Source organism: Cynocephalus volans, chromosome 8 (genome assembly GCF_027409185.1).
Source record: "Cynocephalus volans isolate mCynVol1 chromosome 8, mCynVol1.pri, whole genome shotgun sequence".
Lineage (NCBI taxonomy): Eukaryota > Metazoa > Chordata > Mammalia > Dermoptera > Cynocephalidae > Cynocephalus > Cynocephalus volans.
The window spans coordinates 114,788,934-114,861,022 of record NC_084467.1 but is presented as its reverse complement, the minus strand read 5'-3'; the positions used below and the strand labels follow the sequence as shown (position 1 = coordinate 114,861,022).

At 40.2% G+C, this 72,089-nt stretch overlaps 1 protein-coding gene across 1 annotated transcript; it reads left to right on the top strand.

Moving 5' to 3' along the window:
- Positions 1-35,063: 35,063 nt before the first annotated feature.
- CD5L (CD5 molecule like) lies at positions 35,064-58,079 on the top strand. Its single transcript, XM_063105856.1, has 6 exons — positions 35,064-35,078; positions 52,860-52,886; positions 54,143-54,491; positions 55,693-56,010; positions 56,554-56,874; positions 58,075-58,079. Exons 1-6 carry the CDS (start codon positions 35,064-35,066, stop codon positions 58,077-58,079), a joined length of 1,035 nt encoding a protein of 344 aa, XP_062961926.1.
- Positions 58,080-72,089: the final 14,010 nt, after the last annotated feature.

Below are 72,089 nucleotides of genomic sequence, written 5' to 3'. Positions count from 1 at the left end.
ATCAGGCTGGAAATAGAATCCACTGCAGTGATTAAAAGAAGGGACTTTAATGAAAAGACCACCTAAACAGTTGTGGGCAGGACTAAAGAAACAGAATAAAGAGAATGAGCCATCCAGAGACCAGCCTCATGGGAAGCTGTCACAACCCCCAGTGCTGAAGAAGCAAGGGGAGGAAAGACTATGCTGTGGATTGATTGAATTGTGTCCTCCAAAGTGCATATATTATAAGATTAAATCTCCATTTTAACTGTTGAGGGTGGGAAATCCTATTATGGTATTTGAAAAGTGGGGCCTTGAGTTGGTGATTAGATTGTAAGACCATGCCATAGTGAATGGATTAATAATGGTGGTCAGGGACGTGGTTCTGAGGGCTCTAAAAAAAAGAGCACATGATAAGTTAGTCTCTTTCTGCTCTGCCATTTTGCAATGTGTTACCCTGCATCACTGAAATCACCACCAAGGAAAGCTCTCACCAAATGTACTCCCTGGACTTTGGACTTCCCAACCTCCAAAACTGTAAGCAATAAATTTCCTTTTCTTATAAATCACCCAGTTCCAGATAGTTTGCTATGAGCAACAGAAACAGACCAAAACAGAAAATTGATACCAGAGAAGTGGGATACTGCATACAACACATACTTGAAAATGTGGAAGCAGCTTTGGAACTGGTAATGGGCAAAGGCTGGAAGAATTTGAAGGAACAGACTAAAAAAAGTATAGATGCTGGTGAAAGTTTAGAAGACAAAAAAAACAACAAAAAAACAGGGAAAGTTTGGAACTTCTTAAAGACTGGTTAAATGGTGGTGACCGGAATGCTTATGGAAATATGGACTGTAAAAACCATTCTCAGAAAGTCTCAGATGTAAATGAGAAGAGACTTATTGGAAACTAGGGCAAAGATCACCTTTACTATGAACTGGCAATGAAATTGCTGTATTCTGTTCATGTCCAAAACTATTATGGAATGTGGAACTTCAAAGTGCTGACCCAGGGTATTTGGCAGAAGAAATTTCTAAGCAGCAAAGCATTCAGGAAGCTGCATGGCTATACTTGCAACAGCCTATGCTGAGTTATGGCAGCAAAAGTATAGTATAAAGCTAGAATTTAAAAGGTAAGCAGAGCATAAAGATTTGGAAAATTTACAGCTTGGCCAAATGGTAGAGAAGCAGAGAGAATTTTCAGGAGAAAAATGCAATGGTGATAAAAAAAGATTAGTACAAGAAAGGGATTACCAGAAGGGGGGAAAGACCCTGAAGGCATTGTAGAAGACTCTAGGTCCAATCATTCCATTATAGACCCAAAAGCCTAGGGAGACAGAATGGTCTTGGGGAACAGGCCTGAGGTGCTCTCTACAATCTCACTGCCCAGGGTCACCTTGGGAAGCTACTTCCAGCACCAGTATCCCAACTGCTTTGACTGCTTCAACCACAGCTAAATTGGCTTGTAGCCCGAAGTATGGCTAGACCCACAGCTTTGCAATACAAACCTGAAGCCTTGGCAGTATCCATGTGGTCTCAGGTCTGCAAGCTCACAGAATGCCAGAGATGTGGAGGCTTGGGAGCCTCCACCTCAATTTCAAAGGATGTATGGAAAAGCCTGGGGGCCCAGAGAGATCTGTCACAGGGGCAGAGTCACCTTTGCCAGAGCAATGTTGAGAAGAAATGTGGGGTTAGAGTTGCAGCAGAAAAACCCCACTGAGGCCATGCCTAGTGGAGCTGTAAGAGCAGGACCACCATGGAGACCCCAGACACGTAGAGCTATCAGTGTGCAAAGCTAGTCTGTGAGAGCTAAAGCATTACCTCAAACCAAGAAAGTCGTAGGAGCAGAGCTGCCCAAGGACTTGAGGACCCAACCCCCATACTATCATGCAGAGAATATAGATCATGGAGTCCACATACATGATTTGCTAGCTTTAACATTTAGTGACTGTACTGCTGGGTTTCAGACTTGTTTGGGACCTGTTATTCCTTTCCTTTGGCCTATTTCTCCATTTTTGAACAGAAATATTTACCCTATGTTTGTCTTACCATTGTATCTTGGCAGTACATAACTTGTTTTAATTTCATAGATGGGACTTTGTATCTTTTAAGTAAGTTAAGACTTGGGGTATGGATGAGTGTATTTACCTATGAGAAAGACATGACTTTGAGGGCTGGGGTATAATGCTGTGGATTGATTGAAATTGTGTCCTCCAAAGTTCACATATCAGAAGCTTAAATCCTCACTGAAACAGTTGAGGGTGGGAAATCTTATTATGGTAATTGAAAGATGGGGTCTTGAAGAGGTGATTAGATTGTAGGACCATGCCACAGTGAATAGATTAATAATGGTGGTCACGGGTGTGGTTTAAGGCTTTAAATGAAGAGCACATGAGAGGTTAGTCTCTCTCTCTGCTCCATCATTTTGCAATGTGATTCCCTGCATCACTGAAATCACCACCAAAGGAAGCTCTCAGGAAACATGTTCCCTGGACTTTGGACTTCCCAGCCTCTGAAACTGTAAGCAATAAATTTCATTTTCTTATAAATCACCCAGCTCCAGATATTTTGTTATAAGCAACAGAAATGGACTAATAAAGACTATGACAAAAGCCTCATGAGAATTGGAACCACAGAGAGAAGCTGTAGGTGGAGTTGTGATTATGAGAGACACAGCTACTGCCAGAGATGAGGCGCCAAAGCTGAGGGAGGCGGAAGAAATACCCTGACTTCTCTCTCTTTCTGCTCTCTGGTCCCCCATCGGCACCTCCCTTACAGAGCCCACTGTAAGTAGGAGAGGCTGGCTCATACAGTCTGCAGGGGTCAGCCTCCCAGCACACAGAGAAGCAGAGAAGGTCAGGGAATGGATCTGGGGCAGAGTGGGGTGGCTCAAATGGAGAATAACTAGTATAGTCCTTAATGGAGAAAGAACAGTTACACCAGTGCTAGAAGCTCCTTCCTAGCAAAGCCCTGTTCTCTCCAGGTTGGAACCTGCCCATCCCCATCCAAGGCTGTCAGTGTGTGGGGTGCTGAGGTGAAATTAAGAGGGTGTTTAAGTTAGGCAAAATTGAATACCTTGATCATCCTCAGTCAGCTCCACTAGAGAGCAATACTAATAAAAGAGCAAACAAGGTAAATTAGCACTTCTTTGCTAGTGATTTCAGTCCCAAATTCTAAAAGGTAGCTCTTTTTCACTTAGGCTGTAGACCATTTTATTTTAAATGTGACTAGTAAGGGGATCTTAACCCTTGACTTGGTGTTGTCAGCACCATGCTCTCCCAAGTGAGCAAACCGGCCATCCCTATATAGGGATCCCAACCCATGGCTTTGGTGTTATCAGCACTGCACTCTCCCAAGTGAGCCACAGGCCGGCCCTGGCTGTAGACCGTTATGACTTAATAACCCCTTCTTCCTGAGTCATTCTATCCCTGGAATAAAGATATGAGCTTAAAAGTTGAAGCAAACCAGAATTTGTCTAGGCTCCCAGGTGTAGGCCTTTCTCTGATGGTATGTTTATGTTTGGGGTCTGAGGGAAGGGGAGGCAGAAGGGACCACATCTGAGGGTACAGACTCCGGACCTGCCTTGCTGCATGTGTGGGAGAAGAGAAGATATAAAGAAATCACATCCATATGCGTTCTGTCTTGTAATCCCTTTGATATTTCACCCTCTAGAACAGTGGACATGTAAGTAAATGTTATGAGCAAGCTTTCAATCAGAAGTAGAGAGATGAAAGTGGTTAAAGTGTGGTGTTTGAGCAAACAAGAACAAGATTATATTACCAATAATGGAATGACAAAGAAACAGTAAATTTTTGTGATGATGAATTTGCTAACTACCCTGATTTGATCACTACACATTGTTTACATGTATTGAAATATAACTCTGTGCTCCATAAATACATACAATTAATATGTTTCAATTAAATTTAAAAAATAAATTTTCTTTAAAAAAAAGAAAAGAAATGGCAGGACAAGAAGCAGAGAAGAAATGATGCTACTGGAACATTCCAAACAAGAACCAAGGATTTATTTAATTTACTTTTATTTATTTATTTACATTTATTTTATCAATATACAATGTAGTTGATTTTCATGTCTCTTTACCGAATCCTCCCTCGCCCCTCCCGCCCATCAACATCATATCCGTTCACTTGTCTTAACAAGTTCAAGGAATTGATTGTTGTGACTTCTTCCCTGCTCCCCCCATTTGTCTGTGTATTTTTTTTATTTTTTTATTTTTTTAATTTTAATTTTTTTATTTTGTCAATATACAATGTGGTTGATTACTGTGGTGCATCACCAAAACCTCCCTCCCTCTTCCCTCTCCTCCCTCCCTCCCAACAATGTCCTTTCTGTTTGCTTGTGGTATCAAGTTCAAGGAATTGTAATTGTTGTGTCTTCTTCCCTCCCCCCACCCCCGGGTTTTTGTGTATTTATTTATTTATTTTTAGCTCCCACAAATAAGTGAGAACATGTGATATTTCTCTTTCTGTGCCTGACTTGTTTCACTTAATATAATTCTCTCTAGGTCCATCCATGTCGCTGCAAATGGCAGTATTTCATTCTTTTTTACAGCAGAGTAGTATTCCATTGTGTAGATGTACCACATTTTCTGTATCCACTCATCTAATGATGGACGTTTGGGCTGGCTCATATTACCCAAAAATGCTCAGCATCATTCAGCATGGTTCCAACTCTTGCCTATTGTAAATAGTGCTGCGATAAACATTGGAAACAGGTATCTCTTTGACATGATGATTTCCATCCCTCTGAGTATATTCCTAGCTGTGGGATAGCTGGGTCATATGGTAGATCTATCTGCAATTGTTTGAGGAAACTCCAAACCATTTTCCATAAAGGCTGCACCATTTTGCAGTCCCACCAACAGTGTATGAGAGTTCCTTTTTCTCTACAACCTTGCCAGCATTTATCATTCTCAGTCTTTCGGATATTAGCCATCCTAACTGGAGTGAGATGGTATCTCAGTGTGGTTTTGATTTGTATTTCCTGAATGCTGACTGATGTTGAGCATTTTTTCATGTGTCTGTTGGCCATTCGTATATCTTCCTTTGAGAAATGCCTATTCAGCTTGTTTGCCCATTTTTTAATTGGGTAACTTGTGTTTTTGCTGTAAATATAAAGTTCCTTACATGTTCTGGATATTAATCCTTTGTCAGATGTATATTTTGCAAATATTTTCTCGCACTCTGTTGGTTGTCTTTTCACTTTGTTAATTGTTTCTTTTGCTGTGCAGAAGCTTTTTAGTTTGATATAATCCCATTTGTTTATTTTCTTCCTTTGGTTGCCCGTGCTTTTGGGGTCATATTCATGATGTTTGTGTCCAATCTTACTTCCTGGAGTGTTTCTCCTATGTTTTCTTTAAGGAGTTTTGTTGTTTCAGGGTGTATATTTAATTCTTTAATCCATTTTGAGTTGATTTTTATACGTGGTGAGAGGTATGGGTCTACTTTCATTCTCCTGCATATGGATATCCAGTTTTCCCAGCACCATTTACTAAAGAGGCAGTCTCTTCCCCGGTGTGTAGACTTAGTGCCTTTTCTTTCTTTTCTTGGTGACTTTCTTTTGCCTATGGTTGTGCGATTGCTTGAACACCGTTCATTTAATATACTATTCCTCTCTGTTAAATTGTTTTTGTTCCTTTATCAAATGTTAATTGGAGTATTGGTGTTGGTCTATTTTGGGGTTCTCTATTCTGTTCCAGTGGTCTATGTGTCTTTTGCCTTGCAATACTCCATTGTTTGATGATTCCTTTCACTTTATTGTTTTTCAAAACTGTTTTTGGCTATTCTAGTGCCTTTCTGTTTCCACATAAATTTTAGAATAAGCTTGTATATATCTACACAAAATCTCACCAAGATTTTAATAGGAATTTTTAAAAAACCTACAGAAGAATTGAAATTTTGCTGCATGAATCTTCCAGTACATAAAATGGTAGGTCTGTTCAAGCATTTAGGTCTTCTCTGATTTATTTCATCAGCATTATGTAATTTTTAGAATATAGATCATGTACATATTTTGTTAGATTAGTACCTAAGTATTTTATTTTCTTTGAAGCAATTACAGAGTGTTTTTATTTTGATTTTCACTTTATTGTCAGTACAGCCATGCTTTGCATAAGGACGTTTCAGTCAATGACGGACTACATAGGGTTATAATGCAGATGGTCTCATGTTATCATGGAGATGAAAAATTCCTATTACCTAGTGCAATTAAAATTTTTATCATTTACAGGAGCACAATTACTTTATTTTAAAAATAAATTTAGTGTAGCCTGAGTGTACAGTGTTTATAAAGTCTACAGAAGTGTATAGTAGTGTTCTAGGCCTTCACATTCACTCACCATTCACTCACTGATTTACCCAGAGCAACTTCCAGTCCTGCAAGCTCTACTCATGGTAAGTGTTCTATACAGGTGTACCTTTTTAAAATCTTTTGTACCATATTTTTACTGTTTCTTTTCTATGTTTAGATATGTTTAGATACACATTTACCAGTGTGCTACAACTGCACCATTGTTAAGTGAAGCATGACTCTATATAGACATGCAAATGATTTCTGTGTGTTAATCTTATATCTCTTGACCTTACTGAATTCACTTATTAGTTCCAAGAGGGTTTTTTTTGGTAGATTTTTGGGGCGTTCTTTGTAGACAATGTTATCATCTGCAAATGAGGCAGTTTTATTTCCTCCCTTCATATCTTTAAGCCTTTTTTGTTCTTGCCTTATTGCAGTGGTTAGAACTTCCACTATTATTGAACAAAAGTAGAAAGGGAAGACATCTTTGTTTTGTTCCCAGCTTTGGGGGTGGAAGTACTCAGTTTTTCACTGTTAAGTGTGATGTTAGTTGAAGGCTTTTTGTAGATGTTCTTTATGAGGTTGAAGCTAGCATGTTAATTTCTGCTTGTTTGAAGATACTACTCTTTTTTTCTGCTATTATTTCTAATTTTGTTTTATTAAGGTCAGAGAACATAATCTGTAGGATTTCAATTGTTTTTAATTTGTTGAGGTTTGTTTTATAACCCAGGAAATATTCTACCTTGGTGAATGTTTAATGGGTGCTTGGAAAGAATGTGTACTCTGCTGTCATTGGGTGGTGTGCTCTAAAAACATCAATTAGATCTTGTTGATTTGCAGTGTTTATCAGTTCTTCTATAGCTTTGCTTTTGCTTTTATTCTGCCTAGTAGTTCTATCAGTTGCTGAGAGAAGGGTGTTGACATTTCCAAGTATAATTTTGGATTAATTCCCATGGTTTTAAATATACTTTCACATATCATAGGGCTTATACTCTTTAGTGCTCTTTCAGATTTTTTCTGACCATCCTTAAAGGTTTATTTCCTCATAGGAACTTTAGAAGAAGCTTGTCTACTACAAAATACCAAAATTATGTTTTCAATTTTTGGGGAATTACAATAAAGTTATGGACATAAATAATATATAATAAATAACAAGTTACTATATAAATAATATGCATGAAGGTGAATGTATAAGTAATTAATATATTTACAAATTAGAGACTCTGAGAATAGAGTTTGCATTGTTATTTAAATTGTTATTTAAATCTTAGGTTATCTTACTCAAGAGAATTTGGAAATTCCTTTATATTTGTTCTGTAATTTTTTGCTAGGTTTATTCCTAGATACATTTTCAGTAATTTTTTAAATTTGTAAACAGAATTTTTTATTCTGTTGTATTTTCTTATTAGTAATTGCCCTTGACTGTTATAAGCCTCTTGATCCATTTTGTCAAATTGCTTAATAGAATAGTTGTATAATTACGCATTTATTATCCTACTCTAAGACTACACTCAGGTAGTTGAACATGCATTGTGAAAGATTATGTTAGTCTTCTCTTCCAAACTCCACCCCAGTGATTTTTCATCTCATCTTAGAGTACAAGTCCAAATGTTTTCGCAGTGGTCTATGAGGTCCTATTTACAACATTTGGCTCACTAGATAAATTTTTCTGACCTCATTTCCTATTGTTTTCCCCCATGCTCTCAGTTTCAGCCAAGGTAGCCTTCCCAGTATTCCTTGAAAATGCTCAGGACAGTGTTGCATCAGGGCCTTTGCACTGGCTATTCCCTCTGTCTAGAATAATTTTTCCTCAGATAATCATATGGTTCATCCCTTTATTTCTTCTCGTCTGCTCAAATGTCACCTTATCAGTGAGGCCTTACATGATGAAGTCATATAGAATAGCAACTGATAAAATAGCAGTTATCAATATATGAAATACTATATATTTTATTTATATATCTTTTCTCTCCCATCTAGAATATAAGCTATATGAGGGCAAAGACTTTCTCCTTTGTTATATCATCCATGCCCCACAGTTCCTGGCACATGTAAATGTTCAGTAAGTATCGGTGGAAAGAATGAATTATATCAGTGTATCAGAACACCATCTTACTGCACCCTCACTTCACTGCCTTGCAAAGGGATCACGCGTCAGCTTGTGTCAGGCTCCATATGATACTTCATATTCACCTGGGAAGGGCTCTGTGCCTAAAAAGGAGAAGACAATACAAACGCTTTATTGGCAGAAAATAGTGTAGCATGTGCAGAGGAGACTAGGCTAGATTCTTACATGTCAGGGGCATTTACTGAAATCATTTCCTTTTCTTTGCCCTCAGGAAGCAAATGTCTCAGTACAGAACCAACACACAACTTCTGAGTTTCTGAATAAAGCTGCTGTGTTTTCCCAGAAAGAAGAAGGATGTTTCTGAGTTGTGAGAGGCCTCTTGCGGAGGGGAAAGTCCAGGGGCCCTGCAGTCCCTTCCTCACAGGGACAGAAAGTAGTTATGATGATCTTAAAACCAGGTTGTCATTGAGTCAGGATTGATAAATTTCCTTTTAGACTGCCATCCAGGGGCAGAAACCATGGGTTAGGAGAGGCAGTAGTAACTAGGTAGATGAGCTTTCCAGGGATGTTATAGCATTTCCTAGAGAGATACTTCTTGTAGTGAATTGAATTATGTCCCTCCAAAACTTCCTGAAGCTTGAATTGTGTCCCCCAAGTTTTATGTATTAGAAACTTGGCCCCCACTGTGACTGTTAAGAGAGTGGGAAATCCTACTATGGCAATTGAAAGGTGGAGCTTTAGAGAGGTGATTGGATTGTGGGACCATGCAGTAGTGAATGGATTAAAAATGGTGATCAGGGGCATGGTTCTGAGGGCTTTAAAAGAAGAGAGTCTGCCTTTTGCTCTCTCTGCTTCCACCATCTTGCAATGTGAGGCGCCTGGGTCGTTGTCACTACTGCCAGATGGACTTTGGACCTCCCAGCCTCAGAAACTGTAAGCAATAAATGTCATTTTCTTTAAATGTCACCCAGTTCCAAGTATTTTGTTATAAGCAACACAAAACGGACTAATAAACTTCTCAACAGGAATTTTCACTGCTTTCCCTTCTTGAAAAAAATGCTGATTAAATGCTTGATGCTATATACAGTGTCTCTATGTTTATAAATTTCTAAATTAAAAGTCTAAAATATTTGTATGTTCTACATTCAAGTCCAAATCAAAGTGTCCAAAATTTTTCACGTGAATGTGGTTGCAAAAGAATGTTCATTGTTGGGGTATTAATTATATTGAAAACAATAAAACTGTCATTGTTAGGGAACTGGTTAGACTAATTGTTGTACATTCATAAATTGGAACAGTTGCAATTATATATGAAGTAAATAAATATTTTTGATGTACAGAAATATACTGGATATATAGCTAAGTAAACAAAATGAGGTTATAAAGTAGCATTATAGTATGATCCTATTTTACGTCTATGAAGAAATTACTATTTAAAAACCAATGTCAACTTGCACTAATTAATGTAGAGACCAGAAGTAAAATTTATTGTAGGAAGAGAACTGTTCTTTTATTAGAGAAAAATACTCTAGTCTGCTCATTGGTATGTTAAGAAATGCATTGCCTTCCCCACCACCACGTCTAGGTCATAGAGAGTAAGATGAAGAATGGCTATACTGCTTCTGAATAATGAAATAAAAGAGTCATAAACAATATGGAAAAATAATTTTTGAAAATATTACAGTCACTTTTGTCATTACTGGGTCAGAAAGTTAGAGTTTATTCTTTCAGCTGGAACTTCTTTATGTGGTGACGTCGCCTTGAAGTCATTCTCAAGACACCACAACACTTCACAAGTACAAAGAGCATTCACATCATTTGAAGTGTTGGGAGTGCAGAGGGAAACACTCATTATTAGCATTTGTCAAATGAAAAGATCAGATGAGAGAGTTTCAATGGCAAACCCCAAATCTCAGAGCTAGTAACTGCTAAAGACTATTTGTCTATGTTTTAGATTTAATAACTCAATTGCATTAGTATCAAGGCTGAATGCACACTGCTGAATTAATTCTCATTAGCCAGACTCATGGAAGACTCATTTACAAACCCAAAGATCAATTTTTAAGTTTTATCTATTGGACATATCCTTCAGGGTTCAGAACACTTGGTTGAACTATATACAATACTCCCTGCACAGTACCAAAGTAATTGAAAAATAAAACTAGTTAGTTCATTCAGTCATTCAAAAATTTTAGTATGTATTGATTGCTGTGGTAGGTGCTGACTCTTGAGTGACATACAAAAAATATACAATTCTTATTCCCATGGAGCTTATGGTAGAATGTAGAAAGACAGGTATTAAAAATTGTGATGTGTCTCAGAGAAAAATTATAGGGTGCTATGAGCACATACAGTAGGGTAAACATTTACACTGGGCTTGTTGTAGTTAGGATTCTTGATTGCAAGTGACAGAAACCCAACTCAGATTAGCTTAGGTAAAATAAAGAAAAGAGAGAAAACATGACAGAGAATGTAATGGCTGTTTTAGTCTGTTTTTTTAAAAATCAGAGCCTAATGCAGGGATTAAATTGTTGACACTTTATGTGGGAAGTGGAAATTCAAGTCGACAAGGGTGAGGAAGAAGGGAAATGAGACAAGCAGAGATGAGAGGGACTGTGAAGTGATATTTGTCATGCTGTTCTTGATTATATCAAACCATGAAGAAATTCTGTAAGGTCATACAACAGGTGCATTCACTTGGCTGGCAAGATTTCTCTGGAGAGGCTGCAGTGACACATCATGCCTCAGAAAATTCCATGAGAGCAAGAAGAAACAGAGAATCTATCTGCTCTTCCCACATTCTGTGTTGTGGTGTTTAATCCGAACCCTAGAATGTTTAGTGAACATAGAAAAAGAGTAAAGGACTTATGGCAAGTCACCTGGTCTGTGGTAGACCTCAACACCCTATCCCCTAAAAAGACATTCCCATCATGGCACCCTGATCCAGGTGAGAGGTTGATCCCCTAGGCCCTTAGTTCATTGGGGTGGTGCCCAAGGCTGCTGAAACCCCTGAACCATTCATTTCCTACTGAAGCAGCCTCACCTGGGCCTTCATATCCCCTCCAGTTTATACCAGATTCCCCCCAAAATATTATTATCATAATATAAAAAATTGGGGGAAGCCCTGACTGGAAGTACACCTTGTAACTTTGTCTTATGTCAGCTGAGGGGTGTTTCTCCTCTACAGATTGCTCTGGAGACACATACACACATGCTTCATTTTTGATTCTAGTGTAGGGCAGAGGTCCTCCAGGGCTGAAGCAGGGTATTGGGGAAGTGGTGTGAAGGTGTGTGTCAATAACTGGTTTTCAGAATCTGGGGAGGAAGTGGGTTTTTCAGACTGCAGGTCTTCTTGGAAGCTCAGGGAGACTAATTTGCTGTCTTCTTTTTTTCACCTTCCACCTACTTCCTACCTTTGCCCATCTCTGCCACATCCAACTAATTGAGAAAAACTTCTCCAGTTCTAGTGCTCTTCTGTGCCTGATTGAAACATACTATATCCATCAAAAGTCTTAGGGAGGAAAATGGTTGAGAACCATTGATAGTCAATCTCAGTTTTTAAATTTATAATTTTGTATTATTGTTTCTGAGACTATAGCTCACTCGTTGACACCTTGTTACATTCTAGGCTTCTTATTGGGAATTGGGAGCTATCAAGTCTGATCAAAACAAATCTATAAATAATTCTTTTTGATCAGTCACTCCTATTGGAAAGAGGTGGGCTATAGCATATTCCTTCTGTTATATGTTGAATCTTATTTGCCTCCATTTCACAATGTGAGAGTACTTTATTTTTCTTTAAATGCTGGGACTGCATCCTATATGTGCAGCTTCCACGATGATTTTGGCTGTAAATCAAGTATAGTATTTATGACACCCTCTGTTACCTCATGTCACAGTGCACTGCTTTAAACATCTTTGTCCATTTTGACCCTTATTTTCCTCTTGGGGGTTTATTTCTAAAATGGGATTACGGAATCAGAAAGAATTTGAGCAGATCTTTTCATATACTGTGAATTCTTTTTCTGAAAAACTACCATTTTTCAATGCCACCAGTAATACTCTTATTTCCGAATGACCTACTACCGTTGCATTTTATCCTTTATGTTTATTTTTGTTAATGTAATGCATTGTACCTAGGAAAAATATTGAAATATAAATATGCATGCCTTTCCTCTTGTTCCTCTAAGTAGAATTCTTTGCTTGCTCTGCTCAGAATCGGAACCTGATTGAGATAACAGCAAGAGAACAGAAAGAAGCTGAGAGTGGAGTGATTGATTTTTATGAGAAAAGGCACAGAGATAGCTACAAAAGAAAAATATTCTATACAAAAGAGAGAAGAAAGTTAGAGATGAGGAAGAGGTAATGGAAGAAGAGAGCTAGGGGAACTAAAGTATTGGAAGATATTTTTTAAAAGTGTTGGAAGTAATAGCTGCTGTGCTGGGTGCAATTTTGAAGGAGAAAAAAGATATTGAGGAAATTTGGCTTTGTGTAATGCAGTGAAATTTCTTCTTTTTTAATATAGCTAAGAAAGACATAACTTTAACCATGACTACCACACTCTTTGGTTTATGGTATAAATAAGTAGGACTATATCTTCATCACATTATGATGGTTTTCAAAATACCCTCCCCCCCAAAGTTAAGGGGATATTGTGGAGAAAATTGTAGTATCTTAATAATGCCCATTGAGGAAACAACGCAGTTTTGACCTGGGGTATAGTCTATGAAAGAACCAGAATTACTATAATGTTAGGTGAATTCATTGGTGTGAAGAGAAATAACTTTCTGTACAGGCCAGACTTTGTTTTTCTAATCCAACTTCCCTGTTTATTCAATTTTCTAATAAATTAGAATCTATCCTAGAAGGATAAAGGTTCCGGGTAATCCTTTGACCTACCCCAGCACCTAAGACAGGGACTTTGGGGGGCTGAGTGGCTGCTGCGAGACACACCATTCAACAAATTTTGAATTAGAGTTCACCTGCTACCATAAGCAAGAGTAACTTATTGGGCGGGAGGGTACTAGCAGAGACGGTAAAAGACAGAGTTGTGAGTGAGTCCCTGTAGCTTACAGGTTGGCCAACCTGGGAGGTAAAGAAATATTGGAGATTAAGTGTGATCCTGAGAGGTTTAGTTGATGCCTACAATGTCCCCCGTGGGTGGTACAGGACTTGGTAACAAATCCAGGACTTCACATGATTTGGGAAACTAAGGGTACCCTTGCATTGATCTTAGTTATTGGGAACAGCGCCATCTGGTGGCACTCATTAAGAAAAAAGCTCTGGGAACACAGCTCCCTCACTGATCAAGCAGTCAGATATTCATATAATAGCAGCCAGATATTTCTGTTTATGTATTTTCCACGAGGACTGTTACAAATTTTCAAAATATAAAGTTATCAAAAACAAATTTTGGCAGACATAGCTAGGCTAATCCAGGAAAAATCACTCCAAAGGGCGACAGAGAGCAGATCTGGAAATCCAGTAAGAACAAGATAAGGTCAAGGATAAGGATGAACTTAAGTTGAAAGGACCCTAAGTGACCCAATTAGATTTTGAAACCTCTTTCAAAATTTCAACAATTTCACTGGGTAAAAAGTTGGCAGAGATGAAAACTACAGTGTTAAGTATCTAACATTTCCCCCATCCTTGCCTTTTGTGGGGAAGTCCCTGTTTGCACTGCTCAGCGGGGCTGATCTATATAATCTAAGGAGAGTGTCAATGTCAGTTTTGGAACGTATTTGAGGGTGGCTTGGGGACATACAAGACTTTTCAGATGCTTATGGTTTAAATATTTTCAATGTGTTGAGTAACAACAACAGAAAAAAAATAGTTACTAATATATTTATGTGAATGAAAATTTAATAAATATTTTTAAAGGGAGATTTTTTATAGCTTAGTAATTAAATTTCCTACACATTTTCAACAGCATTTATAAATTTAATGCACCATATTTGATTTCTTTCTCAGTGAATTGTCTGACTAACAAATCTTCTCATGTGTTTAAGTAATCACAATCAAACAAATTGTACTTATAAATATAGTAACTATTAATTTTGCTTCAGTGATGTTTACAAACTTAGTGAAATTCTGTCATATATCTCAACTTAAAGCCAGAATTTTATTGGACAAATTTCCTCTCAACTATCTAGTGCTTTGGTTCATTGAATTTGTCACACAAGTGGCCAGGTCAAGAAAGTAGACAATTGTGCCGTGATTCCTCTAAATCAATGGTAGGGAGATATCCAGAGCATCTTTGAGATGTGCTGGTAGGATAACATGCTGCCACTTAAAATGTTTGCTCTATATTTACCCAAAGAAGTTTCCTGTCAGGGGTCTGGAGCTCTAACACACCTAGTTATGATACTTGTTTCTGTAGAGGGTCCTCTGGCTCCTCAATGGTTAATGCATCTGACAAGTTGGTTGCTGTACATGCCATTGAGCATTTCTATGAATGCAGAGATAAGGTTTGTGGCCTACTGAATATGGCCATTCTGTAGACTCTGTTCTTTGTGATATTAAACAGAAAAATGAGAGCTTGCACAAATTATTAAATAAAGAGAAAACTGAGATCCACAATGAAGAGAAAAATAACAAACAAGAATTATTACCTCAAGATCAGCAGATTGAATCCATGAAATATTACAAAAAATATGCCCTCTTCAAGAAATTTGGCCATTAATTTATAGTATTTGGGACTGTTTCTTTAGAGTATAATGAAAATTCCTCCTTAACTAGAAAACTTTAAAAGAATCATGTGTAAAACATCTTAGAGCTCAAATAAATATCAATATTTTTCTCTCAAATCCCCCAATTCAAAATCATTTACTTATTACACATTTTTGAAATTGGAATGTCGTGACTAATTTATTAGGTCATACAATATGCCACATAATCTTAAATATTACAAGAATTCAAAGCATTAAGTATACAGAGATTATTTTTCAGCAAGTAGAGAAATATTAACATGTATTACTTTATCATCTTATGTCTACCTTCATTTAATTAAAGCCCCTTAATCATTAAAGAAACAATTTAGCATTTTGGTGTAATTTTGAGTTACTAAATGTTAGAAATTTGCTTAATTGCTAGTTACAGACCTGAACTGACAATGACTTAAGTTTTTCTTTTACCTAAAAGATGTCTATTGCTGCATATATTAAATCTTTTCAAAGAGGTTCACAAAATCTAACTGGGTCACACGGAGTCCATTCTACTTCAAGGTTCACCCTTCTCCCATGATATTATCTTCTTCCTACTGAGTTTGGCATCTCTGTCTTTTTCAATGTCTGAGCTCCTTCTAGCTTTCCATTCTGTCATCTTTAGCACAAGGCTTCCATCCTACAGGTTGCTTCCAGGTTGCAGCCACATCACTCCATTCGAGGCAGGAAGAAGGATGAAGAACAGAAAGTGAGTCAGCTTCCCTTTCCTTTGAGGAACTTTCCCAGAAGTTCCATGCAACAACTTCTGCTACATACCATTGCCTAGAATGCAGTCATATGGCTACCCCTAGCTGCAAAGAGGTGGGTGGGAAATCTGGATGTACATCTGGTCACATCGCTCCTCCCTGCTGTTACTAAATAACAAGGGGAAATGGAGTGTTTGGTAGGCAACTAGAAGTCTTTTTCATACCCTGCCAAGCACCTTGATTTTATAGTGTTGGTGGACTGATGTTGCACAAAAAGCCAGAGCTTTTGGCTGAGGCATAAAGTCTAGAGTACTGGCCTCTAGGTTTGTTTTTCTCAAAATTGAAAAATAAGCCAAACCTTGTTTTATAAGTTTTCATGCCAAGAGAGACTTAAATCCATACCCTATAGATGCGATGGTCTCGAAGCTCACTGTCCTTGGATTCAAATTACATCTTAACAAAATTTCAAGTCTGATTTGAAGCTATGACCACCCCTCACAGGTCCCCCACCAGCCCTCTTTGCAACTAGATTGGATTCAATTAGTTGCATTCCAAATTCTCTTCGTACTTTTAGCTGGCAGGGGCACAACTATAATCGGTATTTATGTAGCATATGATTGTATTCAGTATATCTTACACTTCAGCTCATTGATCTAAAGTCATGGCTTCTAGGGTCTTTCTAATGAAGAGAGGAGAATTGAAGGTACACAAAGACAAGATATGAAAGAAAGCTCTGGAAGGTGGGAGGAGGGGCAAGAGAAGTAAGGAGATTGGGCTAAGAGGTCTAAAGTGAGATCAAGAAACTAAATATTTGGGGAAAAAAAAGATTTTGGGTGAGCAGTTGCTATGATGAGTGAACTTTGGCAAAAGAGATCTCAAAGAAGAATTTTAGAAAGTTTTGCTGTATGCTGTGTATTACAATATCCAACACATCTTACCACTCCCCACCCTTGCTATCTATTCAAGAGACAGTCTATAAAAGCTTGTGTTACTTTTTACAACTTTTGAGGTTTGAATTTCTGTATATTTTGAAAATGCTATCTTGTTCAAACAGATATTGATGAGAAAGCAGAACCCAATTTATTGAGATTTAGTCATGTCATGACTTTTGATACCCAATATCTGCTTTAGGGAATTCAGTGAGGACACAGTTGTGACTGGTGGACTCCATACAACCTCCAGATGGATTGTGGGAAATCCAAAACTTGTATCTGCTTTGTATCCAGAGCTCTGGGTAAAAATAGACTGATGAATTCTCTATTCTACCAAGGCATAGAAGTAGGTTAGAGATGGTTGTGTGAGGACCTCAAAGAACAGAGTCCATCAGTCAGCAAACAATTGCTGATCAGGTATTATACTCCAGATATTATGCCTTACACTGGGAGAACAATGGTGAACAGGATAGATAGAATCCCTTCCCCTAAGTAGCTTAATTTAGTGAGCCTGAGGCAGCCTCAGCAAATTTCTTGCAGGGTCCACATTTGGGATAAGGAAGGAAATTACATGGAATGATTTGAAACCTATAGGAATATGGACATATGATGCCAACATGAGGGGATGATCTAGCCTGAACACTAAAAGACATAATCCAGATGCCTACATAGAAAGTGACTCCTGAGGACCTGATCCCCAACATGTGCCCTTCTGCACTGCATAAATGCCCCTGATCCTGCAGTCATCCTCACAAAAATGTGGGAGAGGAAAATATTGGGCCAAGTGGGAAAACTCTGATATGGCTGAAATTAAGCTCAGCTGGCAAGATTAAAGTCTATTTACTTATTTGACAGTAGGCAGTATGAAGATTAGAGATAGAAATTAAATTTAATTATAAAAAATTAGAAAGTTATCAGTGTCATACATTTTGGCTTATGGCATATGTATATTTTTATCTAGTACATCTGGTTACAAATCAAACTGAACCAGACTATCTAGAAATAACTTTAAGGTCAGTATGTTGCATAGTAATTAAGATTAGCATTTAAATTGGTATTATATTATATCCTAGAAGATATCAATTATCAGCATCATTAAAAGGCTTTTTCACGTGATTTTGGATTAAATAAGTCTACTATGAAAATAAAGTCACTTTATGTTTCTGATAACTTAAGAATCAAATAAGTACGGAATTTTAATTTTTTAGTGAGGTTCAAATGAAGTCTAAAAATAGAGTGAGAATTGCATTTATGAGAAGTTTTAGTGGTAGAGTTATAATCAGATGTAGGTATAGGAAATGTCGATGATACACTTGCTTTTGTAATGATATCTTGAGATTTGAGTATTTTAAACCAATAAATGTAAGTATTTCCTCGGGTTCTGTGAGCAACTCTAGCAATTAATTGAAGTCAAGGAGGGGGTTGCAGGAACCCAAATTTATACCCAGTCAGTCAGAAGCATAAACAACCTGGGGCTTGCAACTGGCAACTGAAGTCAGGGAAGGGGCGGTCTTGGGGACTGAGCCCTCAACCTGTGGGATCTGATGCTTTCTCCAAGTAGATAGTGTTAGAACTGAATTGGAGGATACCCAGCTAGTGTCTGCAGCCCAAGACTTAGGACTGGAAGAGAGTGAAGGTGTAAGTTGCAGAAACCAAGGAATTAGGGAATCGAGGAGAGATTAGCAGTACGAGGCTTAGGCAGCTGGGACAAATGGTGTGGAATTTAGGAAGAGGAGGATTCCAAAGCTGTGTGGAAGTAGACAGCTTTCTGAAGAACAGCGATACATGACGCACATCAGCGGCTAGAAGACACCCTGCAGGGTACTCTAATGAAGAGTGGACTCTGTGTTCTGTTCATTTGGCTCCAATGTGAACCCCCCACACCCTGAGTCTATTTGAGTAATTCCCAAAGTTCTAGTCTGCAGGAGGTCTCCTGGCAAATACCTGGGATGAGATAATATTATTTCTGCCAATTCTTTTTCTTTTTCTTCTTGCTATTTTATTGCTCCAATTATAGTAACCTGATGAAGGAGGTTACTGTAAAGAGTCCCCTAAGCACCTTTCCTTTCCCTTGAATTTCAATGAATTGTGTATGTCAATTATTAGGCTATGGACGCTGTAAGAGCAGAAAACCATCTTTGTTATATTCCCAGTGTTTGGTGTATAACAAATAGTTGGTGAACTAATAAATAAATGAATAAATGATTGTTTTGTCAGACAAAGAACATCACTGTCTGAGCTTTAGATCTACCAGCATCACCACCTCTTGGCTCTACTCCTTGTCTGTTACATTCACAATGTTGTGTATGGTCTGGGAGATAGAGGCAGTAGAGTCTCCAGGAGGAATAACTGGCAGGAAATAAGTGCTCTGTCAGGCTGCAGTTTTCATCATTAAAGGAAGATCTGAAGAGCTGATGGGATATCAGGCCATTCAGGAGGCCTCCAAACATAATCTATTGATCATTAGTGCAGAAAGAATCACTGCAGTCACTTTTGGTGAGGATGAGGCTCTTAATGTGCAACTGTTTTGATTAGGTTTGATTAGTTTTGGACTAGGTAGGGCTAAGCCCACAGGAAAGAGTCACTGGGGTGGGCCTCTTGGGCTAAAGGGCAAGACCTAAGGTTCTGAGACTGTTGTAAGAATGACCTGGCCTCTCTTGGGCTGCCTTTCTGTGACCAATTGATCTGGAGCACAGGATTCTGGTGGATTTCGTTGCTATTACCTGTGAACATCTGCAACCATCTGTGAATAATAGCATTGATTCTTTTCTGTTGCTCTCAGGGTTTACCTGCCTCCCTTCCTCATGGTGACCAGGATAGAGAAGGATAGAGAGGGAGCACATGAAGAACTGATCCAGGATTCAGGGTTGAGGGAGCATGAACACAGTCTTCAGGCATTTAGAATAAGTTTGTTCTGTGGGGTTCCTGAAGAGAATACACCACCTATGTATGGAAACTACAGGAAAACATTTTTTGGTCAACTCACCATGAGAAAAAACTGAGGATGAAACAGGTTGTCCCAGAGACCATGAGCTATCTATAACTGTAGGTGTTAGTCACATGGACTGTTAATAGATATTCCATCATTTATGGTTGGTTGATTATTACTAATAATTTTTTTTAGTGACCAAATCTCACAGCTGTTTATTGCAAAAAAATCTAATCACTCACAGGAAAAAGGTCCTAAGAACTTCTTAAGCTCCAGCAGTGACCATGTAATCTGGGGGCCCTTGTAGAAGATGAGGGACAAAACACCTGGGCTATGGTCTCCCTCAGTCACATGATGAAGCCATAATGGTCTCCTATTCTTCAGGTGCCTGAAATGAGGGATTCAAGAGGAAGCAGGACAGGTGACAGCAGCTGAGAGTGGAGTCACAGGGAGGAAACCCAGTGAGCCTGGCTTCCCTGCCTGCACCCTGACAGGCTGTTCACATCCTGCTGGCAGGAACACTGGGCAAACTGTCATGTGTCCCTGGTGGGCTCCGCCCTGGAACTTTGACCTGTGCTTTTCTGGACTTTCCTGGAACATTCTAAAAAGAGGCATGACAGCATAGAGGCTAAGAGCATGAGCTTTGGAGGCAGGCTGACCTGGTTCTAGTTCCAACTCAGTCGCTTACTAGTTGTGTGACCTTGAGCAAGACATTTTGGCCCTTTCTTGGTATTTTGTTGACTAGGATTTATACTCTATTTTTTTTGCTAGGATGATTAGTTTTCATTTCTGCCTTTCACTATTTAACAAACCTTGCTTAATGCATGTTCATGTTCCTTTTTTAAATGGGAAATCAAAAGTTACAGCAAAGCAAGTAGTTTAGAGGCTGACACCTTAGAGAAGCACCATGCAGGGGCGGCCAGCAAGCTGCCTACTGCTCATTAGCCTTCGTTGGCTTTTTTGTGCCCCAAAGCTAATTCCCTGGACATCCCTGTTTCTAAACCTAGGCCCAGAGAAAGACAGAAATTCCTATGTTCAAAGTCCTTTCTCTGGTAATGTCAGAATAAGTGGTTCAGTACAGAGCTCACTAGGAGAGAGCAAAAATGAACAGTCCGAGGAGCTGGTCCCTAATTGTGAAGTGTCCCATGGGTTACTGGACATCAGTGCACTAATCTGCCCCTGTGTGGAGGACGTTATACTAATGGCAAAATGAGCTCCATAGGGAGTCACGTGCACAGTTACCCGTGAGTGCTTCCTTCTTAGCCTTGGGCATACTGTACTGTGAAATTCTAATCCTTTCTCACCAAGGAAGTGATGATTTTCTTTTTTATCTGTGTGTCCAAGAGAACCATATCTGTTCCATCCAGCCCCAATTTCTCTTTTTTGGAGAGCACCAATCCTCTTCTGTGTGTCTGCATCATTCCTGTTACATGTGGTCTTGGCAAGAGGGTAGTTTTCTTTTTTCAGTGTCCTCTTTTCTCTTTTGTCAACTGAGATATGCCACCTGTTCTTGAAAAGAGGTTGGAAATGGTATAAAGGGATGATAGTATCTAATCTATCACCAGTATTGCTATTTTCTTAATTGACCCATTAATGTATTTTATAGCACTCTTCCCCCTCCTGGGATCCAGTGGAGGATGCGGTCTACAGTTACTTAACTGTTGTCTCCTCAGCTTTTTGTTTTTTCCCATACCAACACTTTTAAGAAACTATTGTTTCCTTGCCTCTCTTTTTTTTTTTAAAGGATGTTTCACATTTTGGATCCATCTGATATTTCACATAAATTCCCAACAAAAAAAATATGTAAGTGATGCTGTTGCCTAAGTGTACTCATGATGTCCATCTGCCCCCATTGATAAGGTCAATTTTCATCACTCAACGTGTTGTCCTATTTCTCCCTCTGTAGTTACATTTTCCCCCTTGTACCTAATAAGCAGTTTGTGGGGAGACATTTAATGCCATGCCAATGTCCTGTTTCTCATCACACATTCACCCTGGATTTATTCTATTGATTGCCTGAACCGATCGTTTCCATAATGGTTAAGAAATGATTTCCCAACTGCAGCACTCCATGAACATTCGCCACTTGGCCTTTGGCATTCCGCTGCAGGCAAGAGTCCTCTCTTCTCCCTCACATGAACTTCAGTATCAGCTTGTCTAGCTCAGTGAGGAGACATACTGACCAAAAACAATGATGTCTTGCCACTTGCTCAAGCCTACGTTTGTGATTTCAGGACTGTTTTAGAATTTTGTTTTTTCATATAGGTTTTGAACATATTAACTTTATTCCTAAGTATTTTGTTTTTATTGCTATTTAATTTTTTTTCATCTGTTATGTCTTCTAACATAATTTTAGCAGAAGTTGTCATTATTTGGGCATATAAATATTACTGACTTTTGCAAGTTACCTCCCTGTATTATTTTATTGTTTGAATTAGTTTTACCATTTTTTTTAGTGTCTTCCAGATATATTATAATGTTATCTGTAAATATCAATGGCTTTGTTTCTTATTTTCTTCTTATATCTCTAACTGTTTTCTCTATTTGAACTGCATTGGATAATGCCTCCAGAACAATGTTAAACAGTGGAAATTCTAGCCTTGTCTTCAACTTGAGTGGGATCACTTCTAACATTGTCTTATTAAATAAGATCCTGGATTTAGGATTTAGGTAAATATATTTTTAACATGTTAAGAAAGTATCCTTAAATTCTTATTTTCTCAAGAGGTTTTTATGAGGAATGGGTGTTAAGTTTCTTCAAAGACTTTTTCAACATCTATGAAGGTAATTATATTTATCTTTTTAAATCTGTTAATATGGCGAATTACATTAACATATTTTCCAATGTCAAACCTTTTCAAATCCCTGGTATAAACCCCGCTTGGTCATAGCGTATTTAGATTTTCATTAATCTTGATTGCCTAAGCCCCTCTTATGCCCCCAAACAGGCTTCCTTGACAGGCCTTATTCTAAATTTAGGCCTTATGTAAGATAGTCATTCTCATGTTAAAAGTTCCTATTCTGGTTAATTCAGAGTACACTGTTTAATACAAAAGTTCATGCAAAAAAAGAAAATAACAAGTACGGATCTTCTTCAGGACTGAGAAATGTCACAGGGTGTTATGTCTTACAGCAATATAAGGCCCCTCTGATGAAAGAATTCATTATAAGTGGCTAAATCTATGCTCTGTGATGAGATATGTTTATGCCAATCCAAATATGCTTCTTACTTAGCAACTAAGAATATGATACAATAGGGCTGTCTGGTTAGCTCAGTTGGTTAGAGTACAGTATTGATAATACTGAAGTCAAGGGTCCAGATCCTGTACAGACCAGCTGACAAAAAAAAAAAAAAAAAAGATACAGTAGCTTCTGGTGCTTAATTGCAGTCTTTATTTGTTAAAAAAAAATGGTGATTCTCCTTAATCAGTTTGACCAAGAGAATACTTTCTGTTCTAATCCTATTTGAATTCTACTTGTTCCAGATTCTGCTGGTCATCTTCTGTGTGTCTAACCATTCTTGTTTCATATAGTTTCAGATGAAGTTGTGATTTTCCTTGTATCTGGACATTTACTGCTGTTTTCAGGGCATGCCAACACCTTTTGAAAAGAGTATAGAATGGAACAAAAAGATGAAATATTAAAAATATATGATGGAAAGCCTAGTGTTCTGTATCCATTAGAAAGAGAGAGGTAGAATGAAAGTAGAGACTTCAAAATGAAAAAGATTGAGCATGTGCTGTCTTCCTTCACTCCTAATCCTCCTAACGCTTTGAATAAATTTTTTTGTTTTATTTTTACTCAAACATTGTTAATTTAGTCAGCAAATATTTGCTGATTGTCAACTGCATATCAATCACTCTATGCTAGGCTCTATGGAAGGAGAGCAACAGGATGGGTATGAGTAAACCATGATGCTTCTGTCAAGATCAACAATCCATAGGGAGATGCAGAATCTTAGTAATGCTGCAGTTTAGGTGCAATGGGAGAAAAATTATTCATTTGTAGTCTCTTTGGACCCTTGTAATTTTTTGTGCAAATAAAGAATTCATTATTCCTTAATGTTTTTGAAAATAGTGCATTTATTAAGAACACATAAAACTAGCATATTAGTTATCTATTATTATGTAACCAACTACTCCAAAACTTAGTGTCTTACAACTATTACTGTTTATTCAGCTCACAATTACATTGGTCGGAAATTTGGACTGGGCTCTGTTGAACAATTCTGGTCTCAGCTGGGCTCACTCATGTGTCTGCAGTCAGCTGTAGGACAGCTAGGTACCTCTGTTTCTAGGGGGTTGGGTGGCTGTCTACTAGGGTAGCAGTGTGGTGGGCTACAGGTCTGTCATTATCCAGCAGCTATCTGGGGCCTGTTCACATTGCAGCACAGTTCCCCAGAGCAGCAAGAGGGCAAGCCCTAAATGTGCAAGCACTTTTCAAGGCTCTGTTTACAACATGTTTGCTACTATCCCATTGGCCAAAGCAAGTCATAAAGGTTACCTACATTCTGGGGGTGGAGTAAAACCCCATCTCTTGAAGGAGAAGATATATGACACATGAAGAAGATATTGCACATGATGCAGGGACAGGAAGATTTGTGGCCATTTTTGCGATATATCACAAGAGGTGATTAAAGCTGATGAAAAATACATTTACCACTCTATCTCCTATCTACTTACCTATCTGTCATCTATCTACCTGAGTCAGGATTAGAGTCAACATTTATTTACTATCATATTGTAAAGGAGAACATTAGGGACAACCAAAATGTCCAGTGAGTATTTATTTTGCCATTTGTTGTGGGCAGAGGTGATGTCGTTCTCTCCTATATTCTCCTTACAATATAATTAATAAAATCTACTTTTCTCACATAAAATGTGAACTATGATTTTACTGTGTATAGTATTGAAGTTTGGGCAGACCTAGAAAAATAAGTTCCTGGCCAAATTACAGGAAAATAAGTCACAGACCATTTGTGTAAGAAATGCTGAGAAATTAGGAAAGTGCTTTTTCGTCCCCATGAACCTCTAGACTTTTAAGAGAAGGTCAAGAATTTGCCAGGAATAGATCAGTAGTGAAGAATTCTCTTAAAGAATTTTAATTTTTTTCTTTTACCCTCTTCCCTCAAACCAATTGATGGAGGCTACAGAAAATCTCTTACAAAGCTGAGCACATTCTTTCTGGAGTTGGGAACTTCCTGGTGCTGGTATCTGACTTACATCTGAAAACATGTAGGTGTGAGTAACTGGCTGCAGATTCCTGTAATAACAAGCAGCATGAAAAGATGGAGCTGTGTTAGGAATAGCCTGCACATTCAGAGTTTGGAAAGAAAGGTACATGTTTCCAATGGTTCACTGTGAACCACACTGGATCATCTTGAAGGTGACCTTGTCCGCAGGGATGCATAGAGAATGAGGTGACCTCAGCAGAGAACATGGGGAGGGGAAATCCACTAGAAGTCAAGGGATGAGGGGGGCATTTTATGTAGCTGGCTAGAGGAGGCCTCATCAGCATCAGGGAATGCAAGTAAAAGATCCCAGTGGGGTCATCTATGAAGAAGCCACAAAAGTGATGCCCAAGAGAAAGAACCAGCGAGTGGACACTGGCCATGGTACAGGTTGTGGCTGTGGCCAATGAAGACCTTTTTCTACTTCATTTATGTTGTGGAATTTGTTGACACAAAGCTCTTCATAATAATTCCTTCTCAGCCTTTTTATATCCACAGCTTCTGTAGTGATATATACTCTATTCATTCCTGAGGTTAGTAATTTGTGGTTTTTTTATTATTTGGCTTTGCTAGGGACATATCAATTTTACTAATCTTTACGAACAATTAATTTTGGATTTGCTATTATTTTTTACTTTTGTTTTTGCCTTCTATTTGATCGACAACAGCTCTTATCTTTATTTTCTCCTTCCTTCTACCATTTTGAGTTTACATGAACTTTTTCTAGGTTAAGGTAGAAGTTTAGATAATCAATTATAGATATCCTTTCTGTTTATAAGCATTTAAACCTGTGAAATTTACTCTTAGCATTACTTTAGCTACTTTCCACAAATTTTGACATGCTGTGCTTTTAATTTCTAATTCCCCTTAAGTTTTTTTTCTTTGGATTCATGGGTTATTAAGAATTGTGGACTTGATTTCCAAATATTGTGGAATTTAGTTCATCTTTTCACTTTTGATTTCTAATTTAATTCCTTTTTGGTCAGAGAATTTCCTTTATATGATCGAAATCCCTTGATACTTATTTTATGAGCCATAAAATGAGTGTATCTTGAATGTAATGCACTTGAAAAATACATCCTACATCTGCTGAGTGTAGTGTTATGCAAATATCGGTCAGGTCAAGTTAATTGATAGAGTTGTTCACATTTTCTATATCCTTATTGATTTCTTTGCCTTTTTGTTTTGTTTTGTTTTTACATGAAGTAGTTAGTTCTATGCAGGTAGGAGGAAGGAGGATGATCCAGCAGAAGGAACAGCATGTATTTAGGTCCTAAAGAGGAATGAAGTATGTGCATAGACTGTCCAATCACTCATCTGGAAATGCCAGTTAATGGAATCTCAGCACTGGGCACAGGTTAACTTCTTAGCAAGAGACTCTTCAAACTCCACACAAAATCAGCTTCTGTAGGAGCATCTCACAAGCTCTCCAGTCTCAGTGTACCTAAGCCAAGCTTGAGATAAGTATCTATCCTTCATCTGATCTATCTATTCTTTTTTGTGCCTTTCTCATTGAAGTGGAAGCTTTCTCCAGTGTAGGGCCTTATCACACTCTTCAAAAAATTGCCACATCTTAGCATAATTGAGAGCACCTAGTCCGTGCTCAATAAATGCTGAATGAACTCATGAAACTCTGCCCATTTACCTATCATTGGCCATAATCTATTCAAACTATTGCCCGTAAAAATTATTCCCAAAATCTTTATGTATAGAGAGAACTTGGATAGTCTGACAGGCCTGTGGAAGCAGGCTGGTCGCAAGAAAACTAGAATATCTCAAAGCACTTATATTCAGTCAGGAGAGCTGGGACTCTAGGCATTGCAAAGGATTTGAACTGAAGCAGTAGGAGATACACACAGAAGACTCAGGGAGAGACTAGGTCTGACTCACTGATCTCTCTCCTCAATCACAATAGCAGTAGCTTCAGGGACACCATGTGCTGCTGTGCAGTTTTCCCTGTGCCTCTCCTGAGGGGTTGAGGTAGGGTGCCATATACATTGTTCTCAATGGGACTGCCTCCCTGGAGATGTACAGTGCACAACAAGGATGACCCTATATGGATGACCTAGGGTGTTACTTTGTCCTCTGAGGACAACGCAATTCCCAGCAGAAGCCTCACTTGGGTGGGTCCACAGCTAAACTTCCTCTTTCAAGGAAAAAAAAATGTCTTGTCTGTATCAGCGGAGGTCAACCTACTGTAACCGATCCTTGAACTTATTATGAAAGGCAGAGCCAAGCTCTTCAGAAACAAACTTACACCATCCTGTCAGCTACGGACGTTTTAGTTCCTTTAGAAGTATTTAGTTGCCTATGAAGGACTGCAAAGGGTGAGAACACATCTCCCGAGTGGGGACTTAACAGGGCTCAGGGTAAGGAGGGGGGACACTGAAAAGACAGAAGACTGAAAGGCCAGGGAAGGGGGACCCGCCTGGGAGAGATCTTAATCAGAGATGGACACGGATCCAGGAAGTATCTTCCAAAAGTCTCACAGAGACCTCGGGTTCCTGCGGGTGGGACAGGAGTGTGGGGACTGTGAAGTCTGCAGCGACCTGGGACCTCGAACCCCAGGAGTGGAGGAGGGAGAGATGTGAGCCGCTGAACTCAGGTGTGGATTAGAAATACTAAAAATGACTCCATCAATAAAACCTGCTTCCAGGTTGGTGGGAAACTTAATTCCCGACAAGGCTGAACCCAGTCCTTCTTCACACAGAGGAATAGAGCCCCTGGACCAGTTGATTTTTAAGTTTCTTTTCTGCTCCAATATTCTGAATATGTGAAAGGATCTTCCCTTTGGACCTGTTAAAAGACTTATAATTTTCCCATGTAGTTAAGGTCTGTTAAGTCATTTCAGTAAGTTCACTTATCTTAGGGTAATAAAATTACCTTGATCATGGGAATATTGTGAAGTTTAAGTTAATTTATGCAGAGCTCTTAGAAAAGTGTCTGGCATCTGTTAAGATCTTGGCAAATATTAGATATTTACATTACTATTTGTTTCACTGTGACAGAAATTTATCGATCGGTTAGAATTGTTCAAGGTTTAGAACCATGGCAGAGACCGGAACCCAGGAGAAAGAAGTCTACTGGAGTGGGTGGGAACCCAGTCAGTCCTTGAGAACAGTATTCTGGATCCGAGCTTCCACTGCTGAATCCTGCCCTTGTGTGACTCCACAATGTTGTGCCCCAGCCTAAATGAAATTCAGGCCTTAAAAGGCCATTGGCAGTTCTGGCTGTTATTATCAGAGCCTCTAAGGTTGGAGAGGACTTTGTCAGATCTGAAGTCCATGTTGCTTGCTGAATTACCCCAGGGCAGGCAGCACAGAGCCTTAGCAATGTTCTCCATACAAACTGGGCAAACAACCGCCCTAGACTGCCCTATTGCTACCAGCTGCCACAAAACATACACACTTTTCCCCTTCCATCTACAATTCAAATCATCTTACCCTAATGGGATGAAAATATTTAGTTTCTTTGGGTAGAAATTTCCCCAAAGATTTCCCTCATGGTCAGTTGCTTTGTTTTATTGTAAGAACATGTAAAACTTGCTGCTATTCTCAGTTACCCAATTGAGAAGACAGTGTTCAGTGCTTCCTTGTTCTCTGGCTTTTAGATCAGACATCTGAGGGCATGGCAAAGATGGTGAATCTTCTGAGAGTGAATTAGGCCCATTACTTTTCTTCCATGACTAAGTGATGCGCAAGGCCCCCACTGCTAGTTCCAACCTGGAAAAAAAAGTGTTCAGTTAGGCAATTTTGTTTCCAGAAACAAAATTTCCTAACAACTGTTAGGAGTTTTTATGTTGAAGTCCTGACCCATAGTACCTGTGAATGTGATTTAATTTGGAAATAGAGTCTTTGCAGAGGTCATCGGGTTAATATGAGGTCATTAGAGTGGACCCTAATTCAATATGACTGATGTCCTTATAAAAAGGGGAAATTTGACACAGATGGTAGGAAGAATGCCTTGTGAAGATGGAGGCAGAGACTGGACTAACGCATCTACAAGCCAAGAAAGTCCTGGGGCTACAAGATGCTTAAAGAGGCAATAAAGCATCCTCTCCTAGAGGCCTCAGAGAAAACATAGCCCTCCATAGCCTCCAGAATCGTTAACAATACATTTTTGCTACTTTAAGACATCCAGTTTGTGGATTTTTGTTATAGCAGCCCTAGGAAACCAACATACCCACCCTGCTCATCGTAAGCCCCTTTCCTTACTCAGACCTCCTTTCTTCTCTAATCCTTTCTTCAACGAGCTCTTCTCTGCCCCAAAGGCCCAGAAAACAATGGAAACTAAAACTCATTACACTACAGTGCACATAACCTAAAAAGAGCATGAAGTGTTGGCTCTCCCAGGCCACTTGTCTTGTGGGTCACACCCTTACTCTGAAGGAATTGCTGAAGCAGTGGACACAGCACCTGGGGTGAAGTCAGTAGACATCCTCTTGGCTTCTCAGTTTTTCCCTCTGTCAAAACTATGAAATCTCACAGATCCCTTCCAGATTTGACATTTGTTGAATCTTTGAGTCTGTGAAGGAAGCCCCAACAGTGGAACCTCAGATTTTATCTTGGTGGAAATGATGCCGGAGGAGAATGGGTCTGGGGAGGCCAACCCATCCCGTCTCTTACCAGGTTCTTGACTCTGCCATAGGAAAGAATTCAAGAGCAGAGTCACAGTAGAAAGTGAGAACAGGTTTAATGCAGTGAATACGAGATATACATTTCACGGAGAATGTGGCCTTTCTCCAGAGACTGAGCAGAGCTCGCACCAAGTTTAATACACAGACAGCCAGAGTTATCATCCAGCTTTATTCATGCTCTTTAGTCTTTCCCATCATTCCTGATTGATGATAAATTAATGGCCAAACTCCTTACCTGAGAACTCAACTGTGCTTATACCCTAAGCTTTCTTTGTCTCTCCATACTCCTTCCCCACCACATCCTTTTACACACCTTGCTCTCTAGTCACCTGGCTCACCCGCTCATTCCCTAAGCATATGTAGGCTTCTGCCCTCTTGTGATATTAATAAGGCTCTTCCCTCAACACAGAATACCTTACCCTCATGTTCCCTTATTACTAACTCTACTTATGCTTCAAGGACAACCTCCTAATCAGATTCTATCAAACCTTTCTCTGTTCTTCTTGAACACTTTTTATGTGTGTTCCAACTTTCTTTTATTCTAATCTGTTACTTATGAATCAGTCTCACTCACTAGCTGTAACCCCCTTGAAGGCAGATACTGTATTATATCCATCATTGTTCCTTCAGGTTACCTACTATAGTGCTTGTGCACAGTATAAATTAATCTTGGCTGATATGCACTAAATTTGCCAAATGCAATTATCTTTTTCATGTAGCCACCTGAAATGTTTTCATTGACCCTGAAAACTATCTTTTATTTAATGTCATATTTAGCTACAATTTGCCAACAAATAAGTAGAAATAAACACAAACAAGTCATAGAGAAGTTATAAAGGCCACAGATATACAGATCTCATTATTTTTGGACCTCATCTGTACTTCTTGACTTCTCTATAAAATTGTGATTGGGAGCTCTGCCCCATCTTCTCTTTATCATGAGTCTGTGCTCACAAAGTGACTGTATTGGTACAAAGCCTGTAGCAGGAAAACTGTGAAAAGGAATATTGTCCATGTGCTTATTTGGGGGAGAACCTAGAAGGTGGGATTTATGAAGACTGCATCTAATGCAAAGTTAGTCTTGTGGGGAGGCGCAGTAGATAGGACTCAAGGAAATGGAGCCTGTGAGACGTGAAGAAGAAAGGAAACATGGAGCCATTCTGGATTTGGGAAGGGTCATATCAACACCGTTAATGCACACTTTCCTATTCTGCAGCCTCAGGAAAGCCTAGCTGATCCTGCAGGTGCCTGGTATTGTGGTCCCAGCACTAAACATACAGTGGTGGAACACAGTGCGACTACGAGGCAGTCCTATCCCAGGACCTGCAGGGAGACATAGGTTGGGAGAGGCAACCGCAAGGCTCTTTCCTGACAACGTTGACGTCATTTTCTAGAGAGTGTGAAGAAGAGGGAGCAGCGCAACTCAGGGCCATCTGCTGCCTTCCGTTGAAGGACAGTCATGAGCCAAAGAGCAGTGATGCCCAAAACTGCTCAGCAGTTCTGAGAAGTTCTTTAATTTCCCGCAATTCCTGTGGCCCCTGCCCTACTTTCCCACTCTCATGACATAAAGGTACATGGTCCTTTTATCCCGTAAATACAAAGTAGCTGATTTTTCTCAAAAGTTTTGTTACTGGGCCGAGCCCGTGGCGCACTCAGGAGAGTGCAGAGCTGGGAGAGCAGCGACGCTCCCACCACGGGTTCGGATCCTATATAGGAATGGCCGGTGCACTCCCTGGCTGAGTGCCCGTCACGAAAAAGACAAAAAAAAAAAAAAAAAAAGTTTTGTTACTAGACAGCGGTTCCAGGTTCTTGGTAAAGCCGTGTAGAAAAATCTTTGACGGGTCCAATAAAAGGAAAGGAAAAAGGGCCAGATGGACAGAACATAATGCGGTTCTGTTATAAAGCAGAAGTCCGGTGCAGCAGCGCGCGCTGGCATCTCCCACAAGTGAGGGGCGGCCCCTGGATTCTTAAGGTGAGGGTTTATATGCTCCGAGACGGGTGTTTCTCTATCCTAACGAAGGGGAGAAATATGCAGCTGCAAGGGAGGATGTAGGGTAATTACGGCCTAATCGGCCAGTGCCAGGTTGCGTCAGCTTCCTGTCATGCGTCCCCGAGTTTCTGAAGTTTCTGGTCATGCGCAGTGGAGTCGCTTCACCTTTAACTTTGCCTTTTCTGGTCTAATATGTCAGGTGGAAGTTCGTCTTCTCACAGTGTGCTGGTGCAGCGGTTTTTGTCATATGCCAAGTTCCAGGTGTGGCACGCTGATTGGTAGGGTGGTTAAGCTGTCGTCCCTGCATTATGGGTTCATTGACTGCTAGTGCCGATCCAGTATGAATATTTGTAAGCAGCATCCCTGGGGGCTGTCCCTATTCTGTCCAGCCTCAGTTCCAATGTCTATCCCTTTTTACTTGAGAACTCTAACTTATTTCGTCTATAAGACACAGTATGAAAACAGGGTAGAAAGGAGACATGGTGAGGAAGATGCTCACCTTTCCTCCCCTCACATTTCCTACCTCCACCCCAACCTCAGGTCTGGATCAGGCTTCCAGTCTGGAGAATGTGTATCTTCCTCAGTGGACTCCCAACAGTGTGCCAGTCTAGGATCCTGACTCTCATAGTCACACCCGAGGAGGTGACTGTCTGGCCAGGCTCTGCGCCCTTGCCATGTCTATCATGGCCCCTGCAAGGCAGCAGTCAGGGGATAGACTGCTAGATAAGTGGGCCTGAGGCAGGGCATGTCAGAGACCCAGGACTTCCAGGGCTCCAGCAGGTGCACAGAGCTAATGAGAAGATGTGGTGTGCCCTGGCAGAGACCTGGAATTTGGATTAAAGGCTGCAGAATATGAAAAAGAAATAATAATTTAAGGCAAATGATAAGTATCACAGAAATGGGCAGTAGGTGCCTGCAAAATACCCCAGAAAAACTGAACAGGTTAAGCCACACCTCAGCAGTCACCAGTCTGGGGATGAGACTGGGTTGTCTAAGCACCAAGGAGAGCAGAGAGGAAACTCACAGCCCCCAGGCCCCTCCTCGATCACCTTCAGGAGAACAAGACCACCCTCTTTACTGCCTCCCTCCTCTACTTCCACCTACCATCTTGAGAAGAAAAGCAAAGAGGGTCTCCTTGTGAAATAGGATAAAACAAGCCTTTGAGGAGTTTAAATTTGGAATTCACTGAATATGTATGCAAAGAAGGCTAAATTAGGAGAACAGGGACCATTTAAAATCAGACAAGTCTAAGGTCTATTTAATTGGCATAAATTTTCTTTTATTTGTATATTTGTGATAAAATTTCTTATGACATCAGCAAGAACACAAAAATAAGGTGTGATTGGTTATAGATAAAAATGAAAGTTTAAATTCTTTGTACATCTGAGTTGTGGTGTATAAATCTTTACACTTGTCTGATGTTAAGACTCTCAATGTAAAATATTAATATCAGACCATAAATGATTGCAAAACAGACATTCATTAGCCTAGATCAGAGATTTTATCTTGGATGGGAATCCTACTACCACCCCCCTCCGTCCTTTGCACCTCTGTGACCTGGGTGATGGCCCTCTCTGCCGTTCTCACACTGCCCAGCTTGAGCCCGTGCTCCCCTCTTCTCATCCCCAAAGCAAACGTACTCTCCACAAAGCATGCGTCGAGTATGACTGGGTTGTTAACAAGAAGTTTATTAAATTACTTGGTAGGGTGCAAACAGAAAGTAACTTTATTATTTCCCAATAACTTACCTCTTACTTTACTTTGTTGAGTCTTTCTGTTTTCTACTACTAGATGAAATCTCAAGCAAATCTCGTAAGATTTCCAATCACTTTCAGGTATTAGTAAATAGTCTTCTCTTCAGATAGGAAAAGAAGGAAGAAAGGAAGGAACAAATCTGGGTCGTTCTAAACCTCGGCTTTCTCATATGACAGCCTCCTTTTCTCCCCTCTCTCAGCTCAGGGCTGACTCCTGCTTGGAAGCCTGCAGCAGCAAAAGAGGGATGCTGTCAGTTTCCGCGCTCTTTTTGCTTCATTTCCTTCCTACCTCCTTTGCTGTTGTTTTGGACCCCTGGAGGGGTGGGACGTTGGGGAAGAGGTGGGCAGGATGAGAGTGCTCATGGCAAAGGGCAGGGTCTTCTGTGAGAGGCAGTTATAACGGGGCTGGTCCATGCCCATCTGCTGCCTCTCACTCTTTAGCAGCACTTTTGTAGCTCCTTGAGTGATTCCTCCACATAAACGTCCACCTACAGTTCCCTGATGTGATGATGCTTCTTCCAGCCAACTGCTTAGAACTCCCCACCCTTCCCAGGCCTTTCTCCATGCACTACTTTTGTGGTGGTTGCCTCACCCTCCAAGGTACCCTCTATGTGCAGTCACCTCAAATGCTCCAGTTTGGTCCATGTGAAACCCTGGAAAGCACTCATCTTTTCTGGCTGAAATTTGAGTGCACAGGTGATTCTCAATAAAGCTCCAGCCAGCTGCTTACCTTCACATGTTTATGAATATGTGCCAGATTCTGGACCAGGGCTCTCCACCTCCAGTGGATAGGTGCAAAACGTTCTGATGGATTTTCTGAGTCCCTCTCCTGATTTGTTTGGGGAAAGGTGGAAGAAAGTACATAGTACACTAAAAATTCTCTTTAAGGAAATTCCTTGTTATATATGAGGGTGCTTCAAAAAGTTTGTAGAAACCAAGAGAATTTACATTACTCCCTCACAACAACAACAAAAATAACCCCAAATAAATCCCTATTAAACATTTAAATTATTTCCAAAGTATCTCTTCTTAGTCTCACAGAAATCGAATCTTGATTCTACCCCTGCGAGATATATCAGTGTACATGCCTACATCTGTATCTGAATCTATATCTTAATTTACATACGTCTATGTAGAAATTTCTCCCCTTATCTCCATTTATATAGGGAACGTGTATTGCCAAATATGTTATAAGCCACTATTCACAACTTACTGATATTTTCAAGTGACAAAGGCGTGAGGAAAGTGGAGTCAGTATAGTCAGGCCCCCTCACCTGATATCTGGCTGGGTATGATGCAGCACGTCCTTTGTAAACAAGTTGCGTGGGCGTAGAGTTGGTGAGCGTGTGTGCCCGTGTACCCCTTGGCCTGTTGCCATTTTTATATACTTCAATATGGAAGGCAACAGCTCTGAACTGCTGGTCAGCAGAGCTCGAGTCTAAAAATAAAGCATGTCCACTTTGCCAGCGGCTGCTTGGTTTTTCTTTCACTTTCTTGGTTCAGGACCTGGACAGGACTGGGTAGAGGGATCTGTGATCCATCCCGACAGTGGCGTAGTTGTCATCGGGATTCCAAGCAGGTAAAGGAGTCACTAGCCCCTCGGGAGGGGGAGGAAATGTGGCTGCCCTCGAGTGTGTGGTATCTGGTAGCCACTTTCCTATTGACCGAGGTCTGGCTGTTGCTCCCTGTACCACAACATGGACCAGGCTCTCCATGAAGCAGCGCGGCTTTCAGATTTGCAGCAGAAAGCAGACATGTTGGAAGCACGGGTACTTGTTCCAGAGGCTGAAGTACAGTAACCCTTTACAGGCAGCACTGGGATGATGACGAACCCAATGGTGAGTTGGGGGAAACTGTGCACCCCCTGGCACAACCTGTTATGCATCAGAAACTGAAGCATGAGCAGCCCATAGGAAAAGGTGGACAACCAGTAGGCAATCTGCAAGTGACCCAATTTACTGCTTATGTCCCCTACACTCAAGCTGAGTTGGTGGACATGGGGAAACAGTTTCTCCAGAAACAGAGCAAAACCCTAGCTGTTTGGCTTTTGTGGCTGTGGGACCTAGGGGTGGATGGCATGATGTGCTCTGGTGAGAAGATGTAAAAGTTGGGTTCCATCACCATGCATCTGTCCCTGTGGCAGCAGTTACAGAACAGCCACAGATATGCACTGGGACAGGATAACCACTTCTTGATGGAATGGGTGAATGCAGCCATTGTGAGAACAAACACCAGAGAATTGCCCAAAACTGTGAGTAGGTGGCAAATGTACGCCAAGCTGGTTCAAATGATTCAGGAGCTGGGGATGCAACAGTCCATGTTTAATGTTGTAGAGCTAGTGCTAGGGCTCACAGACCTCGAGCCCATTGTCCAGATTGAGTCACAAACCCTTCACATGCAGGTCTACAACCTAGGTAATACGAAAAGGTCCTTGGATTGTGGGTGAAGAAATAATAGGCTTTATTCAGAGCTAGGAGCAGTTGACCTAATATGGCTTCCCAGAGCGTCCTCTAGAAGCTTTGTGCATCTGCGCTGTTAGTCCTTTTTACTCAAGTCCATAAAAAAAAAAATAGATGCACATGTGCAATCACATTAGACAATAACAAGGAATGCCCGTGTGCACACGCATACCCACCTCAGATGCTTGACAAGACTCCAAACATCCAAGGGGCCCTGACCATTTTCCTTATATTTTCCTAACAAATGTGAACACCCATGGCCCAGATGAGGAACACTTTACAGGCAGCATGAGGGGAGTATGCTTCAAAATGTTCCATCGATGTCCTTTGGGTCACTGGTGGCTATATTGGCCCCATACATTGCTCATGCCATACATGAAGTGACAACCATGATGGCCAGTCCGGGTAAAGCAGAGGGAAGGAGACAGACAAAAGGGATCCAAAAGATGGCTAAGACTAAATCCCCAAGAAATGCTCAGGATTTTACCCTGAAGGGTCCTGGCAAAACCAGCAATATGCAGATGTGGTGTGACTATCTTATGGCAGGAGTTGATAGGGAAAAAACTGACTGGCGACCTTGTGGCAACAATTGCACCCCAAACAGCATTTCACTAAACGTCCAGAAACAGGTGACAAGGTATGCCCAGAGTATTTGAAGGATTTTATGGCTACTGCTGCAGAGGCAGATGGACTTTTTTTCTTTTGGCTAGGGACCAGGCCAATGTGCTCATATTTTGGAAGCAGATGAGGACCAGAGGCCCCATGTTGAACTGGCCATACATTGGTCAGGGATAAATTTACAGCATGTATTACCATTGGTGGACACCTGCACAGAATGTAGCCTGACACATGGCAACCCAGATAAGTTTCCAGGGGCCACAGTGAGTGTTGACAGCTATGGACCACATTCCATTGCAGTCAAAGCCGTGTCTTTGCTGCTAAGCATTTGGCGATTGCCCCCTCATGTATATACTGTGTATGTATCCCCAGTAGCAGAATACATCTTGGATATAGAGGTACTTTATGGGCTGCACCTGCATACAACAGTTGGAGAATGCCAGCTGCATATACGGACAGTAAAACCTGTACTGCAGGGACATGTCAAGCATGATCCACAAGTGTTACCCAAGCCAAGGCATGAGGTCAATGTGAAACAGCGTTGCCTGCCGGGAGGACATGCAGAGATAGGTGCCACTATCTTGGAGTTGGAGAAGGTTGGCATCATTCATCCTGCACCTAGTCCTTTTAACACTCTGGTATGGCCAGTGAAAAGAAAACCTGATGGGACCTAGAGAATGACTGTGGATTATCGAGAACCAAACAAAGTAGTGCCTCCTTTGCATGCAGCTGTGACTTCAGTTCACAATTTGATAGACCAGGTGATGACTCAGCTAAGAACTTATCATTATGTACTGGACCTTGCTAGTGCTTTTTTTCCTATCCCAATCTCGGCTGATAGCCAAGATCAATTTGCCTTCACCTGGGAGGGAAGACAATGGACTTTTCAGGTGTTACCCCAAGGCTACCTGCATAGCCCAACCATCTGTCATGATTTAGTGGCTGGGGACCTAGTCAGGTGGACTGGGTTCTGCATGGTTACAATGTTTTATTACGTAGATGATGTCTTACAAACCTTTGATTCTCTTACAGATTTAACCAAGGTGGTTCCAATGCTGCTAGGTCATTTGGAACAATATGATTGGGTCATATATAAGGGTCTTCCCCTTTGGATCTCTACTTGGAAGTATCAGCAGTGGCTGGTAAGTCACTGATCCCTGTGGGGACAAGAGTTATGGGAATTAGGACATGGAAAGGAAGTAAGTCTTTTCTGTGTCACAGAACATTCCCCCTTAGCCAGTCCAGGCAATGATGAGGCTGATGCACTGGCTAGGGTAGGATGGCTGGGGAGAGTTCCAGCAGCTGATGTAGCTGGGTGGCTACATTGGGGAATGCAGCATGCTGGCTGCAAGACCATGTGGCCGATGGCTCACTGGGTGGCTCATAAACCTGAGAAAGAATGCCCCTGATGGGCAGATGTACCCTTGATGGCTCGCTGGGTGCCACACACAGACAGGCAAAAAACTCGAGAGGAGGATGCTCCTAACTGGTGGCAGGTGGATCTTGTGGGATCACCGCCAAAGTCAGAGAACTACAGGTATATCTTTACAGTCATTGATATGGCTACTGCTCTTCTGCTTGTGCAGTCTAGTAAGGACCCAGACCAAGTAAACATTATTAAGGTGTTGAATAACCTTATGGCCATGTACAGTTGGCCCCTCGTCATACAGAGTGATAATGGAAACCATTTTACTGGATATGAAGTACAGAAGTGGGCTTCTCAGTTGTCCATTCAGTGGAAGTTACATGTGCCATATCATCCCCAGGCAGTGGGAATGATTGAATGGTACAATGGTCTCCTGAAAAAGGGACCAAGGCTATCTGCCCAAACCTCATCCCTGAAGGGGTGGACATGGTGTTTACAGTCGACAATCAGGATCTTAAATGAGAGAGGCCACAAGGGTGGTCTCTCTCCAGTGGAGGCCCTGTTGCATAGAGCCATAGTACTTGTTCTGGCAACCATTCTTTCTTTCCAGGATGGTAAGCTGGCATGTGTTCTGCCAGAGGGATGAAACTCCCTCTCCTGGTGCCAATAATTTTTTGGGTTTTTGCCCATAGTATTGTGGCTGCAGGCCCAAAGTTGACTGGACACATATGTACATTTGTGTGGCCAGTGTGTCTGTGAACAGAATATTTCCTACCAGTGTGGCTGCAGGATTCCTGTAGAAAATCACCGCAATGATGACTATTAACTAGACATGTGTATAGGTGGTGTTTTTGTGGCTAATATTCAAAAGAATAGAGCTATTGGGATAAGCTTCAAGGAGTATTGAATGTACAAGAGGTACAGAGTTTATGTGAATGCAAGGGTCATTTATCCTCGCTAAGGAAACATTGCAGAAGATCTAAGATGTGTAGATTGTATGGTGAGAGACCCTGAAGGGATGGAGTGTGAGGAAAGTTAGTTTGGTTAGGCCCCCTTGCTTCATATCCTGCTGGGTATGATTCAGCACATCCTTTGCAAACAAGTTGCCTGAGGGTAGAGTTACTGCGCATGCACGCCCATGTACTTTTTGGGTTGTTGCCATTTTTGTGTTCTCTTTCGGTATGGAAGGCAGCAGCTCTGAACCACTGGTCGGCAGAGCTCACATCTAAAAACAAAGCATGCCCACTTTGCTGGTGTCTGCTCAGTTTTTCTTTTGACTACCTGGCTCGGGACCTGCACAGGATGGGGTAGAAGGGTCTGTGATCCAGCCCAACAAAAGATTAATATTAAAAACTATCAATTATAGTTATATTATTTATAATGGTTAATTACTAATATAATTAATTATTAATTAAATATTAACTGACTGAAATATTAATGTTAACCAAATATTAGGGATGGATACCGTATTAATAGTTACAAGAATGCAATAGGAACTATGAATAAAAAATTACTCCCAAATTTTTACATTTAGACTGCAGCATTCAAAATATACTGCTTTTTAATATAGTACCGGTGTCTTGAAAGAAAAGACTGTCTTCAAACCATCTCTAATGCTTGTCTTCCTCCTTCTCTGAGCCTAGGACAGAGCTTGGTACACAAGATATAATCAGTAAATATTTGTGGTTAAATTAATAACACCTGATAAAAATTTTATTACCAGCACTGAGAGCGCTTTGACTGAGGGGTGGAGAGAGCAACTCCCCTCTGGTCTTCCTTTTCCTTCTCCTCCTATGTGCTTTTTGCCATCGCCTCAGATCACGAGCATTGCTTTATTTCATTTCCAACCACTCTTCAAGAACAGATGACGTTAATAAAAGGGTGAGGAGCTGACAGAAAGATCCTGCCTAGACCACAGGTAACAGGAATGGCGCTGACGCACAGAAGGGGATCAACAGACCCTGAAGAAGAGAAGTCAGGCTGAATGGAACACAGATGGTTCTCCTAGTCATATGGATTAAGGAAAATCATCACCTCCTTGGTGAGAAAGGACTGGAATTTCACAGTACAGTATGCCCAAGGCTAAGAAGGAAGCACTCATGGGTAACTGTGCACGTGACTCCCTATGGAGCTCATTTTGCCATTAGTACAACATCCTCCACACAGGGGCAGATTAGTGCACTGATGTCCAGTAACCCGTGGGACACTTCACAATTAGGGACCAGCTCCTCGGACTGCTCATTTTTGCTCTCTCCTAGTGAGCTCTGTACCGAACCACTTATTCTGACATTACCAGAGAAAGGACTTTGAACGTGGGAATTTCTGTCTTTCTCTGGGCCTAAGTTTAGAAACAGGGATGTCCAGGGAATTAGCTTTGGGGCACAAAAAAGCCAACGAAGGCTAATTAACAGTAGGCAGCTTGCTGGCCGCCCCTGCATGGTGCTTCTCTAAGGTGTCAGCCTCTAAACTACTTGCTTTGCTGTCACTTTTGATTTCCCATTTAAAAAAGGAACATGAATGTGGATTAAGCAAGATTTGTTAAATAGCGAAAGGCAGAAATGAAAACTAATCATCCTAGCAAAAAAATAAAGAGTGTAAATCCTAGTTAACAAAATACCAAGAAAGGGCCAAAATGTCTTGCTCAAGGTCACATAACTAGTAAGCGACTGAGTTGGAACTGGAATCAGGTCAGCCTGCCTACAAAGAGCATGCTCTTAGCCTCTATGCTGTCATGCCTCTTTTTAGAATGTTCCAGGAAAGTCCAGAAAAGCACAGGTCAAAGTTCCAGGGCGGAGCCCACCAGGGACACAGGACAGATTGGCCAGTGTTCCTACCAGCAGGACGTGGACAGCCTGTCAGGGTGCAGACAGGGAAGCCAGGCTTACTGGGTTTCCTCCCTGTGACTCCACTCTCAGCTGCTGTCACCTGTCCTGCTTCCTCTTGAATCCCTCATTTCAGGTACCTGAAGAATAGGAGACTATTACGGCTTCACTGTGTACCTGAGGGAGACCATAGCCCAGATGTTCTGTCCCTCGTCTTCTACAAGGGCCCCCAGATTACATGGTCACTGCTGGAGCTTAAGAAGTTCTTAGGACCTTTTTCCTGTGAGTGATTAGATTTTTTTGCAATAAACAGCTGTGAGATTTGGTCATTAAAAAAAAATATTAGTAATAATCAACCAACCATAAATGATAGAATATCTGTTAACAGTCCATGTGACTAAAACCTACAGTTATAGATAGCTCATGGTCTCTGGGACAACCTGTTTCATCCTCAGTTTTTTCTCATGGTGAGTTGACCAAAAAATGTTTTCCTGTAGTTTCCATACATAGGTAGTGTATTCTCTTCAGGAACCCCACAGAACAAACTTATTCTAAATGCCTGAAGACTGTGTTCATGCTCCCTCAACCCTGAATCCTGAATCCATTCTTCGTGTGCTCATTCTCTGTCCTTCTGTATCCTGGTCACCATGGGGAAGGGAGGCAGGTAAACCCTGAGAGCAACAGAAAAGAATCAATGCTATTATTCACAGATGGTTGCAGATGTTCACAGGTAATAGCAAACAAATCCACCAGAATCCTGTGCTCCAGATCAATTGCTTATATAAACCAGCCCAGGAGAGACCAGGTCATTCTGGCAACCATCTCAGCACGTCAGTCCCAGCCCACCATAGAGGAGAACATGGACAAGGAGTAGAACTGATAGATGGTGTTTCTGGTGTGTCTGCAGCTCGGTGATGTTCTTTGTCTTACAATACAATCATTCATGCATTCATTTATTGAGTCAATGATTCATTGCATACCAAAAACTGGGAATACGAGGGAGAACAATTTGGATAGTTTCCTACTCAACATGGAGTACACTAATAATTGGCACGCTCAATTATTTGCCAGAGGGGTTTCACCTTGCTGCCAAACCAGCAGGACCTGGAGCTTTCCCTTCATGAGAGCACCCCACAGAGTGTCTTCTAGAATCTGATGCATGTCATACATTGATGTCCTCCAGACAATTATCTACTTCCATACAGTTAGAGCTGTTCTGCTATGGGTCACTTGTATCCCCCAAAGGTTCATGTATTGGAAATTTATTCTCCATTGTAACTGTGTTAAGAGGGTGGGAGATTCATTTACGGTATTCAAAAGATGGTGTCTTTAAGGTGATTAGATTGTGAGGATTGTGCTCCAGTGAATGCATTGATCCATTTATGAAGTAATGGGTTGATGGTTTAATGGGTGGTCACGGGCGTGGTTCTGATGGCTTTATACGGAGAGCAAGTGATAAGGTTAGCTCTCTTGCTCAGCCCATTCTGGCCATGTTACCTTCTGCATCACTGGAGAAGCAGACCCTCACCAGATGTGTTGCCTGGACTTTGGACTTCCCAGCCTCAAAAAGTGTAAGAAATCAATTTTATTTCTTTATAAACTACCCAGTTTTCAGGTATTCTGTTATAAGCAACTGAAATGGACTAATACGTACCTGAGCCTGTGCCTCCTATCCCATCTCCCTCTTCTTGGTAAACCTCTTACGATAACTTCTTTTCAATTCCATCAACTCCTTGGCTTCTGAAATTTCCACCTTCACTCTCCGCTAGTCTCCTGGCTTGGGCCTTGCCATTGCCCAGCACTGCTTGTCCTCTAAAACTTTGAGCAGTCTACTCTCATCTCTGACCAACTTCCCATACCTTGAACTTTCTAACACTTTCCTTTCCCCCAGTTCTTCCTCACTGAGGTTCCCTTTCCCAGGACTTATTTCTATTTTCTCTTTCTATCAGTTCGTCTCCTGATCTTCTTTTGGCCTTCTACACCACTTGAGCTGGTTCATCAACTTGAATCCCTGGCTTTATGAGCCTCTCACATTTACCCTCTGACCTCAGACTGAAAGTATCTCACAGCTGGGAGCAATAATGGTACCAACAAATGGGGTTTTTCAACCCAATGCAGAAAAAGAGATATTTTACTTGTTTTTATCCAGGGTCATTTTCTCTCACTGATTATTTCAGACCTTTACCACTTTTGAGAAGCTCCCGGCCCAATAGAGCCTCCCTGACCCATGTTAAGCAACTTATCTCCCATTTCACCCCCCAGACACTGGGGCTCCCAGGCACAGTCTTCTAGCTTCTGCTCAAGTCCTATTCTGCTCACTCTGAACTGGTGCAGTGGCCTTTAAATAGATCTCCTTGACAGATTTTTTTTTTTCCCGGTCATCTTTTATTTATTTATTTCCAAATTTTATTTTATTTTGTCAATATACAATGTGGTTGATTATTGTGGCCCATTACCAAAATCTCCCTTCCTCCTCCCTCTCCCCCGTCCCTTCCAACAATGTCCTTTCTGTATGCTTCTCGTCATATCAACTTCAAGGAATTGTAATTGTTATGTCTTCTTCCCTCCCCCTCCCAGCTGGTTTTTTAGTGTATTTATTTATTTATTTTTAGCTCCCACAAATAAGTGAGAACATGTGATATTTCTCTTTCTGTGCCTGACTCGTTTCACTTAAATAATTCTCTCTAGGTCCATCCATGTTGTTGCAAATGGCAGTATTTCATTCTTTTTTATAGCAGAGTAGTATTCCATTGTGTAGATATACCACATTTTCTGTATCCACTCATCTGATGATGGAATCTGGGCTGGTTCCAACTCTTAGCTATTGTAAAGAGTGCTGCAATGAACATTGGGGAACAGGTATACCTTCGACTTGATGATTTCCATTCCTCTGGGTATATTCCCAGCAGTGGGATAGCTGGGTCATATGGTAGATCTATCTGCAATTGTTTGAGGAACCTCCATACCATTTTCATAGAGGCTGCACCATTTTGCAGTCCCACCAACAATATATGAGAGTTCCTTTTTCTCCACAACCTCGCCAGCATTTATCATTCACAGTCTTTTGGATATTAGCCATCCTAACTGGGATGAGATGGTATCTCAGTGTGGTTTTGATTTGCATTTCCTGAATGTTGAGTGATGTTGTGCATTTTTTCGTATGTCTGTTGGTCATTCGTATATCTCCCTTTGAGAAATGCCTATTTAGCACTTTTGCCCATTTTTTTAATTGGGTTGCTTGTTTTTTTCTTGTAAAGTTGTTTCAGTTCCTTATATGTTCTGGATATTAATCCTTTGTCAGATGTATATTTTGCAAATATTTTCTCCCACTCTGTTGGTTGTCTTTTAACTCTGTTAATTGTTTCTTTTGCTGTGCAGAAGCTATTTAGTTTGATATAATCCCATTTGTTTATTTTTCCTTTGGTTGCCTGTGCTTTTGGGGTCATATTCATGAGGTCTGTGTCCAGTCCTACTTCCTGAAGTGTTTCTAGTATGTTTTCTTTAAGAAGTTTTATTGTTTCAGGGTGTATATTTAATTCTTTAATAGATTTTGAGTCGATTTTAGTATACGGTGAGAGGTATGGGTCTAGTTTCATTCTCCTGCATATTGATATCCAGTTATCACAGAACCATTTGCTGAAGAGGCAGTCTCTTCCCCAGTGAATAGGCTTGGTGCCTTTGTCAAAGATCAGATGGCTGTAGGTGTGTGGGTTGATTTCTGGATTCTCTATTCTATTCCATTGATCAGTGTGTCTGTTTTTATGCCAGTACCATGCTGTTTTGGTTATTACAGCTTTGTAGTATAGTTTAAAGTCAGGTAGTGTTATGCCTCCAGCTTTATTTTTTTTGCTCGGCATTGCTTTGGCTATGCATGGTCTTTTTTATTCCATATAAATGTCTGGATAGTTCTTTCCATTTCTGAGAAAAATGTCATTGGAATTTTGATGGGGATTGCACTGAATTTGTATATCACTTTGGGTAGTATGGACATTTTCACTATGTTAATTCTTCCAATCCAAGAGCATGGGATATCTTTCCATCTTCTTGTATCCTCTCTAAGTTCTCTCAGCAGTGGTTTGTAGTTCTCATTATAGAGATTGTTCACCTCCTTGGTTAATTCAATTCCTAAGTATTTTATTTTTTTGGTAGCTATTGTAAATGGGCAAGCTTTCTTGATTTCTCTTTCTGCATGTTCACTTTTGGAGATTAGAAATGCTGCTGAATTGTGTGTGTTGATTTTGTATCCTGCTACTGTGCTGAAATCATTTATCAACTTCAAGAGTTTTTTTGTAGAGGCTTTAGGCTGTTCGATATATAGGATCATGTCATCTGCAAACAGGGACAGTTTGACTTCATCTTTTCCAATCTGGATGCCCTTTATTTCCTTCTCTTCTCTGATTGCTCTGGCTAGTACTTCCAAAACTATGTTGAATAGGAGTGGTGAAAGTGGGCATCCTTGTCTAGTTCCTGTTCTTAAAGGAAAAGCTTTCAGCTTTTCCCCATTCAGGATGATATTGGCAATGAGTTTATCATATATGGCTTTAATTATGTTGAGATATTTTCCATCTATACCTAACTTATAGAGGGTCTTTGTCATGAATGAATGTTAAATTTTATCAAATGCTTTTTCAGCATCTATAGAGATGATCATATGGTCCTTGTGTTTGATTTTATTAATATGGTGTATCACATTTATTGATTTGCATATGTTGAACCAACCTTGCATCCCTGGTGATGAACTTGATCGTGCTGTATAATTTTCCATATGTGTTGCTGTATTCTGTTAGCTAGTATTTTATTGAGGATTTTGGCATCTATATTCATCAAGGATATTGGCCTGTAGTTCTCTTTTTTAGTTGTATCTTTAACTGGTTTTGGTATCAGGGTGATGTTTGCTTCATAGAATGAGTTTGGGAGAATTGCGTCTGTTTCAATCTTTTGGAATCATTTGTAAAGAATTGGTGTCAATTCCTCTTTGAATGTTTGTGTGAATCTTTGAAAATTCTGCTGTGAATCCATCTGGTCCTGGGCTTTTCTTTGTTGGGAGCCTTCTGATAACAGCTTCAATATCTTTTATTGTTATTGGTCTCTTCAGATTGTCTACATCTTCTTGGCTCAGTTTTGGTAGCTTGTGTGTGTGCAGAAATTTATCCATTTCCTCCAGATTTTCAAATTTGTTGGCATATAGTTGTTTATAGTAGTCTCGAATGATTCCTTGTATTTCAGATGTATCAGTTGTAATATCACCTTTTTCATTTCTAATTTTTGTTATTTGGATCTTCTTTCTTCTTTTTTTAGTTAGCGCTGCTAATGGTTTGTCAGTCCTATTTATCGTTTCAAGAAACCAACTTTTTTATTCGTTGATCTTTTGTATTGTTTCTTGGGTTTCAATTTTATTAAATTCTGCTCTGATTTTAATGATTTCTTTCTGTCTGCTAACTTTGGGTTTGAATTGTTCTTGTTTTTCTAGTTTTTTAAGGTGAAGTGTTAGGTTTTTCACTTGCCATCTTTCCATTCTTCTGAGGTAAGCATTTAATGCGATAAATTTCCCCCTTAGTAATGCTTTTGCAGTATCCCACAGGTTTTGGTATAATGTATCATTATTTTCATTAGTTTCAATAAATTTTTTGATTTCCTGTTTGATTTCTTCTTGGACCCATATGTCATTAAGTAGAATGCTGTTTAATTTCCATGTGTTTGTATAGTTTCCAGAATTTTGTTTGTTATTGATTTCTAATTTTAATCCATTGTGGTCTGAAAAAATACATGGGATAATTCCAATTTTTTTGAATTTGTTAAGACTTGATTTGTGACCTAACATGTGATCTATCCTGGAGAATGATCCATGTGCTGATGAGAAGAATGAATATTCTGAGGTTGTTGGATAGAATGATCTGTAGATATCTGCCAAGTCCAATTGGTCTAGAGTGTTGTTTAGATCTTGTGTTTCTCTGCTAATTCTTTGCCTAGATGATCTGTCCAATATTGATAGTGGGGTGTTCAGGTCCCCTGCTATTATGGTATTAGTGTCTATTTCCTTCTTTAGGTCTAATAGAGTTTGCTTTATAAATCAGGCTGCTCCAACATTGGGTGCATCTACATTTACGATTGTTATGTCTTCTTGATGGATGAATCCTTTTATCATTATGTAGTGGCCCTCATTATCTCTTTTTATGGTTTTTAGTTTAAAGTCTATTTTATGAGATATAAGAACAGCTACTCCAGCTCGTTTTTCATTTCTGTTTGCATGATAAATCTTTTTCCATCCTTTCACTCTTAGTCTATGTGAGTCTTTATGGGTGAGGTGTGTCTCTTGAAGGCAGCATATAGTTGGGTCCTCCTTTTTAATCCAGTCAGCCAGTTTGTGTCTTTTGATTGGGGGATTTAAGCCTTTTACATTAAGAGTTGTTATTGAAAAGTGTTGATTTAATCCTAGTATTTTATTGATTTTTGTTTGGATGTCTTAGGTGTCTTTTGCTCCTTTCTTTCTGATTTACTGTTTGTTTTTTGTATTTGTTGGTTCCTTGGGTTGTAGATAGCCTTTTTGTTTGTTCGTTTTCTCTTCATGAATGCCATTTTTATTATACTAGTGGGTTTTGATTTTTCTTCTGTTTTTATGGCATTGGTAGTTGTTTTTCAGGTACCAAACCCAGTACTCCCTTGAGAATTTCTTGTAAGGCTGGTCGTGTGGCAGTGAACTCCCGCAATTTTTGTTTGTCTGAGAAATATACTATTTGCCCTTCATTTTGGAAGGATAGCCTTGAGGGGTAGAGTATTCTTGGCTGGCAATCTCTGTCTTTTAGTATTTTGAATATATCATCCCATTCCTTTCTGGCTTTTAGGGTTTGTGATGAGAAGTCGGATGTTAGTCTGATTGGGACTCCCTTATAGGTGATTTGATGCTTCTCTCTTGCAGCTTTTTAGATTCTCTCTTTATCTTTGAGTTTTGCCAATTTGACTATATTATGTCTTGCAGAAGACCTTTTTGGGTTGAATACGTTTGGGGATCTTTGAGCTTCCTAAATCTGAAGATCTGTGTCTTTTCCAATAACTTGGACGTTTTCTGCCACTATTTTGTTGAATATGTTTTCAATGCAATCTCCTTTTTCCTCCCCTTCTGGAATACCCATGACTCGGATATTTGAGTGCTTAAGGTTGTCTGATATCTCTCTTAGATTTTCTTCAATGCTTTTAATTCTTTTTTCTTTCTTTCCTTTTTTTTGTCTGCCTGCCTGTGTTATTTCAAACCACCCATCTTCAAGGTCAGAAGTTCTCTCTTCTACTTCTGCAAGCCTGCTTGTTAAACTCTTGGTTGTGTTTTTTATTTCATCGAATGAATTCTTCAGTTCGGCAAGCTCTTCTACGTTCTTTTTCAGGGCATTGATTTCCTTGTACATTTCTTCTTTCAGGTCCTGTATACTTTTCCTCATTTCATCATGATGTCTAGCTGAGTTTTCTTGTATCTCATTCAGTTTCCTTAGAATTATCACTTGAAATTCCTTGTCAGACATTTCAAGGGCTTCTTGTTCTATAGGATCTAGAGCTTGAGAGTTAATACCCTTTAGTGGTGTACTTTCTTGATTTTTCATATTTCTGGTATCTTTCCTTTGATGTTTAGTCATTGTGTCAGGGGGTTTCACAATCCACTGGTTTGATACTATTGTCTGGCTAGGATGTTGCTGTGGTTGCCAATTTGGTATGGCTACCTCAGTGTCTGCTCAGTTGGCCACTAGTGCCTTTTGTGTGCAGTTGCCTCAGGTCTTGGGCCTCTCCAGGGAGCCACCTCTCTAGTCAACATGCACTCAGCCAGGCTGGAGATGGAGTCAGGCGGCAGTGGTGAGGCCTACCTTCCGGGTCATGCCCCGGCACTGCAGGGTGTGTGGTCTCTGTGGAGCTTCCACCTCCCTGCTGAACGTCTCCCTGTTCCATGCACACTGGGCCAGGCCGGGGATGGAGTCAGGTGGCAGCAGTTAGACCTACCTGCTGGGTCACGAGCCGGCACCACAGGGTGTGTAGTCTCTGTGGAGCTTCCGCCTCCCCTGCTGGACATCTCCCTGCTCCGTGCACACTCGGTGAGGCTGGGGATGGAGTCAGGTGACAGTGGTGAGGCCTCCTTGACTAATTAATGTCTTCTTCCTTTCAATTCCTCCTCCATGCTGTAGCCAGAACACACTCTCTAAAATGCACCACATCCTTCAGTGGTTCTAATATCTTATGAGATAATGTTCTTTCTGACTGAGAAAGTTTTCTTTTCCTCTTTTCATGTTCTTAACTCTGTTAATAAAATACTATATTAGGGGTAAAGCTTTTCTCTTTTATCCCCCACTTCTCTTCTCTCAATTTTCCACATAAAACAGGAAAAAATATACTTCTGAATCATGAGTCCTATGGTCTCTAGTGGGTTTGTCTGCCCTCAGGCCACAGGAAGGCTTTTCTCCACCAAGTGTAAACTCAGTCATGCACGTCTGGCTCCTCAAGGATGGGGGTAGATGCATATGATCTTAGATCCCAGTTGAAATCTAATCTAGCTTTATCCACAGTAAAGCTGATATTTTGAGCCTTTTTTGAATTCTTTGTCTGTTACTGCATCACTTCAGAATCTAGAGAGTGAAGGATGTAATTAGCATTTACGAACCCATTCATAACCAACCTCCATTATACAGATCATTTCGCTTTCTGCATATCATCTATTGTCTTTACCTTTCAACACCAATAATTCCCTGGCCACCAAGCTGGCTGTCAACCAATCATTCAAACTACCTGTAGTTCCTTAGATGGGTTATGCTGTTTCATTTGTCTGCACATGCATAGCAAAGCCTTTTCCCATTCTGATCCACCGCTTTCTATTTATCCTTTAACCCTGCTCAAGAGGTGACCATTTCCTACATTGTGACCCCAGTTTCTTAAACTTTCCTTTCTCACATGCTTTTGCAATTACTAGGTCATATCCTTTTGGAGTGCCAAACTGTCCCTTATTCATCTGTGTACTCCCTCTATCCATCACACTTCCTGGCACTTGCGGCTACAAAAATTTTTTATTGAATACAGTAATAAGAAAATGATGAAATACAGGATTAAAAATGAATGCACAGAATTAACTGAGCTTTGTGCAAACTGAGTATTATAAAGAAGATATGATGTCTCACTGTAGAGGAAAAGTTACCTTCCTTGAAACAGCAGAGGTTATGGTAGCATATGAAGTTGAATATTTGGTTAACCTAGAGTTGAATAGCTCTTGAAGTGTAGTTATACTTAATAATACAGCAAGGCAGAGCGGCCTGGGAATACTGAGGGTCTTGCTGTACATTATACCTTAGACATCAGAACCACCTCGGTTCAGTGATTTTGATGCCTATTACCACAGAGACCTGTTTCCACTTGGCTTCCAAAGATGAGAATACACCAGCACAAGTATAGAAGAGGAGAGCATCTATGTATTGGACCCTCTGCTGAACACCGGGAAGGCTCATTAGAGGGTAACAAAGTCAGCTTCCTATGCAGAGATTGACACCTTGACCCTAGATTATGGCCTATGGATGAGCCTCTAAGGGGAATTCTGTACTTATTCCATGACCTTTGCCTTCCATATTCTCTAGGCACTTCATTCTGGAGTAAGGAACCAAAATTGACCTACCTCTCCTACAAACCATACTTGGAGGCAAAGCTTTGCCTGATGTTCTAATGAGAGGTCACATTTTTGGCACCTGCCTTTCCTTGTGGGGGCTGTTTTCCTCATTTGCATAGTGAAGAGGCTGAAGTAAAGATGGACGGAGGTGGGCTTACAGAAGAACCAAACCATGACCTCCTGTTTTTGTATGTGTCTTTTGTTTTCAGCATCTTTCTGCCAGTTCCGGTCACCTCCCTTTCTCTGAAAATGCTGAATTCAGCAAGTCCAGCTCTATTAGTTCAGTCCACTGGTTTTGGGTCATCTCATAATGCTTCAGCTGCACACAGGACCTGCCTCTCTTCCTCCTCTTGGCACATTTGCAACCAAAACTTAATAGTGCGCTGAGGGGCCTCCTTCCATCCTTAAATTTCAGCTTGTCATCTTCAGCTGCCTGAGTCATGGCTCTGCTGTTCTTGATCCTTGGTAAGTATCTCTGCTTCTGCTGGTTTAGGCTCCAGAGTTTTCTGGAACTTTGATGAGGAGAATCCTCTCCCTGCATAGATTCAGGTATCTTTCAAAGATGGGTTTCTCCCTCCTTTCTACATCTGGCAACTGTTCTAAACCCTAAAGAGCCACGTAATCTATACCCAATATATAATCCAATTTGGTTACCATATTTTTTCTATTTTCCTATATTTTCACTGACAAATGATAGTTTATCCCATTAGTTATGATATTTATGACAGTTTATTTCATTTTCCTCTTTACATTAATTTCCTTAAATGCACTATTTATAAGACAAATGAATGGACCCTGGGAGTCATCAAGTAGAGCCAAGAAAGGAAGTAGAACTTTTATTGATCATATTGTCTAGTTTTCTCTGAAGAGTATTTCATATAATGTTTCCCTAATTTTCCCCAGTTTTTTATTGCCTACATTAATCTAGAGATTAGCTTAGTTAATCTCGAGTTTCTGGAGCCAAAGAGAACTGGGTCTCAATCCTGGTTCCTGTCTGAATTTGTAGATAACCACAATTCTTTGAAATCTTGCTCTTTCACCTGTGAAGTAAACATAATGCTGCGTTCCTCAGAGATTTTTTAAGATAATATCTAATATGGGGCATCAACAATGCCTGTTAAATCTCTACTCTAATCAATCACATCCATTTTTATTGTCTTGATGATCTAATGCATAACTGAAGCCCACGCTGGTCTCTCAGTTGGGCACTTACGTGTTCTATATAGGGTGCTGGTCATATTTTAAACATCTATACAGCCCCCACAGCACCCAACAGCTAGTGCTGCCCCTTATGGCTTACTGTTGAGTCTCTCAGGCTCACCTGCAGTTCCACCTCCTTCATGGAGCCTTTTCTGGTCTACATCACCCGTAGTTATCCACCTTATAGCAGAGCTTCCAAGTCACTTACTGGCTATGTCACTTTTGCACCTGCATATCAGGCTTGGCATGTTCACTTTTCTTTGCATGTACACATTTTATGACTTAACTGGACACATGGAGGACTATGTAATGAAATATATGTATAGCATAATCTTGAGTTGTAGACAGTTAAGGCAACAAATGAGGCCTCACTGAATCTGGGAGTGGCTGCGTTCTGAAGATTAAGGACATGAGGCATTGAGAAGTTATTTGGAAACCAAGAGAGAAAAATATTCCAGGATAAACTATCAAAATACTTGGATCTGCCTGAAAAGCTCTAGGCTGGAGGTCCAAAGGTATTTGCTCCATCAGAAAAATACTGTAAGGTAGGGACATGGGGTGAGTTCTGCAATTGAAAACACCTAGGCCTCAGGACTATTGAGGGACACAGGAATCAGCACTCTCTTCAGCATTAAGGGGGAGCTTAATGGACAGAGGAGTCCAACCATACAGAGATCCTGTAGAAAGAAACTCCAATTTTTTGAACATATGCTGGTGCTTAAATCTGGAGGTTTAGAACTAAATGTAGAGTTGCTCTCTGAGCTGTGATCTAAATCAGGGGTTGGAAAACTATAGTCTGCAAGCTGAGAATGATTTTTAAATTTTTAAATGGTGAGAAAAAAGCAAAAGAAAAATAATATTTCATGATGCATGAAAATGACATGAAATTTAAATTGAAATGTCTATAAATAAAGGTTTATTGGAACTGAGCCATGCTCATTTATACATTTATATATGGCTGCTCTCATGCTACAATGGCAGACTTGAGTAGTTGCAACAGAGACGATATGGCCCACAAAGCCTAACATATTTGCTATCTGGCCCTTTATAGAACGAGTTTGCTGACCCTGCTAAATGCAGGGTCAATGAGCACAGGCAGACCCTGCCACTTTCCACTGCCCTGTGGCATTTCTACCTCCCCCGACCAATGCATATTCCTGGTGGCTTCCAGTACTCCTTTCTGTTGAGCCATCAAGCTGCATCACCACTGTTTTACTTCAGGCAGTAACAGCCAATCAATCTAACTGACCAAACTACAAAAACAAATCTATCCCTGCCTGAAGCTACCATCACATGTGAAGGAAACAGACTGGGTCAGTCAGCTGTGGTAGAATTGGCCTCTGTGATTCATAGCCAGTGTCTCTGTGTCTTTTGAAGCTGGTCAGTTCAGTGGAAGAAGGTCCCAATAAGATTGACCTTGGAGGTTCTGTATCCAAGTTTGGCAAGGGACTTATGGAGAGTTGTGTGCTTTGAAGAAAGCCTTGAAAATTGGCTCTATGACCTCACTAACTTCCTTCTTCCTTCCCCAGCTATTTGCACTGGACCTAGCCTCTCAGGTAAGATTTTTTGGGGTTTCTGAAAGGGATGCTTCTGAACTCAGGAGATGGGAGATTTTGATGTTTCCTGGGCCATGGAGAAAGACTCTGGTTCAAAACAGGCCCAGTAAACTTTGTGGTTTCTAACCCCACGCACTCAGTCTTGGGTGGGCGTATTTCCACCTCCAGAATCTAGAAAGGTTTAGGGTAGTCTATCCTGCCAAGGGACCTCTCCCCTCTTGGCCTCTGTGGTCCAAGAAACTAGGCCAGCATTCAAGTAGGAGATAGCTTTGTTTCAGGCCCAGAATGTACATTGCCCCCTTGTGGGCATATCTGGGAAATGAACTTCCTTTTGCCCTGGTGGCTTCCAGCACGTTTAGGTCCCCCTGCCAGGCTTAATGGCACCTTTGTTTGAATTAGAAATGCATCTGCTTCTATGCAGCACATGGCTCAACCAGCAGAGTACAGGCTGAATTTACTCTGCTATTGGTGTGAATTCTACCCTGATGGATGCAATTTGATTTTTTAAGGACTGCTGCTTCTGGGTTCTCATCCTAAGCCTCAGATTACTTGGTATTTTCTCTTGGCCTCTAGGGCTGTCCCTCACTGCTGGTACAGACAGACAATTGCTGTCCTTACAGCCTGCCTACACACCAGGGTATTGTTCCTTCACCCCTAGGTCCTTCTATCAAGGCCACTGCTGATAAAGTAGGCTAAAGGCACTGCTCAGGACACAGCTACCCTGGTGAGCCCCTCTATTCTTCTCTCTGCCTTTCAAATCTTTTCTCAGTCCATATTGTCAGGTTTTTGTTATAGCAACAGCCCTACTTTTCAGTACCTATTTTTGTCTCAGTCCATTTTGTGCTGTTATAACAGAATATCTGGGACTGGATCACTTATAAACAAGAGAAATTCATTTCTCATGGTTCTGGAGGCTGGGAAGTCCAGGATCAAGGGGCTGGCATCTTTCAGGGGTCTTCCTGCTGCATCATCCCATGGCAGAAGGTGGAAGAGCAAGAGAGGACAAGAGAGGACAAGAGAGGACAAGAGAGGACAAGAGAGGACAAGAGAGGGAGCAAGAGGGGACTGAACTTGTCCTTTTATTGAAAATTCACTGCTGTAATAATGAACACACTCCCACAATATCAGCATTGATCCATTCATGAGGATGGAGCCCCCGTGCATAATCATCTCATTAAGCTCCACCTCACAACACTGTTGCATCAGGAATTAAGTTTCCAGCACATGCTTTTTGCAGGGACACATCTAAACCATAGCACCAGCTAATATTCCATCTCTTTTCAGAGTCTTCATCCAGAGTGCAACTGGTGGGAGGCCCGCACCGCTGTGAAGGGCGAGTGGAGATAGACTGGAATGGCCAGTGGGGTACCGTGTGTGATGACGGCTGGGACATAAATGATGTTGCTGTGCTGTGCAGGGAGCTGGGCTGTGGAGCAGCCAAAGGAACACCCAGTGGTATTTTGTACAAGCCATCAAAAGAAAAAGAGCAGAAAGTCCTCATCCAACAGGTTAATTGTAATGGGATGGAAGATACACTAGATGAGTGTGAGCCAAGTGATGTTTTTGATTGCCAGTATGACGAGTCTGCAGGGGCATCGTGTGAGAGTGAGTACAGCAAGGCTCACCTTCCAGCTGCCCACACCCCACAAGACCGTTCTTGTTGGTCTTTATTCCCTACCATGAGCCTTCACACACTGGCTAATTGGCCCCTCATCCCTCACATCTCACACTTTCTCAGTTGTGAGGTCTGGAGACAAACACTATTCTCACATAGAATTGTTACTGTTACTTGATTGAGCTAATGCTTGTCTCATAGTTTCAATCCAAATAAGAACTGGTTTCTCTTCTTCACACACACATAAATAAAAATGCACAGACTTCCAGCAACCACTAAACATTTGTTGGATAGTGTATCCTGTATCTGGCACTGGGGTAAAGTTATGAGGGAAGAAATGAGCACACAAGTATAATGTGTGTTTTTTAGTAGTTTCAGTTCTCAAGCAAAGCTCCATATAATCAAGTAGATGGGAGATGCTCATAGGAAACCAACACAATCCCATGATAGATAGATAGATAGATAGATAGATAGATAGATAGATAGATAGATAGATAGATAGATAGATAGATAGATAGATAGATAGATAAATGATAGATGATAGATCGATTGATTGATCTATATTTTTTAACTCCCCTACATATATCTGCTTTCTATGTATTAATTTTTCTCTCTCTGTATATACTTTCTCCCCCATTAGACTGTGATTTGACTGAGTGGCTTCTTTTTTTAAAGAATATTTTAGTTCATGTCTTCTTTTTTTATGAATTTTTTATCTGAAAAAAATATCACTTTTTGCCCTGATTCAAGCCTTATTACTATTTTTTAGAACAATTGAAGTTGGGAGCACTAATCTGGGACACTTGATTGATAATGCCAGCACTGAACCAAAAAGTTTCTGGCTTGAGGCATATTTTGTATGTTACTATTGTATTTTACTTTTAAAAACATCTATACAGTGCCTTTACCTGCCTTTTGTGAGGAACAAATTAAAATTTAAATGTGAAAATAATTTGAAAAATTAAGTTTTATGCAGAAATGATTTTTGTTTCAACTTGCAACTGAGAACCTACATTCATTTCATTTATTCACTTATCTATTCCTTCAACAAGCACCTATTAGGCAGTATTAAGCACTCTCGTATACGTTGCGCTAAACACCAAGAACTGAGAGATGTGTACATTGGGCCCCCTTTTCTGAGAAGACCATGTTCTTGCAGGGAACAGACACTTCCTCTTTCTTTCTCCACAGACCCAGAGAGTGTGCGGCTGGCTGATGGTCCTGGGCGCTGCCAGGGCCGAGTGGAGCTAAAGCACGAAGGCCAGTGGAGCACAGTGTGCAAAACAGGCTGGAACCTCCAAGCCACAAAGGTGTTGTGCCGGCAGCTGGGATGTGGGAAGGCTGTACAAACCCACAAACGTTGCAACAAGGATACCCGGGGCCATGGACCCATCTGGCTGAGCCAGATGTCATGCTCAGGAAAAGAAGCAACTCTTCAGGATTGCCCTTCTGGGCCTTGGGAGAAGAACAACTGCACCCACGATGAGGACACGTGGGTTGAATGTGAAGGTAATGGCTATGTGTCCAGGCAGTAGTCCATTCATGGATTTGATTAAATAGAATTCCATTCAAACAATATTTACAGATAACTACTCATGCATCAAATGACCATTGCAAACTTAATTGATTATCCTGATCCTCAATTCTTTTGTGTTTAAAATGGAGATAAAAATATATGCCTTTGTATATAAAAATGCATTGAATAATATGTTAATATGATCTGTTATTATATTGAATCCTGTATAATAGAGACAAGGCATACCATTCCATGTATCTATTGAGTTCTTCAATTTTTAAAAACTACTAGAAAGTCATTTATAAATATTAGATTTATAAAGTAGATGGGGAAGTGAAAAGATCCTGGTTAAGGAAATGGACATGGGCCATGGGGTTTGAAACCTGATGGAGACCTAGAGAAGGAGCTGTAATCACAGAAATACATGTAGAGGGTTTCAAATGTGCTGATGGGGTTTGGGTGAGGATGTAGATGATCTAATTTTTTCTCCTTAATGTTCCTCTCTCCAACCCCCAATTTCCTCCACTATCCTGCAGATGCCTTTGCCTTGAAGCTGGTAGGAGGAGACAACTTGTGCTCTGGGCGCCTGGAGGTGCTGCACAAGGGTGTGTGGGGCTCTGTCTGTGATGATGGCTGGGGAAAAAAGGAGGACCAGGTGGTATGCAAGCAGCTGGGCTGTGGGAAGTCCCTCTCTGCATCCCCCAAAGTCCGGAAAAGCTACGGCCCTGGGGTTGGCCGCATCTGGCTGGATGATGTTCGTTGCTCAGGGGAGGAGCAGTCCCTGGAACAGTGCCAGCACAGGTTTTGGGGGTATCACGACTGCACCCACAAGGAAGATGTGGCTGTGATCTGCACAGGTAAGTCCTATAGCTGGAGTTCATCAAGGCTGACATGGAGGGCGATGGAGGAAGAAGGGAGGTGAACATGGGTAGCTTTGCCGGGGCTGTAGAGCTGCCCACAGCATCACCTGCTCCACACACACTTCCAGAGATATGACTGAGGCATTCTAGTAGGGTATTTTAGGGGGGGGGGTGGAGGGGGGTAGGGCTAACACCAGAAATACAATTTTTAAAAAATTATTGAATGTGAGAACAAGAGGGGTTTTGAAAATTATCAGATCAATACTCTTATATTAAATATGAAGAAAGGGTGATTCAGAGAAAATAAGCAACTTTCCAAAATCATAAAAATAGTGTTCAAATCATACAGCAGAACTATAATGACCAGTCTTTACTCTCAACCTAGGGTTAGTTCTCTTAGGTAAACAAACTCTTCAAACCCTCAGCTTAAACTATAGAAGGTGGTCTCACCTCATTCTATTTGTTGTCACTGCCCAGATTTTAAGTTAATCTGTGGGAGTGGGGCTACGGTAGGGGCTCTTTGAGAATGTCCATGAGAGAGTCTTATCAGAGAGGCCGGCATACCAGCCTTGAACTGTAGGCATCTTCAGGAGAGTGAAAGAAGAAGCCCTGTCCCAACTTGGGCCAGGAAATGCAAGAGCTTCCCCTGGGTAGATGACTCAAGACAGACACAGGTCTGGAGCTGGGAAGCCAGGGTGGGGAGCTAGCTATGCAGGGCTACTTGGCTAAACAACTAACACTGGAGCTAGCTAAGAGCTGATAGTTGACCAAGGAATGTGGGGAGCATTAGTGCCCAGAAAAGGATGGATTTAGTGACAGAAGGCTAGGGTTTGAGCCCTTCTTCTGCTACTTTGAAGCAGAATAATTTGTCACTTAACTGCTCTGAACGTAAGTATTTTCATTTGTAATATATGAACACACTTGTCTCCTTTACCTCAAAGATTTTTTTGATTGCGGTTAAGACATGTTAATATAGGTGAATACAGTTTGTGACACACAGGGGAGCTGGTTGAATAAGTGCCTGAGATACTGCACTGACTCTGATCTGGTTCTCATCAGTGTTGGGATATGTGCATAGCCTGGCTCTCTCTCTTGCTCTGAGACCCAATCTTCTTCCTAGGCCGATTTGAGCTTTAATGGAATAATCCCTTCCTGGTCCATCCCAATCCTTACTGCCTTTTCCTCTTCTCTTTGCAGAATAGATCCTGGCCTTCTTGGTGCCTGACCTGGCCCCCACTGGCTTCTGCATGTCTATTTGTTCTCCTGGACCCTGATTATCTCATTGCTCACGCTGGGCCTCATACTTTAGCTGCTACTCCCGCTTCCTCTCAGGAGTCTGAACACTGTGCCTACACCTTGCTCTCAGGGCCAAGCACCCTCATTGTTGCCTCAATATATGAGTTGTTGAGTTCCCTCTTGCAGGCGAAAATGAGCTTCCGGTTGCCCTGCACTCACCACTGACCCTTGACATTGGTTCTGGCCTTTCCTGCCTCTTCCCAACCTGCCTGGAATTCTCAGACCTGTCACTTTGACCAGATGTGCAGGCTATTTTTAGGGCAAGATCTATGTCTGTAAACAACATTAAAGTAATAAAACAATGGAAGGGAAATTTAAAAGGGAAAGTGGGTAGACACTTTTTTGGAACTTGGGGATAACCTTAGAGTCTTTTAAAACTCTTTTTCTCAAGCTTCAGGTGACCACAACAAATAATAACATCTCACTACTTTGCTATTTTTTGGTGAAAGTAGACCATTAATTCAGGCTAGAGCAGGAAATAGGCAGGGAGAAAGTAGTAGCAGAGCAGTGTCCTATAATGCTAAAGCATTTTTATGACACTTAGAAAGACATGTTTCATCCTTTGATTTCCCCAGCAATATACCTTTGTTGATTATTCTTATGCAGCCTACCAACATGGTTGGCATTTAACAAGAGGAATCTCACAAATGCATATTACTTTATCCAAGGAAAAATTTATTGGTTACTGGGAAAAGGTCAAGAAAGAGGCAGAAAGAAGTTGGGGAGGTCCCAAGCTGTGACTCATGCCAATCAGGAAATATCATCTTCATTTTATCAACTGAGACTTTGGGACCTATAAGCCTGAGGTAAGGTAGAATGATACGAAGGAGAGAATCAAGACTTAATTGTAAAAATTGACAACTTTAGACTCTTAGGCTAAGCTGAGTACTTACAATATGGCTACATGTACACTGTCTAATAAATTAGATCTTTGTGCCAACGTTTGCCTCTCTTGATAGTTTATTGTATAAATTGGCATTAGTTTATTATATAAATTGGCATATGTTTCTATTAAGATATAGAAAGCAACTGCATTGAATGCCCCTAATTAATCACTTATGAGAAGCAGGGAGCTGGGTTACTGTGTATATGATACTTTTGAATATTTGGGGGGAACTAAGGAATGTAATGAGGCTGATTACACCTAATGCTATTGGACAAAATGGTGAAAGAAATGGATAACCTCAGGAATTTGAATTCTCAGCTCAATCACCACATAAATTTTTGGAAACTTCTATGTGTGCCATGAAGGAGACCGATATCTCCTAAGCTGCAAGACTGAGATTTCTGGACATCAAATGCAAAATCTTATTGTGTAACTGGCTCAATTACAAACAAGTTAAATCCACAGCCTGGCAGAATGTCTACTCTTAAACTGTGAGCATTGACTGGAAAATAATGGGATCCTGCAAGTTGGAATGGGGATATGTGGGAAGAGCCTGATGAAGCTGGGGACATTGAACTCCTATATTCTGAGTATTCTTTGCCAGTGGAAGAGACCTCCCACCCCTGGTGGAAACAACCTCCCCAACACCAGCAGAATGGCATCCCTACCCCCAGTGATATTGACCTTTCTACCCCCATCTGAGAGGATTAACCTTGTATTGTGCGAGGAAATTGTAATGGCTTCCCCTAAGACAGTAGCCGTGCAAGACAAAACTGTCTCTCCTCGGGATCCATCTCCACCACCCGTTTGCCTCTAGACCTATAACTAGACTCACATCTCAGAATGTCCCTAAATGTGAGGTACAAAGTGTGACATATGACAAGATGCACTACACTCTGAAAGAAATACTTGAGTTTTCTAATTTATTCAGACAGGAATAAGGGGAACATGTGTGGAAATAGATACTAAAGGTGTAGGATAATGGTGAAAGGAACATAAAGTTGGATTAAGCTTAATTATTGATAGGGGCTCACTAAGTATATATTCTTCATTTAATGTTGCAGCCCAGAGTGTTAGAAAGGGCTCTAACAATGTGTTTGATCGGTTCAGTGAAGCACGGATCAAAAAGTGGTATACACCACCTTGGTTTAATGTAAAGAAAGAGATTCAAAGGCTTAGAAAAATTGGAATGTTAGAGTGGATTCGTCATTTAAGACCTACTCACCCACACCAGGAGGGTTCAGGAGATATACTTTCATCATGATTGTGAGAAATAATTTTTTTTAATTTTAAAATTTAATGATACATATTTGTGGGTTACAGTGTGTTGTTTCCATACATGCATATATAGTGCAATGATTCACTTAAGAGAGACAGCATATCCATCACCTGAGCACTTATCTTTTCTTTGAGGTGATTATGGTCAAGATCCTCTTTCCTAGCTATTTAGAAATATACAATATAATACTGTTAGCTCTAGTCAGGCTAAAAACACCAGAACTTTTCCTTCTATCTACCTGTAACTTTGTACACATTAATCCACCTCTCTCCCTCCTCCTCGTCCACCTTCCCATCTTGGCCTCTGGTAAACATTATTATTCTATTCCCTACATCTACAAGAACTATTTTTTTCCCCTAGATTCCACATATGAGTGAGATCTTGTGGTATTCATCTTTCTATGCCTGGCTTACTTCACTTAACATAATGGTCTCCAGTTCCATCCCTGTTGCTGCAAATGACTAGATTTTTTTTGATAGCTGAATAGTATTCCATTGTGTGTGTGTGTGTGTGTGTGTGATAGGTTTTTCTTTTTTTAAATCCCTTCATGTGGTGATGGGCATTTAGGTTGATTCAATTTCTTGGCTATTGTGAATAGTGCTACAATGAACACAGGAGTGCCGGTGTCTGTTCAATATATTAATTTTATTTCCTTTGGGTGTATACCTAGTAGGATTGTTGGGTCATAGATAGTTCTATTTTTGGTTTTTGTGGAACCTATGTACTGTTTTCCATAGTGACTGTATGAATTTACATTCCCACCAACAAAGTAGGAGGATTTCCTTTCTCAACATCCTCACTAGCGTTTGTTATTTTCTGTCTTTTTGATAATAGCCATTCTAACTGAAGTGGGATGATACTGTACTGTGGTTCAAGTTTTCACTTCCCTGGTGAGTAGTGATGTTGACCTTTTTTTTTTTTTTTGGCTGTTGAGTTGTTTGATTCCTTATATATTCTGGATATTAGCCTTTTGTCAAATGTGTAGTTTACAAACACTTTCTCCCATTCTGTAAATTGTGTCTTCACTTTGTTGACTGTGTCCTTTGCTGTGCAGAAGCTTTTTAGTTTGATATGGTCCCATTAGTTGCCTGTGCTCTTGTAGTCTTGTTCAAAAAAGTGTGGCCCAGTCCAATTTTTGCATAACATTTCCCCTATGCTTTCTTTTAGTAGTTTCATGGTTTCAGGTCTTAAATTTAGGTCTTCAATCCAATTTGAGTTGATTTTTTGTGTATGGTGAGAGATAAGGGTCAAGTTTCAATCTTCTGCATGTGGATATCCAGTTTTCTGAGGACCATTTATGAGAGAGGCTGTCCTTTCCCCACTGTATATTCTTGGCACCTTTTTCAAAAATGAGAGTGTGGCTTTGTTTCTGGGCTCTCTATTCTGTTCCACTTGCCTATTTGTTTGTTTTTATGACAGTATCATGCTGTTTTGTTTACTATAGCTTTATAGTATATTTTCAAGTCAAGAAGTGTGATGCCTCCAACTTTGTTCTTTTCTTCAAGATTGCTTTAGCCATACAAGGTCTTTTATTGTCCCACACAGATTTTAAGATTTTTTTCTTTTTCTGTGAAGAATATCATCGGTATTTTGATAGGGATTGCACTGAATGTGTAGATTGTTCTGGGTAATATGGACATTTTGATATTAACTCTTCCAATCTATGAACATGGGATGTCTTTTCATTCATTCTGTCTTCTTCAATTTCTTTCACCAATAAATTATCATTTTCACCATAGACATCTTTCACCTCCTTGGTCAAATTTAATCCTAGGTATTTCCTAGGGTATTTTTTTTTTTTTGGTTGCTATTGTAAATGGGATTACTTTTTTGATTTCTTCTTTAGATACTTTGGTATTGGCATATAGAAACACTATTGATTTTTATATGTTGATTTTGTATCCTGCTGCCTTACTGAATTTATTATTTCTAGTAATTTTTTAGTGGAGTCTTCAGAATTTTCAACATATATAATCATGCCATCTGCAAATAGAGATAGTCTTTCTCCCTCCTTTCCAATTTGGATGACATTTATTGCTTTCTCTTGCCATATTGTACTGACTGAAATTTCCGATACTCTGTTGAATAAGGGAGGTGACAGTGGGCATCCTTGCTTTGTCCCAGATCTTAGAGGAAAAGCCTTCAACTTTTGTCCATTCAGTATGACATTAGTTGTTGGTTTGTCTTATATGGCCTTATTTTTGTGTTGAGGTACATTCCCCCTGTACCTAATTTGTCGAGTATTTTTTATCATGAAGGGGTGTTGGATTTTATCAAATGCCTCTTTTTGAATCTTTATATATGATTTTTCCTCTTTATTCTGTTGATATGATATATCACATTTATTGATTTGTATATGTTGCAACATCCTTGCATCCCTGGGATAAATCCCACTTGATCGTGGTGTATAATCTTTTTAATGTGTTGTTGTATTTGATTCACTAGTATTTTGTTGCACATTTTTGCTTCTATATTTATTAGAAATACTGGTCTGTAATTTTCTTTTTTTGTTGTGTTATTTTCTGGTTGTGGTATGAAGATAATGCTGGCCTTGTAGAATGAGTTTGGAAGTATTTCCTCTTCAATTTTTTGGAAAAGTTTGAGAAGAATTGCTTTAAACGTTTAGTAGAATTTGGTAGTGAAGCCATCTAGTTCTGAGGTTTTCCTTGTTGGGAAACTTTTTACTACTGCTTCAAGCTCATTACTCATTATTGGGTCTGTTTAGATTTTCTAATTCTTTACAATTCAACCTTGGTAAGTTGCATGTGTCCAGGAATTTATCCATTTCTGCTAGGTTTCCCAGTTTGTAGCATGTAGTTGTTCATAATAGTCCTTGATAATCCATTGTATTTCTGTGTTATCAGTTGTAATGTCTTTGTCATTTATGACTTTGTTTGTGTCTTCTCTCTTTTTTTCTCATTAGTCTAGCAAAGGGTTTATAAATTTTGTTTATCTTTTCAAAAAACCAACTTTTTGTTTCATCAATATTTTGTATTGTTTTTATAAACTCTAATTCATTTATTTCTATTCTGATCTTTCTTATTTTTCAAATTCTACTAATTTTGAGTTTGGTTTGTTCTTGTTTCTTCTAGTTTCTTGGGGTGAAATATTAGATTGTTTACTTGAAGTCTTTCTACTTTTTCAAGGTAGGCATTTATTGTTATAAACTTCTCTCTTAGGACTGCTTTTGCCATATCTTGTAAGTTCTGGTATGTTGTGTTTTCAGTTTCATTTGCCTCCAGTAATTTTTAAATCTCCTGCTTAATTTCTTCTTTGGCCTGTTCATTGCTTAGTAGCAAATTGTTTAAATGTCATGTATTTGAACATTTTCCAATGTCCTTTCAGTTATTGATTTCTAGCTTTATTCTGTTGTGGTAGGAGAAGATAGTTGATACAATTTCAATTTTAAAAATTTGTTGAGACTTGTTTTGTAACCTAACATATGATCTATTCTAGAGAATTTCATGTGCTGCTGAAAAGAATGTGTATTCAGCTGTTGGATGGAATGGTCTATAAATGTCTGTTAGGTCCAATTGGTCTAGAGTGGAGATTAACTCTGATGTTTCTTGGTTAATTTTCTGTTTGGATGATCTGTCCTTTGCTAAAAGTCAGGTGTTACAATCTTCAACTGTTACTGTGTTGGGGTCTATTTCTCTCATTAGGTCTAATAATATTTGCTTTATATAGAATAGTGCTCTGGCGTTGGGTGCATTTATATGTAGATTTGTTATATCCTCTTGTTGAACTGATCTCTTTATCATTAAATAATGACTTCTTTTATTCTCTTTTACTTTCCTTGACTTGAAGTCTATTTTATCTGATATAACTACAGCTGCTCACATTCTTTTTTGGTTTCATTTGCAGGAACTTTCTTTTATACCTTCACTTTCAGTTGATGTGTGTCTTTATGGGTGAAGTGAGTTTATGGTAGGCAGCATATTGTTGGTTTTTGTTTTATAATCCATTTAGCCACTCTGTGTCATTTAATTTGGGGATTTAATTTATTTACATTTAGAGTTATTATTTACATATAGGGACTTATTACCTTCCTTTTGCTACCTTTTTTTCTAGTTGTGTTGTGGACCCTTTTTCTCACTTCTCCAGTCTTACTGTCTTCCTTTTGGATTAAGTGATTTTCTCTAGTAGTACATTTTGATTTCTTGATATTTATTTTTAGTATATCTATTATAGGATTTTGTGTTATGGTTGTCATGAGGCTTACAAAAAACACATTATAGTTATAACATTATTTTAAACTAATAACAACTCATTTCTGATGGCTAAGGGAAAAAAAGCTGACTATAATTTGGCATCATTCCCCCCTACTTTTTGTTGTCTCAAGTTACCTATTTTAATATCATCTATCTCTTATATGGCTGTGTTGGGTATTATCTTAATTGGTTTGTCTTTTAATCTTCATACTAGAATATAACTGGTCCATTCACCACCCTTACAACATTGGAATATTCTGAGTTTGTCTGTGTACTTACTTTACTTGTGAGTTTTATATCCTCAAATGTTTTTTGTTACACTTTAGTGTCATCTTCTTTCAGACTGAAGAACTCCCTTTAGCCTTTCTTACAAGGCAGGTCTAGTGTTGATGAATTCTCTTAGCTTTTGTTTGTCTAGTAAAATCTTAATTTCTTCTTCATATTTAAAAGTTAGTCTTGTTGGATACAGAATTCTTGATTGACAGTCTTTTTTGCTCAGCAGTTAGAATATACCATCCCACTCTCTTCTGGCCTGTAGGGTTTCTACTGAGAAATCTGCTGAAAGCTGTATCGGGGCTCCATTGAATGTTATGTGTTTCTATTCGCTTGTTGCTTTCAGTATTCTTTGTCATTGGTTTTTGGTAATTTGGTTATGATATGCTTTGGGGTATTCCTCATTGGATTAAATTTTTGTGGTGACCTCTGACCTTCCCAGGATACTGTCATCTTTTTTCATACTTGGAAACTTTTCAGTTATTATTTACTTAAATATGCTTTCTAGGTGTCTTTTTTTTTTTTTTTTTGACTCTTTTAGGTTCTCCAATTATGCAGAGGACTTTTTGCTTGAGGTAAGTTTTGTTGCAAGTTTTTTTTTCTCATTCTTTTTTTTTCTTTGCTGCTATGATTGGATAATTTTGTATGTTCTGTTTTCAAGCTCACTGATTCTTTTGTTTGATCAAGTCTGCTGTTGGAGCTTTTCATCAAGTTTTTGGTTCAGATAATGTATTCTTTATTTCTAGAATATTTATTTTTTAATTGATTCTATTTCTTGGTCAAGTTTCTTGTTCTGCTCCTTGATTGTTTTTCAAATATCATTTAATTTTCTATCTGTATTTTCCTGTGACTCCCTGAATATATTTTAAAATATCATTTTGAATTGTCTGTCAGACAAGTCATAATCTGCTCTTCTTCTGGGTCCATTTCTGGTACTTTATTGATTTGTTTTTGTAGTGTCAGATTTCTCTTTTCTTTATAAATCTTTGTGTCTTTATGTTGATGCATGTGCATTTGAGGATACATCTACATCTTCCAGGTTTTGAAAGTGTTCTTGGTGGTGTTAGAACTTTTTCATTTAATATCAGAACCTTGTTTCTGGTCTGTGGGGTTTTTTTTCCCTATCCTGTGATGGTTTAATAACAACCACGACCACTTAAACACTGCACTAGAACTGATTTCTTGTCCTGCCATTAATTCCTGAATTGGGATAACTTACTGTGAGAATTGGAACTTGAATGCTGAACCTGAGCTAAATTGCTGTCTTTCGATTGTGTCTCACTCTGCAGAAAACTTTTTGTTTGTACTATATTTTAATTGTTGGCCTTTCTGCCACTTCCTGATCATGTTCACAAGAACAACTGGGCTGTGTAGAAGATCTGGCCCAGGACTGAGTCTTTCCTGAAAATTGTGCTGTCTGTGGTGCTATCACACTGAACAATCTTCACTGTGTAATGCCAGTGCTGAGCAGGAGGCTCATCAGCTGCCAATATTGGGCCTCAGTGCACACCTGGTGGACCAGAACTGTCTCCCCCTCCCCACCCCTGCTGGCACTCCAAATGTTTCTTGTGGGGCAGACACAGTACAAGTTCTGTGAAAAACTTATGGACCTCTGGGCAAATCAGACAACACCTCTTAATCTCTCCTTTCACCTCTGAGATAGCAGAGCCAGTGGTCTTCTCCATTCATGGTGCTATACTGGATTTAAGAGTGGGAAATGGGATGTTCTGAAGTGACATTTTTTGCTGGCCATCACAGCAATTTTCTCCCCTTCAGGCTCCAAGAAGCTTCACATAAAAAGTGCTGCAGTGGTTTTGCTGTCTCTAGGGAGCTGTTCTGTTTGCTGTGCCATCTTGGCCCAGGGAGTGGCTGAGGCTGAGACTAATTGGAATAATCCCTCCTCTCACCCAGTGTGGCTTTCCATGCCTTTCTGGACTCAGTGGGTATCTTCTCCACTTCTCTGAGTTCTAGTGATTTCAGGGTGGCAGTTTTGTGTTTTAATTGTTGCTGCTGATTTCTTGTGGTGGGGAGAGATGTTGGGGATCATATATCTCAACATCTTGGTGATGTCACTCTCTGAGAAATAAATTTTTGAGGGGAGCCCCAGCATCTTTGGAGAACTCTGTGATTGCTCTTCTCTGTAGGCCAGACCTTGCTATGGAAACTGCAGTGACTGAATTGGGAAACCTAAATGCACTAGGAGTAATCAGATCCCAGGATGCCAAGGGTCAAGTGGTGGCACGCAACTGCCAAAGGAATGCTGGGCATGGTTACTATAGTGTACAACAAATTCAAAGAAGCAGTTGGAACAGTCTGACTTTTGGAGACTTATGGTGTTGGCTAGTTGATCATGTGTTTCTAGAAGTAAAATAGGAGTCTATGTACATGAATTCTTGTTTGATCTGTATAAGCAGAAACATTGTGGGTGAGGTGAATGACAATCTGACCTGAATCATAAAAAACAGAGTCATACTCCTTAATCAATTCCAAAACTTGAGCCAATTTACATGGCTAGAATGTCTTGAATAAAGGGGAAGCCAAGTCCCTTTGAAGAAGGACTCTAGTATACTACCAAAGAGGTATACTGTTAATCTTTCTCCTAGCCTTCCTTAAAAATACCAATGGCCTTTTACTAGGGTTACTGTGCATTGGGAAAAAGGAAATAAGCAGAACTCTTGGGAACTACTGGACACTGGCTCTGAATGAGTACTGATTCCTGGAGACCCAAAGCATCATGGTGGCCCACCAGTAAGAGTAGGGGCTTATGGAGTTTATGTGATCAATGGAATTTTAGCTCAGGTAAGTCTGTCAGTGAACCATCAGGTCCTTGAACCTGTACTGTGGTTATTCCCCAGTTCCAGAATGCATAACTGGAATAGGTATTCTCAGGACCTGACAGAATCCACACATTGGTTCTCTGACACATGGAGTGAAGGATATTATGGTGCAAAAGTCCAAATAGAAGCCAACAGACCTGCCTCTTCGTAGGAAAATGGTAACCCAGAGCAATACTGCATTCTTGGAAGAATTGCAAAGATTAGTGCCATCATTAAGGCCTTGAAACATGCAGTGGTAGTGATTTCTACCATAATTCCATCAACTTGCCTATTTGGCCTGTGCAGAAGACAGATGGATCTTGGAGAATGACAATGGATTATCATAAGTTTAACTAAGGTGGTGACATTAATTGCAGCTGCTGTAATAGATATGGTTTCATTGTTTGAACAAATTAATGCATCCCCTCGTACATAGCTATTTATCTAGAAAATACCTTTTTCTCCATCCCTGTCCATTAAGGCCCACCAGAAGCACTTTGCTTTCAGCTGGCAAGGTTAGAATACACCTTCACTGTCCTACCTCAGGGATATTTCAACTCTCCGGCCCTGTGCCATAATGCAGTTAACAGAGCTTTCGATTGCCTTTCCCTTCCATAAGATATCATACTGGCCTGTTACACTGAAGACATTATACTGACTGGATCTGGTGAGAAATAAGTGTTATCTGCTCTAGAATTATTGGCAACACATTTTCATGCCATAGGGTGGGAAATAAGTCTGACAAAAATTTATGAGCTTTCTTCCTCAATGATATTTCTAGTGGTTCAGTAGTGTGGGGCATGTCAAGATGTCACTTCTAAGGTGAAGGATAAGTTGTTGCATCTGGCCCCTCCTGCAACCAAGAAAGAGACAAAATGCCTGGTGATCCTCTTTGGATTTTTGAGGCAACACATTTCTCATTTGGGTGTGTTATTCCAGCCTATGTATCATATGACCAGAAAAACTACTAGTTTTAAGTGGGACCCAGAACAACAGAAGGTTCTGCAACAGGTCCATGCTGCAGTCCAAGCTGCTCTGCTACTTGGGCCATATGATTAAGCAGATCCAATGGTGTCTGAAGTATCAGTGGCAGATAGGAATGCTATTTGGAGCCTCTGGTGGGGACTTGTAGGTGAAACACAGCTCAGGCTCTTAGGATTTTGTAGTAAAGCCCTGTTATCTCCATAGATAACTATTCTCTTTTTGAGAAACAGCTCTTTTCCTGCTACTGGGCCTTACTATAGACTGAAGGCTTAGTCATGGGCCACCAAGTTATCATGCAACCTGAGCTGCCCTTCATGAACTGGGTGTTATTTGACCCAGTAAACCATAAAGTTGGGTGTGAACAGCAGAACTACATGGAAGTGGTATATATATATATATATATATATATATATATGTATGGGCCCAAGCAAACCCTGAAGGCACAAGTAAGTGACATGAAGAAGTGGTCCAAATATCCATGGCCTCCATCTCTGCTACACTGCCTTCTCTCTCCCAGTCTGCATCTGTGGTTCCTTATGATCAGTTGACAGAAGACTCAGGGCTGGTCCACAGCTGAGTCTACATGATATGCAGGCACACCCTGATAGTGGAGAGCTGCATCACCTTTCTGGGACATCTCTGAAGGACAGTGGTGAAGGAATATCTTCCCATTGGGCCGAAATTCAAGCAGTGCACCTGGTTGTTCACTTTGACTGGAAAGGGAAATGGCCAGATGTGCAATTTTATACAGATTCATAGGCTTTGGGCAATGGTTTGGCTGGATGGTCGGGGACTTGGAAAGAACATGTTTGGAAAGTTGGTGACAAGAAAATTTGGAAAAGAGATATGTGAATAGACTTCTCTGAATGGGAAAATATGTGAAGGTATTTTTGTTCCATATGAATGCTCAACAAAAGGTGATCTAAGCAAAGGAAGAGTAATAATCAAGTAGATAGAATGACCCATTTTGTGGATACTGGTCAGCCTCTTTCCCCAGCTACCTCTGCCATTGTCCAATGGTCTCATGAACAAAGTGGTCATGATAGTGAGGATGGAGGGTATTCGTGGGATTGGCGACATGGATTTCCACTCACCAAGGCCAGCCTAACTATAGCCACTGATGAATTCCTAATCATTCAGCATCAGAGACTAACACTGAGTCCCAGACTTGGCACAATTCCTGGGGATAGTCAGCCAACTACCAGGTGGCAAGGTGATTACATTGGACTGATTCCATCATGGATTGGGCAGTGTTTTGTTCTTATTGGAATAGACATTACTCTAGATATGGGTTTGTCTTTCATACACGCAATACTTCTGCCAAAACTACCATCCACGGACTTACAGAATACCTTATCCATAGTCATGGTATTCTACATAGCATTGCTTCTCTTTAAGGAACTCATTTCACAGCCAAACAAGTGTGACAATGGGCCAATGCTCATGGAATTCACTGGTCTTATCATGTTCCCCACCATCCTGAAGCATTTGGCTTGATAGAATGGTGGAATGGCTTCCTGAAGACTCAGTTACAGTGCTATCCAGGTGGTAATACCTTGTATGGCTGGGGCCAGATTCTCTAGAAGGCTGTATATGCTCTTACTTAATATCCAATATATGGATTCATGGATCCAAAAATCAAGGTACGGAAATGGGAGTGGCACCACTCATTATTACCCGTAGTGATCCACTAGCAAAATTTTTGCTTTCTGTTCTTGTGACCTTATGTTCTGCTGGCCTAGAGGTCTTAGTTCAGAGGGACAAATGCTTCTACCAGGGGACGCAACAAAGAAAGTTAAGACTGCCACCCAGCCGTTTGGGACTTCTCATGACTCTGAATCAATCAGCAAACAAGAGAGTTACTGTGCTGACTGGGGTGATTGATCCTGACTACTATGGGGAAATTAGACTACTACCCCACAATGAAGGTAAGGAAGGGTATGTCTGAAATACAGGAGATCTCTTAGGGCATCTCATGGTATCACCATGCTCTATGATTAAGGTCAGTGGAAAGCAACAACAACCCACTTTAGGCAGGACTGCTAGTGATCCAGACCCATCAGAAATAAAGCTTTGGGTCACCCCCCCTGGTAAAGAACCATGACCAGCTGATATGCTTGCTGAAGACAAAGAGAACACATAATGGGTAGTGAAAGAAGGCAGTTGTAAATAGCAGCTATGACCGTGTGACCAGTTACAGAAATTATGACAGTAATTGTTATGAATATTCCTCCTTATTTTGTTATGAATATATTCGTGTGTATGTGTGTGTGTGTGTGTGTGTGTATAAGAGAGGAGAAAACAAAGATATTTGACATATATACAACGTCTTTGTTTTCCTCCCTCTCTTATTCCCTTGTCATGTAACATGAGCTGTATTGACCTATTATAATATTTAAGTATTGTTAATTTTACATCACAGTATTTAAGTTATGGAATATAAAGGAGAAGAGTAAACATCACTCAAAGGCTTTACCTCCTCTTCTGGGTAAGAGGTATTTGCAGTTGTATGCAAGACGGTTTTATTATGTTGGACAGAATAATGACCTTGTTATTGTCTTTATTTGGAGATTAAGTACAGCTTAAGGAGATGTGTATAGGTGCCAAGTTGGCAAGAGGTGGACCTGTGATGGTTTAATTTTATCTATCAACTTGACTGGTCAAGAAGTGCCTAGATATTTGATGAAATATTATTTCTGGATGTGACCCTGAGGGCTTTTCTGGATGAGATTAGCATTTGAATCCACAGACTGAGTAAAGCAAACTGACACCAAGTCTCTTTAAGACTTCACCATTTCATAAAGTCCTTTCATGAATTCATGTTTTCAAAGACTTTACCTGTTTCTCATCAGATAATGAGGAATTACTTCTGATGTTTTCTTTCCTTTTATTTTGACCTTGACAGGGCTCATCTGAGTCTCTGGTACAAATTCACCAATCAAATAAGTCACCTCTCCTCAATAATTGTCTTCCTGACATATAAAGAGAAAAATGTTTTCCTTTTATAGAAACATGAGAGGTACAGAATGTGTACCTTTAACATTACACATAGTAGAGATCCAGTAAATAAATGACTAATAATATTCTGAAAATAAAATTACAGTGATAATGCACTATACAAAGTACAAAGTGATAATGCACTTTGCTGGCTTTTTACTGATAAAAAACCCCACACCAATATCTAATGGCTTACAATGTAAACTTTTATATTTTGCCCAGGCTAATTGCGGGGTGCGCATCAGCTGAAATTCTACTGTGCTCAGCTGGCCTCACCTGGGCTTGGTTCTGGGCTGTGGGCTGTGTTAAGTTTCCTTCAACTGTCTTCTCATTCTAGGATCTGGGCTGAAGGAGCAGCCAAGTCAAACCATGTAACTGCAGTTAAGTGTCTGCTTGGTTGTATCAAATACCTTGTACACTTACATCCCTTTGGCTAAAGCATTTCACATACCCAAGCTAAATACCAATGA

Excerpts from the sequence above, each read along its gene's own strand:
- CD5L (XM_063105856.1), top strand. Across the intron at positions 52,887-54,142 it reads CACTGGACCTAGCCTCTCAG|CACCAGCTAATATTCCATCT; the intron begins GTAAGATTTTTT and ends TCTAAACCATAG. Across the intron at positions 54,492-55,692 it reads TGCAGGGGCATCGTGTGAGA|ACCCAGAGAGTGTGCGGCTG; the intron begins GTGAGTACAGCA and ends CTTTCTCCACAG.